At 36.1% G+C, this 72,089-nt stretch overlaps 5 protein-coding genes across 6 annotated transcripts; 2 read left to right on the top strand and 3 right to left on the bottom strand.

Moving 5' to 3' along the window:
• Window positions 1-12,713: 12,713 nt before the first annotated feature.
• On the bottom strand, window positions 12,714-22,193 carry LOC306844383 (breast cancer metastasis-suppressor 1-like protein-A). Its single transcript, XM_079376474.1, has 10 exons — window positions 22,002-22,193; window positions 21,828-21,918; window positions 19,652-19,779; window positions 18,242-18,321; window positions 17,988-18,084; window positions 17,791-17,904; window positions 17,659-17,732; window positions 17,337-17,376; window positions 16,417-16,543; window positions 12,714-13,963 (listed from the first exon to the last, which is right to left on the bottom strand). The coding sequence occupies exons 1-10, from the start codon at window positions 22,135-22,137 to the stop codon at window positions 13,846-13,848; spliced, it is 1,005 nt and encodes a 334-aa protein (XP_079232600.1). The 5' UTR covers window positions 22,138-22,193; the 3' UTR covers window positions 12,714-13,845.
• A 4,509-nt stretch (window positions 22,194-26,702) lies between these two features.
• LOC306843877 (uncharacterized protein) lies at window positions 26,703-27,908 on the top strand. The gene is made up of 4 exons (XM_079375574.1): window positions 26,703-26,780; window positions 27,182-27,292; window positions 27,366-27,447; window positions 27,541-27,908. The coding sequence occupies exons 1-4, from the start codon at window positions 26,753-26,755 to the stop codon at window positions 27,647-27,649; spliced, it is 330 nt and encodes a 109-aa protein (XP_079231700.1). The 5' UTR covers window positions 26,703-26,752; the 3' UTR covers window positions 27,650-27,908.
• Window positions 27,909-35,272: 7,364 nt separating this feature from the next.
• LOC306844287 (NF-kappa-B inhibitor alpha-like) lies at window positions 35,273-37,748 on the top strand. Its single transcript, XM_079376292.1, has 6 exons — window positions 35,273-35,636; window positions 36,248-36,353; window positions 36,460-36,667; window positions 36,774-36,862; window positions 36,954-37,211; window positions 37,324-37,748. The coding sequence occupies exons 1-6, from the start codon at window positions 35,395-35,397 to the stop codon at window positions 37,354-37,356; spliced, it is 936 nt and encodes a 311-aa protein (XP_079232418.1). The 5' UTR covers window positions 35,273-35,394; the 3' UTR covers window positions 37,357-37,748.
• A 1,650-nt stretch (window positions 37,749-39,398) lies between these two features.
• LOC306843419 (proteasome subunit alpha type-6) lies at window positions 39,399-46,687 on the bottom strand. 2 transcript variants are annotated; one of them, XM_079374913.1, is made up of 7 exons: window positions 46,478-46,687; window positions 45,556-45,650; window positions 43,629-43,710; window positions 43,391-43,546; window positions 41,024-41,202; window positions 39,798-39,892; window positions 39,399-39,555 (listed from the first exon to the last, which is right to left on the bottom strand). In XM_079374913.1, the coding sequence occupies exons 1-7, from the start codon at window positions 46,551-46,553 to the stop codon at window positions 39,498-39,500; spliced, it is 741 nt and encodes a 246-aa protein (XP_079231039.1). In that variant the 5' UTR covers window positions 46,554-46,687; the 3' UTR covers window positions 39,399-39,497. The 2 variants fall into 2 exon arrangements, with proteins under 2 accessions (XP_079231039.1, XP_079231040.1); XM_079374914.1 differs by having other exon boundaries at window positions 46,482-46,595.
• Window positions 46,688-66,892: 20,205 nt separating this feature from the next.
• On the bottom strand, window positions 66,893-70,064 carry LOC306843640 (protein FAM177A1-like). The gene is made up of 5 exons (XM_079375229.1): window positions 69,896-70,064; window positions 69,153-69,335; window positions 68,939-69,005; window positions 67,700-67,797; window positions 66,893-67,614 (listed from the first exon to the last, which is right to left on the bottom strand). Exons 1-5 carry the CDS (start codon window positions 69,962-69,964, stop codon window positions 67,411-67,413), a joined length of 621 nt encoding a protein of 206 aa, XP_079231355.1. The 5' UTR covers window positions 69,965-70,064; the 3' UTR covers window positions 66,893-67,410.
• Between the last annotated feature and the right edge of the window lie 2,025 nt (window positions 70,065-72,089).

Below are 72,089 nucleotides of genomic sequence, written 5' to 3'. Positions count from 1 at the left end.
AATAAAATTAATTTCTTAAAACAAAATAAATAAAAACAAAAAAATTTGACCCCGAACTTTGTTTTATTGTTCATATAATAAATGTTTTCAATGGCAAAAGAAGAATGCCCTGGTTTGGAACAACATGAGGGTGAGTGAATTTTGAATTATGAATTTTTTTAACTTATGTGGAATGTCAGAAAATTTAATTATTGTAAAAAATATGCTGTAGGATTTACTTTTCACTCAGAAATTGCTAGTAAATCTCACAAATAATTACAAAGAAATGGCAAGTAACAGAAATCCTGAAGTACAAAGACTGAATTAGTATTTTCTTGTTAAACGTTCTTTTCACAGTGTACTTCTCAGTTCTGTGTTACTGGATGTAAGATGGCTGTCACTGCTCAAAGAGGAAGTCTGAGTGAGATGACAGTTATGCCTGCTGCTGATAGAGGCCAGTCAAGCAGACACTGCCGACACTTCGAGTGACTCTCCTGCTGCAGTGACCGCTGTAGAGGTGAGCGCTCATAAACCTACAGACGGCCCGCTAGAGAGAAAGTGCTGAGCTGGGATCCTCCTGTCAGGGATTTCCTCGCTCTGATGTACGCCCCCCCCCCCCCCCCCCCCCCCCCCCAATCCTGCAATCTAATCTTGGATTTATGCCACCTGAGCGGGGAATGCTGGGACTCGATGCTGCGGCCTGCATAAGCGACTGCAGAGCCTTTGGACATTAGCAAGAGGGAGCAGTCAGAACAGCAATGCTTTGCAGTGGCAATAAAATGCTAATGGCATGCAGCGCAGTGTCACGTGACACGCGAGTGAGATGGAGCAGCGAGGAATTGCTGCTTATGTCGGCCAGATGCAATTTCCTCTGTACGGTTATAAACCAGACGGAGCGAAATCCAACCTGAGGCGAATGAAGTATGTCAATTTATGTCCGCGTCCTGCAGTCTAATCAAACTCTGAGTCTTTCCAAGCGCTGGTTTATAGTCTTCAGAAGCACTCGGCCCATTTTCCTGCCAGTTTGGCTTGTATTGATGGCGTCTGCAGATCTGTGGAGCACTGAGGCATACGGAGCTGACGCTGCCTTTTGACGGAGTGACGGCATGACACTTTTTCTGCAGTGCGAAAGGAAGGAGAAGTTGCCCTTGTGTCTTAATAATGACTAAAGATGATACACTGATATTATTCTGTGGTGTAGTACATACTACAGAAAAACAAATGCAATTTCTACATGAAAAAAGTTAGTTCACTATAAAAACTCTATAGCCTATTGGTACCCAATTCAAGCTTGTTGAAGTTAAAGGGTTAGTTCACCCAAAAATGAAAATTCAGTCATTAATTACTCACCTTCATGTCGTTCCAAACCCGTAAGACCTTCATTCATCTTCAGAACACAAATTAAGATATTTTTGTTTTTTATCCCTTTAATTCTATATGTGAAATTAAATATACTTATGTAATATTAACTTAATTGCTTTATGAATGTTTAATTCAATAGTAAGTAGATACAGAGCAGTAGCATTAAAATTTGTTATGAAGATTTTTATTTAGTTTTTTTTTTTAAGTAAGTTAAATCCTACGAGTTATTTTGTTGCAGTGTGTTTTAGACAATGAGTACACAGTACAGAGAGCTCCTGATGCTTACCAGAGAGAAGGAAAGTTACTAGTGTAACTCAGCGATGACTCTAAGAATGCATTTTTAACCATTAGAGGCATACATTCAATGAGATCTCACATGAATTCATATGAAGTGAATCATATTAAAACATGATTTTTTGAAAAAAGTAAACAAAGTACTTTTAGGGTTAGGGTTGTACTTTTCTACAAATCGCACATTTTCTAACAAATTCATATGAAGACATCAATTAGAAACCAATTAACCAAAGCATAAAATAGTTATCATATACAATTGCCAATAATTTGTGTTTTTAACACAAATTTAACCCAAATTGAAAAATTTAACCCTTTCTGCAGCGTGACAGGAAGTAAATAATCTCCATTCAATTGAATCTGGCAATTTATACAATGAATCTAGCATGAAAAGTTGCTCATTTTGAGCAGTTTAAAGTACATTTAAAACATTGTTTTAATAATCTTGCATGCTTTCTGATAAGTACACTTATTTTGATGTGTTGACATGCTAAAACACACGTTTTAACTGTTATTTTGATATTGCATTCAGTTAGTATACTACATGAGTTAATATATTTAAAATTGCAACTTCATGATAATAAACGTGTAATAATTACACACACACACACACACACATATATATATATATTAATACATGACATTAATTTTAATAGAAATGACATTAAAGTATATTTCAGTTCACCATAAAAATAGTACAAGTTCACCATTTTAAATATATTCAGCAGTACACTTTAATATTTCAAAGATAATGGAAGTAATGATAAAATTACTGTCACACTTTATTTTAAGGTCCAATTCTCGCTATTAACAAACCATTAACTTTGACTTTTGCCTCAATAAACACCTAATTAATAATTAGTAAGGTAGTTGTTAGGTATTGGGTAGGATTAGGGATGTAGAATATGTGCTTTATAACAACTATTAAACAGACAATATGTTAATAATATACATGATAATAAGCAACTTAGTGAGAATTGGACCCTGTACTAAAGTGTTACCTAAATTACACATAAAGACACACTTATGTCCTACGTATGTCAGAAAAGTACTAGTTTAAAGTTCAACTTTAATATAAATTAAAATGATTATACATTTTCATTATATTGTAAATAATATGCAATTTACATTTAGTTTTTACTCCTAGTTCCAAAGTCATTTATTTATTTATTTAATTCATTCTCTATTTTATTTGGTGTTTATTTAATGTATATTGATAGACAATCACATAATCATAGATCTGATTTTAGTCTATTTATCCTAGCCCAAAATTTTGTTGGATGCAGAAATGGCAATAAATAAATAAATAAAATAAGATGCATTATTCATTTGATCTCCTGACGTTATACTGAAAGTTAAGCACCTCCTTTCACTGATCATTTGACAAGCAAAAAAACAACAAAAACAAAACAAACAAAAGAAATGTTGTACCATATTCATGGAAAGTGCCTTTTACATTATATTCCATTGTGCAAACAATGAGGACACACAAGCTTTGAAAGGTAAATCCGTCTGCATGGCTGAGGCAAATGCCATGACTTAATGACTTAATTTCCACGTAAAACACTGGAAACTGAAACTAAGCAGAATACGGTCATCTTAAGTGTGCAGAAATGAGATCTTATTTATATCAACAAATCCAAATAGGGTCAAAATATTAAAATTTTACAAAAAACTAAAAGCTCCATTGCCAGAAACAAATCCTATCAGAGAATTTTCCTTTACAATCCTCCAGCAAAGACAATAAATATTTATTTATATTCTCTAAAACAGTGCAATTCAGAGCCAAAGTGTTGCCACTAAATCTCTTCAGCATCCTGAAAACTTGCAAAGTAGAAACAAACTTTTACTATTTGACTTTCAGGCAAAGTGGCATGGAAATGTAAAGCATCCCTTTCTGTTCCAGATCTTTGTTTTGTGCCCATAACTTTGAAAGCACCTGAACACGCTCTCGGCTTATAAATAAAAGAAGCCGCTGTAGCGGGAACTCGACGTAACTCAGAGGGACAAGCAACCGAGGGAAAACCCGAGCTAGCAGACTGTAACATACACCACAGTCTAACATTTCTGCTATAGTGCGCTAGTCAGATTTCCTTCAGCCATTCGTCTTCCAGAATTTACGAGCTACAAATAGATAAGTGACACTGTTGCGTGCTAGCCTATTGGGGCTAATAACTGAATGGCCTAATCAACTAATGAGTCACTGGATCCCAAAAGATAAGAGTTTATAGGTAGCCGGTTGATGCAATCTACTCAATAATGCAGGATTCAGAGCTTTAAGCTACAGATGTGTATGCATTTAAAGAGCTATATTTACAGTAAGTGTATGCTTTATCTCACCTGAGACCACTGAGATGGAGATGAGCGACTCTTCTGCTGCTCTTTGACTCTCCATGTTACAGTCGCTTGTTCTAGAAGCTGTACGCTTAGTATGAAAATGGAGAGACTAAAATTAGTATGTTCAACTGTGTCTAGCAATGTGCCATTTCTGGCCAGTGGCGGAGCTTGTGGGTGCAAGTGAGAAAGTCTCTGTGTCACAGTGCTCCAGATAACGAATAAAGAGTTTATTGTATGTCTGAGTTATTCAGATTTTCTTTTGTTTGTTTGTTTACTTATTGGTTTTGAAAAACTTGCATTTTCATTTTCCATCAACCATCAAGTAAAAATGAATAGCATTTGTTATGTTATTAATTTTTACTTGATGGTTGATGGAAAATGTTATAAAAGTTTTGCATAAAAGTGAAAAACCCATTGAATACACGTGAGCTTACACGACCTAATCACTGTTTTCAAAAAGGTTTTTAAAAATAATTTTAAAATATGTTTCTGCGTCTTTATTGCACCACTTGACTTTTTGTGAAAGTTAAAAAAAATATATATATAAGCAGTTTTTATTATTATTAATTCATATATCATGATGTTTTAGGGGGAGCCAGTTGTATCACATGATATTTGAACTAATATTGCCATGTATATTTGTTGTTTTTTGCCATGTCTCTGCATATTGGTTACACCACTTGACTTGATTTTTGTGAAAAAAATTTTTTTTTAATATAAACAGTTAAAAATTATGCCAAACTACATTAACAGTACAGCTACTTTAATAACTACTTAATAATAACTGAAAAGATGTATCACCCTGAAATTACAGGACAGCTGTAATATTCAAATAAAATATGTTCATAATTGAAGGATAATTGTGATTTTAATGGTAATAAACCTATAAAAATACTGCAGTAAAAACCTGTTAATTGGTTAATGGTAAATTCCCTTACATCATATGGTGACAAACTGTAATAACTCTAATTTAACAGTAAAATACTGTTAAATGTACAGAAGTGAAAAAGAAAGAGAAATCTTATCATTTACAGTGAAGCTGTAATTTGACATTCCCAGATTTCCCTATTTGACGTTTTTTCATTGAATTAAGTTTCTTCTTAATTTTGTCTTATCAAACAGCTACATAACAATTGCATTATTTTCGTGTTGTGTTACTATGATGGTGTTTTGTGTTTGTGTGTATGACATTGTGCTGCTCTTTACCTAATATTTACCTCAACTTGCGGAAAAATAGTTGTGATTAATTTGATTCATCATGTGTCTTTTTCTTTACATCTTGTGTTTTTAAGATGATTGTCAGCATATTATAAATTTAAAAACAGATTTGAGTAATTTTGTATATTAACATTATTTCATTAATGAAATAGCATGCTTTTTTATGTAAAATTAAGTTCAGTCTGTAAATTGTAAGCTTTTTACAGTGAATTCTAGCAGCCACTGCTTGTTTTTTGTTGTAAATTTCACAGATTTTTTTATTTGACAGTTTTTATAATTTTGTTTCAACTATGAAGACTGTTTCAGACTGTATTTCTGAAGGCATGGACATCATGTTTCTGAACACATATAATTTGACAAATAGTCAAAAGATAAAGATATGGTGGAAATTCAGAGTAGCCTTTCACAACTAGGCATGCAATAAGTTCCTGGAACACAGACATCTTTCCCTATTGAATTCAGCATTGTGCTTTTTCACAACAAATATGCATTTTCCTGTAAGCCTAACATATCCTAAAAATAGAATCCATAAGCATCGCTGCATTCACACCAGTTTCACTCTCGCATTCACTCTTGCACCAGTTTCATTTCCCATTCAAAAAAGGGGCATGGAGATCTTCCTCGATTCAGCTGCAGGTTTGAGTAAACACAAAGCTCTGATCCAGCCTGTCTTTGAGCGTGTGCTTCACAGCAGCAGACTAAGGGCTTCCTCCTGCCCTGCAGGTCAGCCAACACTCAAACAACCAGGTGAAGAAGGAGAGCGTGATGGATGCTGTTTCTTTATTTCTCGCTTGTTTTCTGTCAGGGTTACGTAAGAGTCTGAGGCACATGGAAGGATGTGCGGATGCCGCTGGAGGCTACAGCTGGCTGTATGGGATGGGGGTGGGTGCTAACAGCTAATCTACAGTAGAAACAGTTAAACCACCAGTTTTTCTGTAGCGATAAACAATAATGATGCAGCAGAATAAAAATATATTTGTAAAAAAATGTGACATATACAGTGGGGTCATGTTGTCAAATGGACATTATCTAAATTTAACCTGGTAATAAAAGCTTTAGGATAAATGTATTCATTTTATTCATATTATAATAAATAATAATAAAAAAAGATTCTGCGCTGGAAAAAGTACAAATGAAATTGTACTATGAGATGACATTGATTTATGTGTATTTTATGTGCATTCTGAAGCTGTAAAGTTTATTCTGATCACTAAACTCAAATATAAGAACATTAAATACTATGTATACTGAGTATACGGTATGCATACCGTGCAAATTTCATGACAGCAATTTTATCTCACAATTCAGATTTTTTTCTTTTATTGCAATTGCAGGTTAACATTTTGCAATTCTTACTTTTTTCTTTCAAATCTTTCAATTTTGGGGAAAACATTTACCATTTTTATGTTATAATTAATATAAAACATGCAGTTTAATTTTTTTTTATTTTATGTTAAAAAACAAGATAAAAAGATGTAAAAAGTTATGTTAGCTTTTTATCAGTTATGTGATAAAAAGCTCCAAATATCGTTTTTACTATTATTCTATTGCAGAAATAAGCAACTGTACATGCACAGTCAGATTTGTCTTTACAATGTACGCTCAGTTCGCGTATGTATTTTTTTCTTCCTCTAATTAGTTTGTACGCACTTTAAAAACAATCGTTTCACGGGCGAAAACCGATAAGACGGAACAACAACATCAAACTACCGCAAATGGCGAAATGAACAGATACTGTAGTATGAACGAGTTCAGAGGCTTTTTTTATCGCTCATAACTTCTGGAGAGAAATATCGCAGACACTGAACAAGAAAGCGCACAAGCTGCACTTTGTCCTGAAAAGATGCTTTTCGTCATCATGCTGATGTAAGCTTTGAGCTTGTGATTGGGTCTGCAAGAGTTTGGGTGGGATTTTGATACTGCAGCTCCACCTCACGATCACTGCGCAAACTCTGGCTCCACAAATGGGACATTTTGGCTCCATTTTTCTAGTGGAAGGAAACAGCGACACGTCTTCCATCTTTTTGGCTGTATGCATATGATAAGTGTTTGCATCAAAACTGAAGTAGGCCTACACTTTGGGCAATTGTTCTTTTGTATTTATCTCGCTGGTTTGCTATTTGTGTCAAAGGTTTGTCAGCAGTATCTTAATCAGCAGACTGGGGGCCTGTTGAAACGTCGTGGGGTGTACAGTGCCTTCCCTCTGTCAGGATACAGTTTCAACATTTTCATCATGTTTTGTATTGTTCACGGGCCATGACTCGGCTCATCTGGCCTGTGTGTATGACCCAGACTTGAACTAGAGATTAAATGTTAATTAGCTCTCTATTTTTGTAACCCATGTAGCCCTGCTCAACAATTCAAGCCTTTTTTGAACAGACAAGGCAGTTTGTGAATATTCAATGTGGAGTGCTGGTAAGGGACAAAGCAGGATTGTCTAAAATCAATTTGAACTTTCAGTTCTTTTTCACCATGTAAACTTTAACTGACATTCTTTCAGACACACACAGTTTGATTCATGCATAGCCTTGTGGCAACTCCCCACATGCACTGTTCATTATTATTGCCATTTCCTAACCTTGGGTGTTCATTCTTGAGCTGCATTCTGATCGACGGGGTCCCTACGCAGTGGTCACTGCCTCCTACAAAAGTATGCACACACATGAATACACACAGCGACATAGGTAACATAAATTTTGTAAAAACATAAAATAAAATATTCAGTATCAAACTGAGTGGATCAATCATTTTAGTCGGTGACGAGTTGCAGAAATCCATAAATAATGTAGGCTTAAATGGACAAGCACTGTGTCAAATAATGGCCAACAAAATATATAATTTTATTTTTTAAATGAATAAATTATGTTATTTTTCTTTTCTTTGCACACAAAAAGCATTCCCGTAGCTTCGCAAAGTTTAAATTGAGCCACCGATGTCACATGGACTGTTTTACCGATGTCCTTACTACGACTACGTTTCTTGGTCTGGGAATATTTCAGTTGTGTTACTGTCTACAGAGGCAGAGAGCTCTCAGATTTCATCAAAAATATCTTAATTTGTGTTTCCGAAGATGAACGAAGGTCTTATGGGTTTGGAACGACATGAGGGTGAGAAATTAATGACAGAATTTTCATTTCTGGTTGAACTATCACTTTAGTTATGAATATTGACAAAAAAAACAACTATTAAATCTATTTACACCTATCAGGAATTTCTCATAAAAGATTCTCATTCAGTGTACACTTCCCTTCTGGATTGCTTGCTTTGCATTTGCCCTTGAAGACGTGATGTATTTAACTTAGACTGGAACAGACTCAAATAATCTCGGCATTCACAATTAGGATGAATGAACAATTATGTGCATGCACATTCTCTGGACAATAATGCCTGAAAATGAGCAATTAACAAATGATGTTTTCAGGGCAAGACAGCAAAACACAGCAAGCAAAAATCAGCAAAACATCCTGAATCCTACCAAAAATGAAAGTGAACATGCTCAGTAATAAATGCCGCTTGATCTCAGTCACGGTTGCTCAAAGTCAAACCACTCGAGGCCACATAAGTGCCGTCATCCATCTCTATTCTCTCCTGGAACACAAATGAAACATTAACAGTCTGGGTCAAGAAGAGTTCACAAGACAGAAGTCTGAGAAATAAAACTTTACCTGGAGCAAGAAGCTGGTTTAGAATGGAAGTAATGAGAATAACATTACATAATTTCCTCTTTGATAACACCAAAGAAAGATGTCCATTAGTGCTACTCTATGGCATTTGAGGAGCTCCACAAACGGTTGGCTGTGTCCGTTGATGATTTCAATATGATTTCCATATCAGTTTCTCTGTACGGCGTAACAGCGACACATGGCTGGCCTGCTTCGAGTCTGCTGGATATCAGGTACGAGGACAGGTGTTGCTTTACATACCTCAGTCAACTTGCTGAGAAAGCACCTGCCTCATTTGTGTGGGACACAAACTTTAAATGTGTGCCAAAATTTGAGCAGTACTGGTTTGGAACATAACTTAAAAGGATTTCATTGGCTATAAAATAGTCCATATTAGGCAATGTTACACATTTCAAATGCTGCTAATTTAGACATTTTTAGAACTTTTTTCTCTCGAGTATAAGTGGTACTTACATTGTTTAAAGGTGATGTGTGTAGTTTTCTCAACGTTAAATTACTTGCTTCCAACTCAATGTGCAGACAACTGAACCATTTGTAGGTTTTTTCTATTTCCAGGAAAAGTCTTAACACTTCGGCTTTATATCGCTTTCAGAACCAATGGTGTGAGTTTGGGGCGTGGCTACCGGTTTCTCGACCAATGAAAGACGGGGGAGTGTTTGGGAAACCTGTGTGCAACAATCGTTATTTTGCAGTTCCATTTCCTTATGCTAGTGGAGCAGAAAGCGCACACTTCAGCTTTAATGATTTTTGATGCATTTGCAGGAAGTCGGTTCTGCTCTTGGCTTTGGACACTTTGCTGCTGTAGTGCTTTTACCTTTTTTTGAGCATATCAGTAGGTTGTTTGGTCCCAAACACAAAGGCAGGTTTCAGAGAGCTTCTCATGAAGGGGTTCATTCAGCTCTGGCCCTTGTGAAGGAGTGTCAGGTTCTTCTGACTTATAAACAATTCATTATGAGTCCCACCATTAGTCGCCTGCTGACTGAAGAGAATGTGCTGGCTGTAAAAACTCTTAAATATCAGCTGAGAAATATTACAAAGACTAAAGACTCCACTGTCCAGAGAAAGCAGGGCTTGATGATGAGATTACTTGAGGAGACTAGGCTGCCACAAAACTGATGAAAGACCCTGGAAAGCAGCAGCAGTACAGCAGACATGCAGTGACCCACAAAACAAACAACAGTAAGCTTCTACTGCCTCTACATGGTCACCCAAAGACACTGCATTTAAAGCAGGACTCCAAAATATTAGCCTAATTATTAATTACTAATTTCTAAAATATTAGTATTACTATTAGTTAGGACTGTTTAAAATAACTAATCATGGTTAATATTATCATTTTAAGTTTTTAAAGAAAATATAGTTCAAGTTTATTTGTATAGCGCTTTTTACGATACAAATCCTTGCAAAGCAGCTCTACAGGAAATTAAGTTTCCACAATATATTTATATATTGCAGAACCTTAATATATTTAACTTATGGCAAAATTTGGTAATTCTGTATGTTGTCTGAGCATTGGCATCCTCCGAAGTCCTCTGAGGGGTTGGCATTATCTTTTCTCAGGTGTTCGGTCATCTCAGATCATTTAAGGGTTGGATCCAGACTGAAGCTTCTGTAATTCCTAGTTACCACGGGATGTTAATCCCATGACAGAAACAGAGAAACAAATAGAGACATAATTAGCGTAGCTGCTGTTCCATCTAAGCAAAAATGATTTGTTCAACCCAAGCTAAAGAATAATAATAATGTACATTTGATCAAATATAACTGCAGTACAAGATTATAAAATGCATTATGTGAATGCTTGGCTAAAGAGATGTGTCTTTAATCTAGATTTAAACAGAGAGAGTGTGTCTGAACCCCGAACGTTATCAGGAAGGCTATTCCAGAGTTTGGGAGCCAAATGTGAAAAAGCTCTACCTCCTTTAGTGGACTTTGCTATCCTAGGTACTACCAAAAGTCCAGAGTTTTGCGACCTTAGGGAGCGGATTGGATAGTAGCGTGGTAGAAGACGAGTTAGGTACGCAGGAGCTAAACCATTTAGGGCCTTATAGGCAAGTAATAATATTTTGTAAATGATACGGAACTGAATAGGTAGCCAGTGCAGAGACTGTAAAATTGGGGTAATATGATCATATTTTCTTGACCTGGTAAGAACTCTAGCCGCTCCATTTTGGATTATCTGTAGCTTGTTTATTGAAGATGCAGGACAACCACCTAGCAGTGCATTACAATAGTCATGAATGGGTGGTCATGAATGCATGAACTAGCTTTTCTGCATCAGAAACAGGTAGCATGTTTCGAAGCTTGGCAATGTGTCTAAGATGGAAGAATGCTGATTTTGTAACATGGGAAATATGATTTTCAAAGGACAAGTTGCGGTCTAATATAACACCCAGATTTTTGACTTTAGAGGACGTAACAGTGCATCCGTCTAGTTACAAATTGTAATCCAAGAGATTTTGTGTACTGTTTTTTGGTCCAATAAGTAATATCTCTGTGTTATCTGAATTTAATAGGAGGAAATTATTGTTAATCCAATCTTTTAAATTTTTTACACAATCTATTAGCTTAGATAGTTTAGAAGTTTCATCTGGTTTTGTTGAGATATATAGTTGAGTATCATCAGCATAACAATGAAAACTAATCCCGTATTTTCTAATAATATTACCAAGAGGCAACATGTATATTGAAAATAGCAGAGGACCTAGGACAGATCCTTGTGGTACTCCATACTTTACTGGTGATAATTGTGATGACTCTCTATTTAAATGAACAAAGTGGTAGCGATCGGAGGATCTAAACCATCTTAAAGCCTGCCCTTGAATACAAGTATAGTTTTGTAATCGATCAATGAGTATATCATGGTCTATAGTGTCGAATGCAGCACTAAGATCAAGTAATACTAGCAATGAGATGCAGCCTTGGTCTGAAGCAAGAAGCAAGTCATTTGTAATTTTAACAAGTGCAGTTTCTGTGCTATGGTGAGGCCTGAAACCTGACTGAAATTCTTCATAGAGATCGTTTTTTTTTTTTGCAAGAAGGAGCACAATTGATTAGACACAACTTTTTCTAAAATTTTAGACATAAACGGAAGATGTGAAATGGGTCTGTAATTTTCCAGTTCATTAGAATCTAGTTGTGGTTTCTTAATAAGAGGCTTAATAACTGCCAGCTTGAATGGTTTTGGGACGTGACCTAAAGATAACGATGAGTTAATAATATTGAGAAGCGATTCTTCTGCTACAGGTAACAACTCTTTCAGTAGATTAGTGGGTACAGGATCTAGCAAACATGTTGTTGGCTTCTTGAATATTCATAAAACTTGAGCAGAAGGAATATCTCTGAGATTTCATTCATAAATGTCCCAAAGAAAAGATAATGTGAGAATTCAGATTGCAGAAATTAATTCTGCACGTCAAGATGCCCATAAAATGAAAATTGTTCATGATGTAACTACAGAAGAGTCAATGTAAGCTGCCATTTCGATATTAGGAAAAATATCGAAACTCTTTGGTCATTTTTGATGACCAAATGCTAATGGTCTAATCAGATTCAATGATCTATGCTAAGCTAAGCTAAAAGTGCTAGCGCCAGAACCGGAGATCGGCTGAATGGATTCAAAAACGGTAAAAATCAGCTGTTTAACTCTAGGGGAGTTGTAAAATGAGCCTATTTCCAGAAAAAAAGTGGAGTGTTCCTTTAATGCTGAATGATATCCTGTAAAAATGAATAGGAACACATTTCTGATTTGGTGTTTGCGAAGGAAGACTGGGAAACATTATGACCTTGTTTCTAATACTCCCATCAAGTAGGCTTACAGGATAAATACAAACACAACACAATGCCATGCAAAATCATCTTTATAACAGAATATGACATTTCCACTGCGAACTGAAGAAAAACTCCAGTGTCGAATAAAGCAATATAATTACATTCTGTGAATTCACAGTCCAGTCAGAGCTCTTTATTTGTTACAAAAATGGTCACATAATACTCATATATGATTGACAGATTTGAGGAGATTTTTATTAAAGCTGTAAACTGGATGTGTTGGACCTTTGTGGCTCTGTGACATCTGGAAGACATGGTTCTTTTGTCAGGATCGGTGTAGTGTTTGGTATGGCATTAAATAAAGCATTTTTAAATCAGTAATTAAAAAAAAAAAAAGAAATAAGTAAAATCTTGAAACTCGATGCACAATTACAAACCACTCAAGTGGTAAAACACTGAAAAATGTATGTGAACATTTGATAAATACTACAACATCATTCGGTACAACTGTTAGAGACTTTCACAATTTTCTTTTGGGCAATCAAAAAATACAATATTTAACAGAAATACAGCCAGACATGAATCATATATTTGATCAAAGGCTCAGAATATGCTACATTTGATTGGTTTAACAGAAAATAATAATAGTTACAAAACAAATACATGACTTGCACAAGCCCTGTTACGGTAATACTAAACTAAGACATTCTCCTAAATACTGCTATATGCATTTTATAGACTTTGAGTGAATTCACAAGTTATTGTCTATTATTTTTAGAGCAAGTAGAAAAATAACACTTCGTGGACTGTTCTGTTGTTTACAACATTATGCATCTCACAGACACAGAACAGGACACATGGCACTAACTCATTGCAGAACACTGAGACATGCTCCATAAATCAAACTCTGTATTTCATAAAGGCATGGAAATTGTCATGTGTTCAGTATCAGCAATAACAATAAGTTGGGCTTCACTGCTCTTCCGCTTTGAACAAGGCTTTACTGGCTCATCCTTGTCACCAAGGCAGACACACACTTTCACTTTTCCTTGGCAACCAGGTGTTTGTTTAGCAGCTCGAACTCAGGAAGTGGAAACATGTGATACATGCATGTAAGACCAAGTCCATCCAGCATGACCGAGTCGATATGGTGACAAACGGAGAACGGCGTGGAACCAGTGAAACGAGGACCGGAGGCGGATCTTTATGAGTGTTTTATAGTATATTTGCCTTTCTGGAGCTGAGAGATGTAAAGCTTTGATTTGCTGCCATCCAGACGTTTGTACCAAACCTCATCGTGGTTAATAGTGGTTATCGTGGCACTGGAGGAAATGAAAAAGCAAAGCATCACACATGAAAGAGTGTAAAATAAGTTCAAATGTGATGGTGTAGATCCTAAAATTACTGAACTTTTTGATCTGTAAGCTGCCATTGTGCTCTCCGTCACTTCTCATTTCCATAAAAACCAAATATAAACTTATTTAGATTAACTGAATTGTTCTTTAAAGGGGTCATCGGATGCCCATTTTCCACAAATTGATATGATTCTTTAGGGTCTTTATGAAAAGTCTATAACATACTTTGGTTAAAATTTTTGGTAGTGTAAAAAACACCTTCTTTACCCTGTCAAAATCAGCTGTGTTTTCAGCAAGCCGTTATTTAATACATGTTGCTTTAAATGCTAATGAGCTCTGCTGACCCCGCACCTCTCTTCAGTGGAGTGACGAGCAGTACTGTTTACTTTAGCCGCGAAACTGGCTAACTAGCACTTTATTAAGAAAGGCGATTTACAAAGATTCATAAAAAAAAAACCTTATACTCACTTCTTCTGTAGATGAAGCTGGAACACGAATAATTTACGCAAACATAGTAAACATTAACTTTAAAACAAAAGTAACGTTAATCCTCTGCGTCTTCAGCGGCTCAGATGTCGGGAGTAAATGATGATTGCTTTATTCATTATTACATCCAACAACAAAACACCTCATTCGCTTAATCGGAGACATTCTTGTTTTCCCCTGCACCGGAGTCGACACAATTTGCGGACAGCTCTCAGCTGACTCAGGGTGAGTCTAAGGTAAGACGGTCTTGTCAATCAACTATCGTGGAAGCGGCCTGTACAGAACTACTCATTCTGACAGGAACCTCAGAACAGCCTGATTTTAATATGTAAAACGGATTTAAAAAAATAAATAAAATACTGGGTGGATTTTTCTTTCATTATAGGATGGATGTGTACACACACTTCCAACACAGATTTATGTTCAAACAACTTGAAAAGTGAATTTTGCATCCGATGACCCCTTTAAAACATCATGGTAACTAGACTTTGGGTGCTTTCACACCTGCCTCGTTTAGTTCAGTTGAATCGCACTTAAATTTCGCTTTCCCTCTTGGTGCGGCTCGTTTGGATTCGGTTCGTAAACAAGTGAACTCTGACCAATAAGAGGACAGCTTTACTCACATGTGACTTGCATAAACACAGTTTGGTACGCTTTGCAATGTTGCCGTGTGAAAGCGAACCGAACTAAGAAGAAAATGCAACAATGTAACAAATGAATCCCTGTTTCGGAACAAAGCAAACGATCTACAGGTCTGAATGCACCCTATGAAGTGATTCTTTGTTATTTAAAAAAATGCTTTCCACGTAATGCTTTCCAGTGTTTGTTACGCACATTACTATATTAATATCAAGAACTATGTCAGTAACTTTTTTTATACACGTGTAAATACATTTCTTTTTTTCTTTCGCCTTCTTGATTGCTGGAAGTTATGTTTTATGATTCCTGAGGCTTTGGTTTTCTGTTATCCATTAGGTACCCCATTTTAAAGAGACTGCATGGGGAGGGCAGGAAAGTTTAATTGAAATGTGATATGTTATTTCGGTTTGTATATTGTTGTTAGTAATAAAAAAAAAGAACTATGTCAGTAACAAGCAGCTCAGAAAAAGGAAATACCCTGTACAGTTAATTAGAATTACTTTGTAATTATTTATGTAAATACATGGCAACCTGAACTCTGTAAAATGTGACAAAACAGCTACACATGTGTAAAAAATGAATTGAAAATGTTTTTTAAAGTTCTTATGTAAAGTGAAAAGTATACTATTTCATCATAAAGGAGAATTTTTTAACAATTGCATAAAAGCCTCAAAATAGACACATTCTGGCAAATGTAACAATTCAACACACGTAAAAAAAATGCACAAATAAGTATTATAATGATATAATATTATAATTGTATATATGTAATTATAGTAAATAATTCATGTAATAATTTTTGAAGGAAGTCTCATATGCTCACCAAAGGCTTTATTAATTTAGTCAAAAATACAGAAAAACAGTACTATTGTGAAATATTACAATCTAAAATAGTTTTTTATTTTAAAATGCAATTTATTGCTGTTATAGTAAAGCTGAATTTTCAGCATAATTACTCCAGTTTTCAGTGTCACATGATCCTTTAGAAATCATAATATGATGATTTGCTGCCCAAGAAACATTTGTTATTATTATTATCAATGTTGGAAACAGTTGGCCAGCTTTATTTATTTTTTTGTGTAAAAAATGATGGGAAAAAATTTATGGGAAACAAACTTAATGATAATAATGATGATAATTACTGATAATGATAACTTGATGAATAAAAGTATTAATTTTAAAATAATTAGATTTCTTTTTTTTTTTTTTTTTAAAGCAATTTACTCTCGGGGACAGAAAAGTTGCTGAATCACCTATATGTGTAAACACACACACAAACACACACACACACACACCTGGTGGGGTATTCGTCCTTCCTGTTGATACATATGGCCTGACCCCGGCTGTACCATTTGTTGTCATAGAACAGGCGTCCATCTTCTGATCGGGCAACATGATGGTGTCGTTCTGGTTTCAAAGGAGCTGAGACACACATACAGTTCAGAGAACTCACTTAAGACTGTCTTTACAGTCTACACAGGCTGACACAGAGATGTTACACGTCAAAATATAAAAACTATGCTCAAAATCCTTCTTGCCATTAGGCCTGTCACGATAACAACTTTTTGTTGTGCAATATATTGCCCCAGAAATAATTGCGATAAGTGATATTATTGTCATTTTAAGACCATTTTATGCCACTGAATATATGTGACCCTGGTGCCCAAAATCAGTCATAAGTAGCACTGGTATATTTGTAGCAATAGCCAACAATACATTGTATGGGTCAAAATGATACATTTTTCTTTTATGACAAAAATCATTAGGATATTAAGTAAAGATCACGTTCCAGCAAGATATTTTGTAAATTTCCTACTGTATATATATATATATATATATATATATATATATATATATATAAAACAACAACAAAAAACTTAATTATTGATTGATAATATGCATTGCTAAGGACTTCATTTGAACAACTTTAAAGGAGATTTTCTCAATATTTAGATTTTTTTTGCACCCTCAAATTCCAGATTTTCAAATAGTTATATCTCAGCCAAATATTGTCCGATCCTAACAAACCACACATCAACGGAAAGATTATTTATTCATTTATCTTTCAAAAGACTGGTTTTGTGGTCCAGGGTCACATATAATCATAATATAACAGCAAATTTTATGTAAATATAATGGGCAACAAATTATTGAGGTCACGTACATATATTGTGCGATAAGTCGATATATTGATTATTGCGACAGGCTTACTTACCATCTACTTTTACTCTATGAGGACCCATTGAAGCCATTGCCTATGGAAAAGCAAGTAGTTTATTAATGATAGAAAACTAATAGCTCACTTTCAAATATATAAATAAATTAATGAATAAAAATGTAAACATAAATATAAATGGACACCTTCAAAAATATTTTGTTCAGGATACATCAGGATTTGTCTTTATAGCAATGATCTTCAACACGATGTCAGCCAATTTTTTGCTTATAACAATAATGTCTAATTTGCAGACATTTATTACATTTTAAGATTTTTGGTATAAGAAATCTAAATAAATAAACAGTTGAAGTGAAATAACCTTTCTTATGGCAGTCCAGTCTTCAAGTATATCTAGGTCTTGCAACATGTAAACAATGTATGGTCGTGGGACGGCTCAGGAAACCAATGTTACAGCAATAAAGCAGCTGCCATAAACACAGATGTGCAGCACTAGCTACTTTATAAAGGATATCTGACACAACGACAGGTTTCTTCTTCTTCTTTCCAGGACTGAGGGGATCCTTCTTTTTATTCTTCCTAGACTGCAGACCATCATTCCACAGTTCTGGTGCAAGAGCACATCGATTAATTACATAAGTGAATAAAATATTTACATTTACACAGTACAAGTTACCATCTGTATTTTACCTGAAGTTATATCTATACTGTGTCTGTCCTCCTCCAGGCGTCTGATCTTCTCTTCCAGTTCACTCTGAACCGTGTCAAAAAGCAGGAGCTTCTCACTCTGTGGAAACACATCATGAATATTGTATGTTAACATTAAACCTCACTGATAAATTGAACAAATTGAGGGAGCAGGGCAGTCTTTAAGCAGGAAAAGACTGTGTGAATATGAAGTAAGTGTGGGGCCACCACAGATTTAGTCCTGGGCTCTTTTTTACCTCCCAGTGCTGGCTGGCTGCTTGCATCTCACAGTCGTATTTGTTTCTAACAGATTCCAAACAGAGCTCACGATAGACCCCTGAAATAATGCAGATGAGCAAAAAGTGACTAAAGACATCACAATACCATCAGAAAACGTGACCACAAAAGCAGTCTTAAGTCGCTGGGGTATATTTGTAGCAATAGCCTAAAACACATTGTATGGGTCAATATTATCCATTTTTCTTTTATGCCAAAAATCATTAGGATATTAATTAAATATCATATTCCATGAAGATATTTTGTAAACTTCTTACCATAAATATACCAAAACTTAATTTTTGATTAGTAATATGCATAGCTAAGAACTTCATTTGGACAACTTTAAAGGCGATTTTCTCAATATTCAGATTTTTCTGCACCCTCAGATTTTCAAATAGTTGTATCTTGGCCAAATATTGTCCGATCCTAACAAACCATACATCAATGGAAAGCTTATTTATTATAATGTATAAATCTCAATTTTGAAAAATGGACACTTAAGACTGGTTTTGTGGTCCAGGGTCACAAATCAGACAAACAAACTGATGAATGTAGAAAGAGGAAGTCATCATAATATACACTTGCTAAAATGTGTGCTGGGGCTAAAACAAAGCTCTGCTATAAATAGGCTATTAACACCCAGATTTATCTGTCTTTATAGCATGGGTCTTCGACACAATGTTTGCAACATTTTAGTCTAATTTGAATATTACTATTATTAATAATACTATAAATATTCTTCTAATTATTAGGCTTATACTTTAAAAATTGTTAAAAAATGTCTAATTTGTAAACATTTACTATTATTATTACTAGGTCAATTATATTATATTTAATTTATTTATTTGTGAAAAATGGAAATATAAGATTTTTAAAAAGAAATGTACTTTTGCATCAAACTGATCAAAATTGACAGCACATTTGTTTTTCTTTTGATAATTTCAAATCAGTAAATTAAAATGATTTCTAAAGAAAAATCAGGAATAATTATATTTTTTAAATTTAAAAGTGCAAAGAAATTAAAAAATCTATTGGAAATTATAATAATATTTTACAACATATAAATGCAGTCTTGATGAGCCTAAGAGACTTTCAAAAACATCTTACAAAACCCAACATTGTACCAACATCTACAACCAGTTAACGAGGTTTATATGTTAGATGTAGATGCAAAATACAGGCTAATGTTTAATGTAAGCATTATGACAGCATGTAAATATATTAATAACTACAGTACATGTTATAGGCCAAGCTTTAAATGCAATATTCCTGACCTGAAACAGTACAGTATAATATAACAAACACGAACGACTGAATTCCTGTAAACTACAGAGTTTAAATACTTCAGTAACGCCTTTACACTAACAGTATGTTTGTCTGGAGCTGACCTGCGACTTTGGTTCGGATCTGCATGTTCTCCTGAAGGGTGGCCAGGGGTTCGAGGTACTCCGGAGCACTGCCAGCTATCACTTCTTGCAATTTAAGATCCACCTGACTCAGCCTCTCTTTATACAACCTAAAGAGAGGTATCATAACATACAGTCTGGAGACTTCACATGAAATATGTGTAGGATATTTACAAAATATCTTCATGCAACATGATCTTAATATCCTAATGATTTTTGGCATAAAAGCGACTTAAGGCTGGTTTTGTGGTCCAGGGTCACATATTTATGGCAAGCCGTTCAGGAAATAATTCATGTGTATTGTGTTAATATGGATTGGTTCTCTGGTTGAATGTATGGTTTAATGACAAACGCGTTCGTTTATAATACATTGTTATAACCAGACATATATTGGTTTAGATACATCGGTCTGATCACATGCACGTGGGTTTGCTCCTGTATACGTTGGTTTGTTCAAGTAAACATTGGGCTCCTCAAATATGCAATGGTTTCCTCAACTATATATTGGTTGAGATAAATCGGTTTCCTCAAGTATACACTGGTTTCTTCAAGTATACATTGGTTTGTATATATATCGTTTTCTTCAAGTATGTTATGGTTTAGATACATTGGTTGGCTCCGGTATACATTGGTTTGTTCAACTGTATATCGGCTTAGATACATCGGTTTACTTAAGCTTATATAGGTTTTTACAATTATATATTGGTTTAGATACATCGGTTTCCTCAACTATGTATTGGTTATTATATATTGGTTTATTCAAGTATATATTGGTCTGTATATATTGGTTTCTTCAAGAATATATTGGTTTGTATATATATTGGTTTTTTCAAGTACATATTGGTTTGGATGAAACCAACGTATACAAACCAATACATCGCTGAGAAAACCGATGCATCCAAACCAATATATACTTGACGAAACCAACGTATACAAACCAATACATCGCTGAGAAAACCGATGTATCCAAACCAATATATACTTGAAAAAACCAACGTATACAAACCAATACATCGCTGAGAAAACCGATGTATCCAAACCAATATATACTTGAAAAAACCAACGTATACAAACCAATACATCGCTGAGAAAACCGATGTATCCAAACCAATATGTATTTGACGAAACCAACGTATACAAACCAATACATCGCTGAGAAAACCGATGTATCCAAACCAATATATACTTGAAAAAACCAACGTATACAAACCAATACATCGCTGAGAAAACCGATGTATCCAAACCAATATATACTTGAAAAAACCAACGTATACAAACCAATACATCGCTGAGAAAACCGATGTATCCAAACCAATATATACTTGAAAAAACCAACGTATACAAATCAATACATCGCTGAGAAAACCGATGTATCCAAACCAATATGTATTTGAAAAAACCAACGTATACAAACCAATACATCGCTGAGAAAACCGATGTATCCAAACCAATATGTATTTGAAAAAACCAACGTATACAAACCAATACATCGCTGAGAAAACCGATGTATCCAAACCAATATATACTTGACGAAACCAACGTATACAAACCAATACATCGTTGAGAAAACCGATGTATCCAAACCAATATGTACTTGAAAAAACCAATATATATACAAACCAATATATTCTTGAAGAAACCAATATATACTTGAATAAACCAATACATAGTTGAGGAAACCGATGTATCTAAACCAATATATAATTGAAAAAACCTATATAAGCTTAAGTAAACCGATGTATCTAAGCCGATATACAGTTGAACAAACCAATGTATACCGGAGCCAACCAATGTATCTAAACCATAACATACTTGAAGAAAACGATATATATACAAACCAATGTATACTTGAAGAAACCAGTGTATACTTGAGGAAACCGATTTATCTCAACCAACATATAGTTGAGGAAACCATTGCATATTTGAGGAGCCCAATGTTTACTTGAACAAACCAACGTATACAGGAGCAAACCCACGTGCATGTGATCAGACCGATGTATCTAAACCAATATATGTCTGGTTATACCAATGTATTATAAACGAACGCGTTTGTCATTAAACCATACATTCAACCAGAGAACCAATCCATATTAACACAATACACATGAATTATTTCCTGAACGGCTTGCCATACATATTGCAGGTTTTAATCACTTACTGGTCCTTCAGGTCTGTGAACTGCTTCTCAAGATTTGTCATCTCATCTAAACACTCCATTCGCCTTCTTTCACAGTCTTCATCATCCATGTCTGCAGGAACATCATTATGTATTACTCTCCGACACACAACAAAGGCCGTTTTTGTTTTTCTCGTGGAGTAATGTTAAGGTTACCTGAAGTGTCTCCATCCTCAGACGCGGTCGAGCTCACAGAGTCCTCTTCGTCGGAGCTGCTGGCCTCTTGTTCGGGATAGTCCACGTCCATTTCTTCGTGGTTATTCTCTTTTCTATCACGCGGGTGAACTGGCATCCTACTTGAACTATATAACACAGTAAACAACCCACTGAGACGAAGACTACACCACCGGCCGGTGTTATGGATCAACTGGGGATCGTGTTAACTGGGGGTGTGCGCGTGCACGCTAAAATGTTTACCTGGATTTCCAGCAGATGTTAGACGGCGACAGATTCGTCACTGAGATATTCCACGGATCATAGACTAAAAAACGTTTTTCACCAGTTGTATACATTGGCATCAAGCATAATAAAGCGTTTTGATTCCGCGATGTCCGTACCTGTGTATGTCCCGCGGTTTTAGGGAAGTTTACCATGCTCCGGAGTCACGCTCACAATCACGCCCACTTTAACATGGGACATTAGTTTCAATGGATGATCAAACTCTACTACGAACTGAAATACAAATGGAAGTATTTTCTTTTCAATATTACTGGATCACATTGTGTCTGTAGTGTGTTGCATGTGTTATAATGAACAGATATGGGCCTAGATTAAGTTAAAATTAGCAGTAGACCTAAAACAAACATGAATTGCAAAGTCAATATTTTTTTTTATTGACAAGCCTGTTCATTGAGTTTACGATTGTTCTTAATCAAATTATTTCTTTTCTGAGTGATTATATAGAGAGGGGGGAGGGGTGTGAAGAAAAAAACAGAGATAAGCTACTTTGGCTTGAGTTTGTGTGATTTTGCTCTGCTGATTTTATTATCTGAGATCTCTTGTACAGTCAGCTCTGGTGCCTCTGTATACTCTTCCCTGGACATAAAGCTTCATCATGGATTTGTGACTGATCTGAAATCAACATTTTGCATTGGCTTAGAACTCTTTTCAGAACAATGCTGTATTCAGTTTCTTATAGTAATATAATCAATTAAATTAACTTCATTTTATATACGTTTGTCTGTATTGTACTGTATATTATGCTCAGTTAGGTGTTTGAATATAAATGTTGTGACTCTGTTTCATTGAACATGTAGAGAACACTTTGTCTAAAGTTAATTCTAAGTTCACGACTCCTGCTTTTCATTTTACATACAGGCCTGGTCTCTTGCCAGACTATGCTTGTGTTTCCGACCGTAGAGAAAACATGTTATGAGCAGAGCAGGATTCAAGCCAAACTCTTTAATACTGTATGTGTGATGAACACAGGAAGGCATTTTTCCACAATATGTGTGAGCGATATATGTCACATGTATGGAATGTTTACATTTTTAAGGTGACAAAGTGATTGACAGGCGTCTAATAAAAGTGAGCCATGCTGTAGGATCTTTCTTACTGCCTCATATCTTATTTTTCTATTTTCCATACTGTCTTTTTTATGAAAGTCCTGTGACAATCACTCAACAGCCACAACTTTTTCATGACTGACAGGCAGAGCATGATACTCTGATGATGAATAATTACATATATGGCTAATATTGCAAAAGACAGTATACATCACTAACCTCATAATCATTTGGCATCGTACACAAATATGATACCTCTCTCCCAAACATTATTTAGAATAGGAAAACCAATATTTACTTTATTGCAGACTTCTTGAACTAAAAATATGACAAAGAAGTCTGTCAGTTTCATAAATAATGAGTGTGGGCCTCTTTATATATATATATATATATATATAGATAATTTTGAATTATGCCAGTTATCTTCATTTCAGTGGTAAGAACCTCACTAACATTTGGATTCAGCCTTTCTGAAGATTTTAGATGACACTAACACCTGTGAAGAGATAACAACCCCTGCAAAAAAACTTATGATCCCAACTCCGAATCAACATGCAAAACTGCTAAATTATCCTTATATTGCAATCATTATGATCACAATCATTGCCTAAACATGTTTGTGCTTAACTGAATGATGTTCACTACCCAGATCCAGCCCGTTTCCAGTCCAGATGGTGGATCAGCTCCTAGAGAAGACCACGACATCTCTGAATGTCAGTGGAGACCATGTCAACTAGATGTGCCCTACAGACAGATCCCCTGCGAAGACCTCTTCACCTCGACAGTCATCAGCACAACTAAACTGAGCACTGAATCAACGATGAACTGACTTTAACTGAGAAACTGACTGTTTACTATTGTCCTCATATTAGAGCTGCTTTAGCTGAATTGAACTTTCTTTGCATTGACACACTATTTCAGTATTTAACACTGTTAAGCTCCTTTGACACGATATGTATTGTATAAAGTGCTATATAAATAAAGGTGACCTCACTTGACTTGACAGACCTCTATTATAAAACTGTACATTTCTGCAATATGGACATTACATCAACAGTCATTTCTGACAGCAGATTTCTCTTCATAGTAAAAAAAAAGAAAAAGCATTTTATGTAAAGATGCTTTAAGCTATGTATTATTAAAAGTGGGGTGGTGATGGCGCAGTGGATAAGACACATGCCTTTGGTGTGAGAGACCCGGGTTCGAATCCACTGTGAGACACCAATGTGTCCCTGAGCAAGACACTTAACCCCTAGTTGCTCCAGAGGCGTGCGACCTCTGACATATATAGCAATTGTAAGTCGCTTTGGATAAAAGCGTCAGCTAAATGAATAAATGTAAAAGTGTGTGTGTGTTTGCCTCAACACCTAACTATGTATATACGTTTGTTGAACATTCCCTATTCAGCATAATTCACTGCATTTTATCTGTCACTAATTCGAAATTATATGCATAATGCAAAACTATAGCTTGTTTATCGTACAATTGTCATTAGAATATATATATATATACACTGTATATATATATATTGAAACGAATTTAAGATAGCCTAAACAAATTAATCTGGGCGTGGTCTGAGACGTGACCTGAAAACGCATTAAGACTTCCCTTAAACCGCGTCAGATACATTTGAACATGGACAGGGGAACATAATACAATAATACAAAGTCCATACATAAGTCCAATAATACAAAACATTCACAAATAATGTGGAAAGCTTTGAAATCTGTTCCGTTGAAAATTCCCTGTGACGAATCTGTGGAGGTCCAACGTCTGCTGGAAACTCAGGTAAAACTATTAGCGTGCACGCGCATGTCCCCAGTTAACACGATCCCCAGTTGATCCATAACACCGGCGAAGAAAACCACGTTTCAAACATGGATTCGTGGATGACCAATCATCAGGCTGCTAGACACGTGACTTCATTAAACCTGTAAGTTCATTGGTCAGATTCTGTTTACACATAACCCGCTGCATGATGGGATCTGTAGTACTTTGAATGAGTATTTTTAAAAGGCCTACCACAAATACTTTTATTGATGTTTGTGTTATTTTCTGTCAGGCAACAATACATTAGTAGATTTAAAATACATTTTCATTTAGTAATTTAGCAGACGCTTGTAGCCAATCAGAAAGAGCAATAATAAGCAAATGCTATGAAAAGTCTCAGTTAGCCTAAAGCAGTACACGTAGCAAGGTTAATATATATATATATATATATATAAAAATAAAACAGATAGAAAGAATAGAAAAATAATATAGAAAATAGTGTTGTTGTTTTTGTTGTTGTTTTCTTTAAATATAAGCAGTTAGAAAACAAATAGAGTTCAAGTCTTGTGTTTTTTTTTTTTTTAAATAAAATAAAATAAATACAGTTCAAGGGTCGTGTTTTTTTTATTTAAAAAATAAATAAATAAAATAAAAAATAGATAAAAGATAAGGATTACCAGAATACCAGGATTTCTAAATAGCCGAAAATGTCCGGGTTTGGATTTGTTTTCGTATTGTTATTTGCTTTGTACATACTTTTCTTTTCTGTTTGTATTGTAATCTTTATTGTTTATTATTGCAATAAAAATAAAAAAGACTGAAAAGCAGTTTGACCAATAGCGTGCAGGCATTGTACATAATCGACCAATCGTGGCCCGCGAGAGGGTGGGATCTATGGAGAACGGTCACCGCAATGCAAATATGCGAACTATATAATGCATGAGACTGTGGAGTACAAGTCAACAGGAAAACAAAGCCAAAACTCGGACATTTTAGGCAACTTGAGAAATCCCGGCCAGGACATATCTAGAAAAATAAGACTCTTAGTCAAGCACCCGAGATGTGAATGCGGTTCAATGGAAAACAGCGCCCTCTAAATGAAGAAACGTTTGTGTCAAATACAACCTGACTGCCAACCAACAGAGGGCCCTGTCTGCAAACGATTTACATTCAAATCATTCATTCACATTCCTTACATTCAAACAAATCAGGCAACCAGTGCCCTGCAAAGTCCTCTCCATTTAAAGCTTCAATCAAATCAAAATCACTCACTCATTCGTTTCTGTCACTTATTTTCATCATGTAGCTCAAATATGGCCTTTGTCCCGGAAAAGCCCACATTGGCCTTAAATATGAATTCTGAAAGTTCAAGATGATAAAGATGTAGTTTTGAAGAGGCGTCACTTGTAATAAGGCTACATGGCCTCCTCCGCTAGCAAGCCACAATCCCACCTGCATGGGCTTAAACACGCAGACCAAAATCAAGTCAATTGTGAATAGTTTTATTAGTCAAATGAGTATATTTCACTACTGTTGAAACAAATCTTGAAAGTGCATCTTTTAAATGTTAAGGAATCGATGCATTTTTGCAACATTTGAAAAAGATTCACTCACAAAGATTGACATCCAACAATGCCTTCCCAGAGTGCTTCATCTACAGGTCAGAAATTAAAGTTAGAAAGTCGATAACGCACAAATATATGTTTCATTTTATATTTCATTTGAACAGCTGCAGGTCATGATCTAAAGCAGTGGTTCTCAGACTTTAGGCCCGTTATTGTCCATAACAATTATTCATTTTTGTAAGAAACTTCCTGTGGCATTTCTGCTGTAACTGAAAACACGGCTTGTTTGAAAACTTTTTTGTAAAAATGATTATTAACAGTAACTAGAAGTGTTAATACATTTAATTTAACGCTAATTAATCATTTGTTTTGTGCTTCGAAGAAGTCTAAGATCCTATACCCTTAAAAACAAAAGTTATTGAGGGTGATTTAATTCAATTTTATATAATCTAAAGACTAATCTAAAGATTTATAGTCAATTTTTTGTCTTGTTCAGCAAACTCCAGTCAGTATCTCCTGTCCAGCCATCAGCCTGAATGGAGGTCTTCATGCTCACCTGTCGTGTTCATGATGACCAACAGTAGATCTTATATTTATGCAATCTCAGGTAAAACACTGTACAGCACACATGATTACACTTATTGTCCTTCAGTATCATACTGCATGATTGTTTTCTTCAGGCGGCTGCTGTTCTCTTCAGCCTACGGCTCAACCTGTGACTGAACAGGCTTCCTCATCTGTCAAGAGTGAGAGCGAGTGGAAGTGAGCACGGATGTTAGAGATCAATGATATAGGCTACCTTTGTGTGTTAACCTTGGCTGGTGATTTGATTTTAATATCATGTGTCTTCTGCAGCTCAGAGGAGACTGTTCCCAGCAGCAGCATCAGTATGCTCTCTTTATGCTGCGGCTGCTGCAAACCCAACAGAGAAAACAGTGAAAATGACCCCGAACGCTGTGAATGAGACACTCACAAAAAGACATGGCTGGAGAGGGTGGACAAAGAGCCTGACCTGACATGGATCTGCAGCGTTGATGAAGTTCACTTGCATATATATTTCTTATATGTCTTACATATAATATAATTATTATATGTCAGAATCTGCAGTTGTAGACTTTTACCTTGCCAGCTACAGATGTTTTTGTAACAGTTGAGTGAAAAGCACATCCTGAATTGATGTCATGCATGAGGACATGTTTGACGGATATTAAAAATTTTACTTGAAAAAACAAAACAAAAAATCATACATTCAACCATCAATACATTGTAGTGGTCAAACTTATCGATTTTTCTTTTATACCAAAAATCAATAGGATGCTAAGCAAAGATTTCTTACTGTAAATATATCAAAACCTAATTTTTGATTAGTAATATGCATTGCTAAGAACTTCATTTGGACAACTTTAAAGGTGATTTTCTCAATATTTAGATTTTTTTGCACCCTCAGATTCCAGATTTTCAGTTATATATCAGCCAAATATTATCCTATCCCAACAAACCATACATCAATGGAAAGCTTATTTATTCAGATGTATGAATCTTAATTTTTTAAAAATTGACCCTTATGACTGTTTATGTGGTCCATGGTCACATATTAAAAAACTACAAAAATGGCAATGACATTACAAAATTACTAAAACTTTAATTATATAATTATAATTTAAATGGAAAACATACAAATAAAAAAAACTAAATATGTTCGGTGCAATCCCCTGTTTAGTTATTACAATATATTGCTTAATAATACAGCAGTTTAGTGATCCCTTACAAAACTAAAATATTGGATTACATTGGAAAATAAAATGTAATATATTAATAAATTTCCATACATGGAAAACATGTGCTTATATTTTTCAATATACTGCAATGTGCATGGACCACATTGCAGTATATTTATGGCTATTGATACGTATAAAATTGGATAGCAATTAAGACATAAACGGCAATATACATACATACATAGTCTTGATATTGAAACGCTCAATAAATTTCTCTTTCATAAGTCACCGGGTTTATATAAAGCTGAACACATATTCATAAACTTTATCGCACTTTATTTTTTGCATAGCTACACATATTATATATGAAAATATGTGATTGATAGTGCTGTCAAACGATTAATCGCATCCAAAATAAAAGTTTTTGTTTACATAATATGTGTGTGTACTGTGTATATTTATTATGTACAGTATTTTGAAAATATCTACATGTACATTTATATATTTATAATCTTATATTTTATATTACATATAAATATATTTAATATATAAACATAACATATGTTTCTTAAATATATGCAATGGTGTGTTTGTATTTATATACACATACGTTTTGGACAGTTAGATGTCTTGGTAAAGGCATGGAAACATGGTCGATGAAAAATGAGATTTGACATACATAAATTAATCAATTGAGCATTTTATATATAATATGTAACACTTTACAATAAGGTTCATTAGTTAACATTAATCAGTGCATTAATTAATATTAACTAACAATGAGCAATACATTTGTTACAGTGTTTATTTATCTTTGTTAATGTTAAGTAATAAAAATACAACTGTTCATTGTTAGTTCATGTTAGCTCTGGTCCATTAATTAATATTAACAGATGAAACTTTGGATTTTAATAATGTATGTTGCAATTAATATGAATGAGATTAATAAATTATAAATTATAAAGTATTTTTCATTGTTAGTTTGTTAACTAATGTAGTTAACTAACGTTAACAAATGGAAACATGTTGTAAAGTGTTACCTATACAACTACAAATATATGGATAAATATCACAATATATTTTTTCTTCATGACTGTGTACAAACAACGCACATGTTCCCATATAAATGTGATTATCTGTAGTAAATATGTTCAAAAACAGTACCATATTTTATCACATGAACATTTATATATTGTGTATTACTGAATATAAATTTACATGCATTAATATTCTACAGTCATGGTCAGAATTATTGGCACCCTTGGTATATATGATCAAAGAAGGCTCTGAAAATAAACCTGCTTTATTAATCCCTTTGATCTTTATAAATGTTTTTCTGGACACAATTATTGGTACCCCTAGAAATTCTTATAGGTAAAATATCTCTGAAGTATATTCCCATTCATATTCACAATGATGAGCACTCCAGGGTGATTATGAACATGAAATTATCCAGCCATGGCTTCCTGTTTCACAGAAATATAAATAGGAGGGAAAACAAAGCCAAATTCCCTTAATCATCCACCACAATGAGAAAAATAAATAAGATAGAGAATAAGAAAAAGATAAATGAGCTTCACAAATTAGTGAAGTGGCTTTAAGAAAAGAGCTAGAGTAGTGAAAATTCCCATTTCCACCATCAGGGCAATAATGACGAATTTCCAATCAACATAAAATGTAATGAAACTGCCTGGAAGAGGACGTGTGTCTATATCGTCCTAATGCACGGTGAGAAGGAGAGTTTGAGTGGCTAAAGACTCTCCAAGGACCACAGCTGGAGAATTGCAGAAAATAGTTGAGTCTCGGGGTCAGAAAACCTTAAAAAAAGTGTCAAACAGCCCCTATATCACCACATGTTGTTTGGGAGGATTTCAAGAAAAATTCTCCTCACTCATCCAGAAACAATCTCCAGCATATTCAGTTATCAGACACGACTGGAGCTTTACATGTGACTGGCTTCTATGGTCAGATGTAACTAAAAAAATGAGCTTTTTAGCAGCAAACACTCAAGCTAGGTTTGGTGAACACAGGGATAAAAAGTACCCCATGTGTACAATGAAATATACTGCTGTATTTTTGATGTTGTGGGCCTATATTTCTGCTGGAGGTCCTGGACATCTTGTTTAGACACATGGCATCATGGATTCTATCAAATACCAACAGATAAAAAAATCAAAAAGTAACTCTGACTCTGTTAGAAATCTTATAATGGGCCATGTTTGAATCTTCCGACCGTACAATATTCCAAACACAAACCTTAAAAACAACACAAAAATGGGTCACTGAGCACAAAACCATGTCCTCTGACCTGAACCCTGTAGAAAATGAGTGAGGTGAACTGAAGAGAAGAAGCACCGTCATGGAGCTGGGAATCTAAAGGATCTGGAGTGATTCTGGATGAAGGGATGGTCTCTGATTTCTTGTCGGGTGTTCTCTAACCTCATCAGGCATTATAGGAGAAAATTTAGAGCTGTTAAACTGGCAAATGGAGGTTTCAAAAAGTATTGAATAAAAGGGTGCCGTTAATAAAGTGAAAAAATGTGAAGTGACATACTGCCAGGTATAGTGACCCATACTCAGAATTCGTGCTCTGCATTTAAGCCATCCAAAGTACACACACAGCAGTGAACACACACACACCGTGATCACACACCCGGAGCAGTGGGCAGCCATTTATGCTGCGGCGCCCGGGGAGCAGTTGGGGGTTCGGTGCCTTGCTCAAGGGCACCTCAGTCGTGGTATTGAGGGTGGAGAGAGCACTGGACATTCACTCCCCCCACCTACAATCCCTGCCGGCCTGAGACTCGAACCTGCAACCTTTGGATTACGAGTCCAATTCTCTAACCATTAGGCCATCTAATTGTGGCCAATGTGTATTAGAGATAAACATTTATTTCATAATGATATTTCCTCCCATTATAAATGAAAGGTTAGATTTTTGTGATTTTTAAAAAAAATAAAAGATCAAAAGGATTAACAATGCAGATTAATTTTCACAGCCTTCTTTGATCATATTTACCAATACCAACAATTCTGGCCACGGCTGTATATACTAATATACATATACTGTCACATATTTACATGAAAAGTGTGAATTCCTTATTATTTAATATATTGTACTATATTAATACAATATGTTATTGAGTATATTTTCAATATACATTAAATAATTTAATATATTGATTATAATTTTCTTTGTTTAAGGGATTGTGGTGTAATATCTAATGATTTTTAGTTGCATTTTGATGATTTTGTTGCACTTGAAATAAAATAAAACAAAATAAAACACTGTCAAAATGTCACACTGTTCTGATGCTGCTGTTAGGTTAGTGTGTATGTAAAGACTGAAACAAAACTTATATTATGATATTATAATCCTGCAAAAACAGCATTTTTAATATACTGTAATGCATGTACAGTTTTAGCCTATCAACTATTTCAAATCCAAACAGGCTAAAACAATATATACACGCACACAATTCAATATAAAAACTGTATCATATATATATATGATTTTATCTTATGTAAGTTGTAGTATAACTATATCAAATCTACAGCATCACTTACAGCACTCACTGTATGATGTTTTCCTTTATTACAACAATTGACAAATATGAAGACCTTTATATTGTATCATACACAAATTATAAGATCTGCTCTTGCTGACTCATATGAAGACGTATGGCAGGCGTAAAAGTGTGGAAAAGGCCACTAGGTTTTGTTGTGTCACGCACAGAGAATACTCAAAAAACAGATTGCAGATCAGATCAGTGTCACCGATGCTCATTTAGACCATTTTGCATCATCACACCATATTTACAGGAAACTGCTGTCCATTTTGAGAATTGAGAACTGTCTTGAACAGCCACCCGCTTAAGATCAATTTCATATAAAAAGTTGATGTGTAAGTGTGATGCGTATGATGATGTGCGTGAATGATGTGATAAAATATGCGTAAGGCAAACAAACACTGAATGCATTGAAATTAAACAGGACGTTTTACGATTGTAAAATATTTTGACGAAGAAAAGTTGATGTAAAAATCAAATACAAAAAGAAAGAAACTGATGTACATTTTCTAATGCTATACTTTTCACTGAATGTGCATAATAATAATAAGAATAATTGCCCATTTACTTGATGCACAAAATGAAAAAAGAATGAAATTGGTGAATATTTTCCAATTCAGCTTTTTACTCATTGTGAATAATAATAATAATAATAGTGTATCTTATTATTATTATTTACAAACACACAAAACCTCCCCCTTCCCCATGTAGCCGACATACAAAATGAACAAAAAATAATAAAATTGATGTATATTTTCCAATTCAGCTTTTTACTCATTGTGAATAATAATAATAATAATAATTACTATAATTATTATTATTTACAAACAAACAAACAAAACCTCCCCCTTCCCATGTACACTGTAAAAAAAAAAAAAAAATTATTCGTTTATTTATGCATTAATTCATTCATTCTAGAAAACAAGGCCTTTCTTCCTCATGTAGAAATAAAAAATTATAATTCAATTAAAAAAAATGCATGCAAGCCAAGCCCTTCCACACTGCGTCAACTGACGGCATGAAAAAGCAACACAAAACTTATCTTGCTACATTCCATACAAATTAAAAAATGTGACATAATTATTACTATTAGTAACAAAACATTCTAACACAGGGCTGTTGAATGGTTGGTCGTTAGGAGGAGACGCGTGGGTGGATCTCACACAGCAGGTTCTGGAACAAGTGGTTTTTTGAGGGTTTTCCTGGTATGTGTATACACTCTCAGACATTCACAGGATTCTCGCTCATTGTTTATTCATGGCCTTGTGCAGAGCATCTCAGAGACAGAAGCTGGACTGTGACTCAGTGTTCAGGCTAAGAACAGGTCTACCCCAGATTAACACAGCCCACGCGCTGCTCTTTAAAGTGTTGTCAGACTAAGAACGGTGGGTCAAACTCTCGTCCCACACCTGGACCTCCCAAAACTCCCTCCATTCAGAACACAACTAAATCCTCTGCATATGCATAAAAACACAGGCCGAGGCTGAAAAATCATTTCGCACATACCGTACATTCAGTACAGCAACACCAATATGGACTGTAGCCAAATTTTCCTATTGGAACAGTCTGTGCATTCAAGTCCAAACCTGTTCTTTTGTGAATCTCCTTTCGCCGAACTCCAGCTGAGCAAACAATGTTTGGAATTCATAAGCATTATGCATTTTATTTCAATTGCTTCATAACAAAGCAAGCAGAACATTACAAGGTGTGACTATCTTGACGCATGTCACGGTATCGCCATAGTGACATAAGCGTTGTTGGTAGAAACGGTTGCTATGTTATGGCTCCTCCTTCATGCAAACAGAGCTCCAGTGGTTTCCAGTGCAAATGTCAGGTAAAGAAAGATACAGTATCACATTAATTCAAGCTTTATTTACTTGGAGTTTCCGTATCAGTTTTTTTTTTGGCCTGTCCATCCGTCTTGCTCTGTTTGAAGAGGTGGATACGAAACCAGATTGCAGTTCATGCCTTTGTTCTCTACTGAAAAGAAAGCAAATGCATATTTTCTGTCATGCAAATAAGTGTAGATTAGTTTCACTGTAACATGATTTTTCAAAGTTGTAGGCCTATATATAAAAGCTTGTATGTTTTACAAGAAATATAATGTAAACAAGGAACCTTCTACTTCAAAATGTCATGTTTAACTCATTGTGAAATTATTTGTAAAATTTACTAGCAATTTCTGGGGTAAAGTTGTTAAAATTCCAGTCCTTTTTGTTCAGTGTTTGAATGGTTTCAATTTATTTTAAGTGCTGTCATGGAAAATACTAAAAAGACGGCGAAATGTGATGATTGCCGCTAGAAAATTTGATGGGGGAGCCCCAGAAAAAAGTGCAGGGGAATATGGTGGACCCCCCAAACCTGCATCATGTGGAACATCGAGGGGCCTTCCATGTGGGATGTTTCACTTCAGTGACTTTAAACTGACTCAGCCCTCTTCACATTCAGCCTATATTAATTCTGAAAAAGTTTCAAAAATTTGTAGAACACTGAAAAAAACTTTGCATTGTAAGGAATTAAAGACGGGCTCCGAGGGTATTTGAACATTCAAGTCACGCTAATAATTTCTGAATCTAAGCAAGTGGCATCTGCAAGCAAACAAACACATTAGGGTTTTATGTATTTATTTATTTATATGATTTTTCCTTTTTCAGAAGTTTTTGTAATTGCATGCAACCACTGAACTGAATTCTGGATTCTAGATGCCTTTCATTTTTTAAAGGAAGTCCCAACAGTACAGGATGGTCAAGGTGATTTTTAGTGAATGTCTGAACTCAGTTCCCCTGTAAGTTCCCACATGCGTCCTATAGCAGAATAACCACATTAACCACATACTTTTGCAAATCTGAAAGAAAAAAAATATATATATATATATATATATATAATGGATAGCTTGAAACGTGATATATTTCTTCAAAATAAATGACAATTTGTATATTTTATTATATCATGCAAAGACATTCACTTTTTAGGGTACCACAGTATGAAAAGAAACAAACAAACAAAAATAAGGTTGATATCAAATGCTATATATAGCTGCATATATATATATATATATATATATATATATATATACATATATATATATATATATATATATTTCCTGCATTATTAATAGTCCCCTTCTTCATGGTTTTCATTCACTTGCTCTCTTGTCATTCATTTTCCCGTGAGTTTGGTTTACTGAGTACCAGGTAGATTTGAATGTGTAATAGGAAAATACAGATTTTCATTCTTACTTCGCGGAGTCATCTTGAGGGAAATTCTCTACATAAAAGCCCGCTACGAGTTCCCCTTTTCATTGCAGAGTTAAAATGGAAATCCCCGATCTGCAGCATGGAACCGAGGCGCAGCTATAAAAGCGCCACCGCGCCGCCCTCTGAGCACACTTCACTGCTGACTGCGAAACAGAGAGCGTCGCGATGGATGTACACAGAGCTAGCATGATACACTTTCAGGATTGTGATATGGATGAAATGGATATGAAAAACAGGAAAACGCAACACTTGGAGGAACGCGTCGACAGCGGCGTGGATTCGCTAAAGGAGGACGAGTATATGAAAATTGTGGAGGAAATTGAGATTTTGCGTTTTGAAGACCCGATTGCGAATCCAAAGGGGACGTGTGAAACTTGGACACAAGAAGTCACTGAGGATGGAGATACGTAAGTGTAACTTAAAAAAAAATAAACAAAATGATGCAATGCAAGTTTCTTATATAGCCTAAAAATGTGCAGAAATCGACCCATTTAATGCAACTTGCAACAATTGTGACCAAAACCTACTTTAGAGTGTCTAAAATTGTTGTAGATTGCATTAAATGAAACAATGCATTTATTGTTAAATTACTATTCCCTTCGATCGATAAAAATTAAGTACAATATTTTTTTAAAATGTTCTATTGGCTCCAACTGAGCAATTTTGACTCTACAGCTGTAATTGTAAACAGAAAAAAACATGCGTTCAAAAACCTTTTAGAGAATTTATACAAATTCGCGAAATATCGCTAAAGTGCGGAAGTAAACAAATATCGTTTTGGAGAAGCGCCCAAAGTGGGAGGCGCTTAAGAAACAAAGTGCGCAGGCAGGAAAGTCCCTGGCGCGTGGCCAAGCGCAGATACTGTATCAGATGTGTGGAGCCACACTGGTTGGAAATAACCTTCAAAACTCCATTCTTGCGAAACGCCGCCTGCTCGTACTGTGTGTCTGCTAAACCACATCCTCTGAGAGTGTTCTTAAAATATTTTCTAAAAAAAACCTCCCACATTATTTTCCAGGTATCTTCACCTTGCCATCATTCACGAGGCGGAAGAGTATGCCACCCAGATTCTCAAACAGTGTCAGAACGACCCGTTCCTGAACAGACAGAACAACCAAAGACAGGTAATTGAGCTCCCACACACACACAACTACTCACTGCTACACACAGTTCACCTCAAAGTAAGAGTTGGTTTTCCAAACCTGACTAACATCCAACCTCCATCTCCAGACTGCACTGCATCTCGCCGTCATCACAGAACAGCCACGCATGGTGGACAGTCTGCTAAAGGCCGGCTGTGATCCACGGCTGGTCGATCAGAGTGGAAACACAGCCCTCCACATCGCCTGCAAAAGAGGCTCCCTAGCTTGCTTCTCAGTACTGACTCAGATTCAGACCCAGCATCTGCACTCCATTCTCAGCTTCCCAAACTACAACGGTAAGTCATAGTTTGGAATAAAATTGCACTTTTAATCACGAAAACAAGTCTCTTATCATTTTGAGTAAGCCGTTTTTAAAATACAATCCTTCTTTTTCAATTACAGGACACGCGTGTCTCCATATAGCAGCCGTTAACAACTACCTCTCAATGGTGGAGAGTCTGGTCCAGCTTGGGGCGGATGTAAACGCAAAGGTACGGTATAAGTTTAAACCACTCTCCAGCTTCACAAATGACTCTTATATATGCTTGAAAGGAGAACTAATGTAAGATTTATTGCGTTTAGGAGCAGTGTAGCGGCCGTACGTCACTCCATTTGGCCGTGGACCTGCAGAACCTGGGTCTGGTGCGCACACTCATCGCTTTGGGAGCAGATGTTAACAGTCTAACCTATGGCGGATACACGCCGTACCACCTGACCTTCGGCCGACTGGACCGCGAGATCCAGAAGCAGCTTTACAACCGGACGGCTCAGGAGCTCAGAGCGATGCCAGAGAGCGAGTCCGAGGAGAGCGATGAGGAGTGTTTGTCTGATGAAGATTGTGTAAGTTTCTTTGAGAAATATCTCCTACATTTTACATTCCATCTCGATGTTGTGAAGTTAATTTTATGTAACTATACCATTTATATTTATATATCCTTATTTCTTTTAACAGATGTATGATGACATCCAGTTCTGTGGGAGATAGTCTGGCCCTCAGGATAACATTCCCTATAATGCAAAGCAGCGAATGCTGTAGGTGCTGTCTCAAGGTCTGGGACGGGGTGCGCTATTTCCCAGGACGTCAGTCCCTCGATGGGACTCCGCTAAAGTGGAAAAGAAGAGCTGAGCCCCTCATGGGGGCATGATAGCGGTGGTGCTGTTCAACATGGAAAGAACCCCCAAAGATAGCTGGACCAAAACCTTTAGAAATATTTTTGAAGCCAGAGTTGGCAAAATATGTATATTTTGTGAATATATATAGAGATATATTTTTATATTTGTAAATATGTGAAATGAAACACTTGTCGATAATGTTTATAGTCTATATATGACACTGTGAAACTATTTTTACATTAAAAACAAAAGAAGTGACATGAATTCTGAGTGGGGTGTTTCTTGAATTGAATGTGCTGGAGTGATTTCAGAAGGCCTGGAAATTTTCTGAGTTGTGACACTTGTGAAAGAACACGTAAACTTCTGTAGTGGTGGAATACCAGCCCATAGTGTCGGTTCAGAAAAAAAAGCCCTCGGTGTGTACAGTAACGATCATTTCCTTTCTGGAACGCATGAGTCACGGAGATGCGTCACTATAGTTGAATAAAATTCCTTGGGTCTGCTAAAGTGGAGTCATGAATATCTGACTCACGCTCAGTACAAAGTTCCCCACAAGAAAGAGAAATGAGCACCCGACCACTAGTGGTGTGAGTTTCATAAGAATAATATATTCATTGCTAGGATTACATTGTGTACGTATGAACAGATCATCCATAAACACATGATGGATCAGTGCAATTTATGGATTATTCAGATCGCCACCTAATTCGAAGTCATAGCGCTCTTGTTAAAAAGGCATTAATCATGTGTCTGGAGACGGATGAGCCAGGGATCATGACTTTTAGGGGAATTCCATAGTTTTGTTCTCCTGACAATGAGTATCATACTATTAAAACCATTGGAAAGATTTCAATGTGACATACATCATAATCATCTTCAACACTGTCCATATACATATATATATATATATTAGTAGTCAACATTTAAAGTGGACCTTTCATCCAAATTGTCCAGAAACCAAAATGTGTTCTTGTCTTGGGACAACTTTAATGAACTTTTTTTTGATCCACTTCAAATGTTTATACATCTATATTTTTTGAAAGAAGTCTCTTTTGCTCAACAAGGCTGCATTTACTTGATCAAAAACACAATAAAAAAGTAATATAGTGAAATAGTATAACCATTTTCTATTTTAATATATTTTAAAATGGAATTTATTCCTGTGATGCAAAGCTGAGTTTTCAGCTTCATTACTCCAATCTTCAGTGTCACATGATCCTTCAGAAATAGTCTAATATGCCGATTTACTGCTCAACAAACATTTTATCATCATCAATGTTGAATATAGTTGTGCTGCTTAATATTTTTATGGAAACAGTGAAACATTTTTTCAGGATTCTGAATTCTGAAAAGACCATTTCTTTAAAATACAGATCTTTAGTAACATTATAAATTGTCTTTACAGTCACTTTTGATCAATTTAATGCATCCTTGCTGAAAGTATTTACTACTTAATGTGATTATTTTCTGGTCTTCTTATTGTTTTTTTTTTTAATCAAACTTATTTGAGGATCAGATTTACTATGAGAGCTCCACAGAAATGAAAATTTAAATTCATATTTGTTCATATTTTCAGTTAAACCACAAAGTTGAGTAGTATCTGGTTAAGGAAAAACACTTTAAACTCAGATCATCAGTGTGATTAAACTCAAAAGCATGTGTTTGACGTTCCTTGCGTAATCTCTAGCCTGCCCTAATTGACTCTTGTTACACTTAAGATGCTCAAAGTTCACAAATGAAAAACAGGTTTGTAAAATATTTCCCTGTTGTCAAATCAGCTAGGGAAAACACAGGATCCAGCGAAAATGAAAGATGTGCATGATGGGGACTCCCCCAGTAAAACATTCACTCCCGAGGCATTCTGCTATACGAGAAGAAAAAGAGAAAGGAAGATTGCAGGAATCTTAATATTTTTCTCAAAATGTATTTAATGGAACGGGGAATTTACATAAGAACAAAAGCTCAGAAGGGGATCCTACGTATCTCAATACTTTGAGCAGCACCCTGGAGATCTCAGTCCCTCTCAGCCAGAGACACCAAATGAGTGTCCACCTCTGACTCTGACAGAATCCTGGAACAGAGCAAAGGAGCAAGTCATTTTAGCTGCCACAACCGTGTAAAAAAATAATCCGTGTGCTCTAATTATAATACGCATCTGGCATTCGGACACGTCAAATGTGACATAAATGAGCCATGTTGCATCATTTGAGGAATATCATACTGAAGCCATCGACTGCCTTTCGAGAAGTGATTTTCTGTAGAACAGAGTGCAATGGTGCAAGATTGCATGGTGAACACGGTTCTTCCACCCACCTGAATTTCGGATCCTCTGCTGTGATGACGCCTACCTCCAACTCAGATGGCTTGAAATCGATCGACAGAACAGTTGCTAAACAAGTGACCGCCGTCTGTGGATGGAAATGGTTTATTAGTGCAAATCTTCTAATGAAATTAAATGAAACACACAGATAATCCAGTGAAATAGATTTTTTGGCTTTAGGATGTATATACACAATAGTTCAAAATAGCACACATCCTAAAATTAAAAATCAATTTTTAGTGTAAATTAATTAACATTTCATTTTAAAAGTTCACCCAAAAATGATTAATTACTCACCCTCATGTCGTTCCAAACCCGTAAGACCTTCGTTCATCTTCTCTTTGACCCTCCAATAGACAGCAAGGGTCCTTACACGATCAAGGCTCAAAAACGTAGCAAGGACATAGTTAAAATAACCCATGTGACATCAAAGAAAACAAAAAAATTATGAAACAAATTATTTATTCAACAATTCGTCTACTCCTGTTTACGTTCAGATCAAAGCATAAACAACGTATCCACATACGGTGCAGCTGACACAGAACGGCATACACATTGTTTACGTATGTGATAAAATGGCGCTATAGGGTGACGCGGAGGAGACGAATTGTTGAATAAAGTCGTTATTTTTGTTTTCTATGAGCACAAAAAAGTATTCTCGTAGCTTCGTAAAATTAGTTGAACTACTGATGTCACATGGGTTATTTTAACGTTGTCCTTGTTACGTTTCTGGCACATGACCGTGGTAGTGTCCTTGCTGTCTATGGAGGGTCAGAGAGCTCTTGGAATTCATCAAAATGATCTTAATTTGTGTTCTGAAGATGAACGAAGGTCTTACAGGTTTGAAACAACATGAAGGTGAAAAAGAATTTTCATTTTTGGGTGAACTATCCTTTTAAGTAGCTAGTAGTTTATTAGTATAACCTTCCCTTGCTTCGTAGATTTCAAAATGTACAGATTAGCAATACAGTCTACAAAGAAATTGTGTAAGAAATCAGGAAGCAAGCATATATAACCAATCCTTTCTGTATTATCTTTAACTACATTATTGAGCAAAGCAAGTTTAGAGGAAGTTGATATTTCCATTCCAAAGAACCAGTGCTATGATGACTAGACAAAGATCTACTAAACATCCTTTGATGCTGATGTGAGCAATGTTAGCAGCTGGAATTCATTTTGATAAAGCAGTATCAAATGTTTTCTTGAATTCTAATTGTACCTCAACTGTCTGCGCAAAGGTCCAGTCAAGTTTCTTCTTCACTTTTTTCTCCAGGAAGCTTGTAGCCTCTGTCTGCTTGACACCTGCAGCCGTGGCCTTGAAGCCACAGTAATAACCTGCTGGGTCACACTTATACACCTGTGGCCCGAGCTCCTCATCTACACCAATTACAATCATGCCTGGAAAAGATAACACAACACAACAAATAAAGGAACTTTGTACATCAAGTTGTGCACAAACAACCAACATGCAATATTAAAGCTTGAGGCTGTACGCTGTTGTACTTCTTTTAACAGGGTTTCTGCAGGTTTGTAAATGTAACACCTTTTAAAACCAAGTAAAGGAAATTTAAATTATAAATGGAAGGGAACACAATACCAAGGTTATTACAGTTAAGTAAAACTAAAAACAATTTTGTTCATTGAAATCAATTAAACATTAACTGAAATGTGTGTGTATATTTCTGTGGAAAACTGATCAAAATTAGATAACAGTAACCACTGTAGCATGGAAGATTGCAAATAAAATTTTGGAGGGTTACAGCTGTGAGAAATTAGGAAGTTTAGAGGCCGTTGCTCTGAATAACTTCAGCACATCTGCGTCCACAGGACATCACTAGTTTCTCACGCAGCGTTGATGTGATCTTGGTCCTCTCTTCTTCCAGTCTCTTCAGTTTGGTGACTGTACTGGGTTTCTTAGCCATAACTTTATCATCAAGGTTTTTGAATCAGGTTTAGATCAGGACTCTGGCCAGGCCTTTTCATTATTTCAATGTTCTTAGCTTCAAGGAACTGCTTGAACCTACTTTTGTCTTGCAGTGTGATGGGGGCATTGTCTTGCATGAAAATTGCAGGCTGTTTGGGAGATGCTTGCAGGTGTAACCGACGTAGGCTAGTAAGAGCTGTTGCGTGTAAACCTAGCTGTTGCGTGTGTCAGGCGCTCTAGCGACTGACACAAGAGGCTGTGGCCTTCAGCCTCCTTGTTAGAGCGCCCGCCTCCCACGCCGGAGACCGTGGTTCGAATCCCACTTGGAGCGGGACGAGTAGAACCGCAACATTGGTGCCGTGACCCGGCTGGGAGTGAGTGTAACCGACATAGGCTAGTAAGAGCTGTTGCGTGTAAACCTCACTCCCCTGATCTCAAAATGAGGCGCTCTAGTGACTGACGCTAGAGGCTGTGGCCTTTAGCCTCCTTGTTAGAGCGCCCGCCTCCCACACCGGAGACTGCAGTTCTAATCCCGCTCGGAGAGGGGCGAGTAGGACCGCAACACAGGGAAGGAACTGCATGTTGCTGAAGGAGGTTCTGATAAACATTTTAATTCACTCTGCCATGTATCTGTATAAGAGGCCCAACTCCTGCCGCAGAAAACATCCCCCAAACAATGACACTTCCTCCTCCACCTTTCCTTCTTTACACACTTTAGGTTCAGTCTTTCCTTTCCCATCAGACCCAAATAAATTAAACTTGCTCTCATCACTAAAGTGAACTTTGGACCAGTTCTCCTCTCTCTATACAACATGCTCCTCAGCAAAGGTGAGCCTAGCCTTTTTATTCTTTCGGCTGCAATGTGTACTTTCAGTCCGTCTTCTCTCAAACATCCCGAGACAGATCCCTACCCTGTTCAAAACTGAACTGGCAAGCAATTGCAGCTGCAGTGCTGAAGCGAGTTTACAGCGTTTACATTTACATTACAAGAGTTTACATTTTTTGGGGACTTGAATGAATTAGTGTCATTGTAAACCTGCAATATTATAGAAATCAGAGATTTGGAATGACTTGCTTCTCTTGCAGTGGCTGAAAGTGTTATCGCTTTGGCCTTCATTTGGACAACCTCCTGTCACAGCGTTTCAGTTACCTTAAAGCAGCACGCCATCTTGCAATCTCAGTCAAAATTGGAGGAATGCTGCCAGTTAACTAGGGTTTGTCAACAATTAGGTAATTAGCACCAGGTGGCAATTTAACACCAATAACTTGTAGGCTCAGAAAAATACATTTAATTCAAAGGGGAAACATGTTTTCTGCTCCCGCTGACAGATATTGGTTCGCGTTTCAAGCATAAACTCACTTAATTTTGTTCAACTTCTCAGAATACAAGACTTTATATCTTATTGTTTCATTTCAAGTAAATGTATCTTGATTTAAGGATGTTTAGATATTTGTATTGGGGGAAAAAAAAAAGATAAATGTTTTGAAAACATCCAACATTTATACAATGACTTTATACAAAGACTTTCTGCTATGATTTAAAATCTTTCTGAATAAGGACTGTTTTGGCAGAAAAACCTTGAAAATCAGAGTGAAAAATTAAACAAAAATATGACATACTACTTCATGTGTGTGTTAATAATTCAGCAAGTGTTGACTTACAGCAGCCGAGCGGCCTCATCTCTGCATTCTGTGTATAAACCTGCGAGATGTCAGCGATCCTTTTACAAAGCATGTCTACTGGAATCTCATAACCATACTTGTACTTCCAGTTGGCGGCCTCATAGCGAGCTCGCTGCACTTGAGACCTGCTATCAGCTGAACGCAAAATACAAGCCATTAATGAGCGCATCAGTTCCAGCAGACATCATGAAAATGACTATGTGGATGAGTTCTGTACCTGTCATTCCTGACATCACGCAGCCGATATTCTCTGTGATTCTGAATAAGTGTGTGACAGTGGATGAATCAAGCAGCATGTCCTGGAAAACACAGGTTTGTCTTAGAGCACCAGCACCACTGGAACTGAACTTACCAGTAACATTAATTCCACCAACAGTTCTGCATGTTTCCACCATAGAAAAGACATTCCAGGTTGGAAAAATTTGAATTAAAGCCAATTCAAATTAGGGCTGTGCGATATGACGATAAACATAAGATGGATGAAATAAAAAGTCTATCATTTCATATTATGCCCCATGCCTCATAAGTGATTTAGGTCTTAAGAGAGCGTAAACAGCTGAAAAGAAAACGCATATGTAACATTATATTGGATCCGGACTTCGGTCTTAAAGGGGAAGCTGTCACAAAACTACAGAATGTCACATTTTATTATTAGCCGTTTCAACACATACATGTTTTACCAGCTAAGAAGTTCAGCACTTTTAGAGTTTCATCCCTCTATCTGATGTGAGCATAAGTATTGGGACAGTTGCCTCACAGGTCTTTCTAAGTGATCAGCTGTGTCCTGTTGCATTAATTCTTCAGATATTAAAAGCAGGGAATGTGTCGTATCAGTTATATCCATTACTTCTGTATTCTGAATCTTGCATTCGATGATGACACACACAAACCAGGATGGGAGCTCACTTTGAAAGAAAAGCAAGCAATTTGGATGCTAAAAGAAAAGAGTAAGTCAATTAGAGCTCTAGCAAAAACAAAAGGGCATGGAGAAATCAAGAATTTGGAAATCACCAGCAACCAACAACGACCTGATCGGCTGAGAAAACAACAGTAGTTGATGACAGACAAATCATAAAAGCTGTGAAAATGAACCTTAAAAGACGTGTCTGTAAAATCACCAACAACTTCCAGAAAGCTGGGGTGATGCTCTGACAATCTACTGTCCTCAGGAGACTTTGACACAGAATTACAGATGCTACACAGCAAGATGCAAACCTCTGACCAGCACCAAAAATAGAAAGACAAGATTAGAGTTTGCAAAAAAGCACAAAGGTGAGCCAGAAGAGTTTTGGAACTGTGTTTATGGACCGATGAGACAAAGATGAACCTTTATCTAAGTGATGGGAAAGCAAAAATGTGGAGAAAAAAGGGAACTGCAATGATCCCAAGCATACAGCCTCATCTGTAAAGCATGGTGGAGGTGGTGTCATGGCATGGGCATGCATGGGTGTCTCTGGAACAGGCCCTCTCAACTTTACTGATGACTTAATGTATGATGACAGCAGCAGAATGAATTTGGAAGGGTACAAAACCATCTTGCCTACCAATATTCAAAAAAATGCCACCAGATTCCTTGGGAAGTGCTTCATATTGCATCAGGACAATGACCCTTAACACCCTGGCAGTTCAGTCAAGGAATTTATAAGAGCAAAGAAATGGAAAGTCTAAGATTGCCCAAGTCAATCTCCAGATTTAAATCTGATTGAACATGAATTTCAGCAGCTGAAGAGGAGAGTAAAGGCAGAAACTCCCCAAAACAAGCAACAATTGGAATTGGCTGCATTAAAGACTGGGAAAAGCATTTCAAAGATGAGACCAAGAGTCTGGTGATGTCTATGGGTCACAGACTCACTGCTGTGATTGTGTGCAAGGGATCTGCAACTAAATAATAGCTTTTAATCTTTTATATCTGCCTTATGTTCAACTGTCCCAATACTTATGCTCACATCAATGAGTGGGATGAACTCTAAAAGTGCTGTTCTTTTTATTTGGTAAAACATGTATGTGTTGAAAGGGCTAATAATAAAATGTGACATTTCTGGCTTTATTTGTGGGCAGGTTATAACGCCAGGCGATTCTGAGAGATGTTTCTCAGACACCCAGGCCTAATTTCAGTGGAAAATGGTACATGACAGCAGACTTACTGGGACTTTTTTCTGTGTGACGACTACTGCACAGTCTTTCCCCCGAACAGCAACCGATGTCAGACCACCCTGATTTATGGCCTTGAATGCATATTCTGTAAAAAAAATAATAAACGTTATTTAGACGGTTAAAAGTTACTAGCAACGTTATTTCAAAATTAGGCACATTTCTCTGTGGGAATAAGCTTCAACACTCAAAACTGCTTCTCAGACTGTTTGAAAGAAATATAATATTCTACCATTATGCTTTAACAACCAAAACAATGTACTAACTACAGTAGTGTGTGTATTTTACAGAGTTTTTAGCTTATACAAAATAAAAAAAAATCAATCAAATAAGATGCACAAGAAAAATCCTGGTCATCTGATTTTTTTAATCATGTTTATCATTATATATATTAAAATCATTAATGCTTTTTATGCACCTGATGCTATTTCAAAGATATATTGTTATAGCCAAGTTGTTTACATAAATTGTTCAATAAAACTGTGGTATTTTGGCGGAAACTGCGGTTGCCATGGTACATTTTTGCAAAGAAAATTTCATCATCCAATTATGTTGGTGCCTCAGCAACATGTGTATCAATGCACTGTCGCATTAAATTAATAACTACACATTTATAAGATCAGTAAATGTGTGATAAAATTATAGCATTGAACATCAATGAGCCTATTCTCCATCACTCACTCTCTGCTAATGCTAACGGTCTAGCTACTAGACTAAATGGGGCTTTATATATATAAACTAGAAGAAGAAAAATACACACATACAGGTAGATAACATCTTATGTGACAGAAAAATAATAATATGATTCCACAGTAACTGTTGGTGTAAGAGAGAGTGAATGTGAGCTGCATGACTGTGCACTTAACGTTACTAACTTAGCTCTTCTTCAAGTCAAATAAAGCCGTCCGTACTCACCTACTTGGTAAAGTCTCCCCTCCGGAGAAAAGATGGTGATGTGACGGTCAAACCCCGCGCTAGAACCCCGGGACATGTTTAGAAGAAATTACTTAGCCGTAAAATTCCAAAAGTGTTGCAGACTACACAGAATAGCGACATGCAGAACGAATGACCCGGAAGCAGCGAACTGTTTTTCCGGGTCACTATCAGACTCGAATGTGTCCAGTCTTTTTTATTTATTTTTTATTCGAATAACTATAACTTACAACATGTTATCAAGAAACAAAATATTATAAAAAAAAGGGAAAAGAAAAAGATAGAAAGACAAATTACAACAAACAAAACCAGGGGGAGGAAAGTATTAAACTTAAAGTATTAAAAAAAAAAGGAAGAAATTCATAAATATGTATAAAATCAAATAAATTGTAAAATTCACAAACTTTCAAAGTTCTTACAGCTTTCTTATTAACAGAGTCTCTGATACTGTCAATATAAATACATATTTCAGTTAACAAAACCATAAAATTGTTTTTTTTATTGGTAAATTAAACTGGTCAACAGAACAAGTCAATTAATTAAGTAAAAGTACTGTTCCTCTTGGTCAGGATAGTCAGTAAAGCCAAAAATGACATTTTCTCATAAGAGAGGAAAAGGTTTTAAACACTGAATACTCTCACTAATAAACTTTGGGACCTTACACCATGCACAGTGCCAAAATAAGTGCAAGGCGAGTGTGTGCAGTCATTTTGTCCGAATTAAACTATTTTGCACGTCTATAATGTGTTTCTTTGTTTACAAGACTGTTAGGCCGCTCATTTATGTTCTTTTTAACTGTATTTTCAGGTAATATTGATGAAATTAAAGGCTATATAAATATGTGTACTTCCATGACTATGTTTTTTTAACGCACTTAAGTAGACTTTTATAAAGAGCATTTTGTGAAAATGTCAAATTAAAAAGTATTAAAGTAAGTATTAAAATAATTTTTATGATGCAATAACACTTATTTTCATTTGTTCAACAAAACTAGGCCTACTTGATTATAATTTAATCTATATAATAATATACATAATATAATCTATAGTGTATAATTATATATTTTATTTTAAGATAATATATTTTAAATGCCCTAAATTGCTACTTGATCATCACAAATTGACATTATTTATTTATTTTTGTTTGTTTGTTCACCGTAAATGCCTGGCAGCAGAATTTAACAATATTTCAAAAACAATACAAGTAATTATTAAAATGTAAATATAAAGAAAATGTGCTTAAGTGCTATCAAATGTTTGTTTTTTATCAATTTAAATTATAATACAGTTTAATTTCATTTGCAGTTAACCTGAAGTGTTTTTCCAGTGCTCTAAAAGCTTTGCAAAAACATAAATATTGCCACTCCATAAAAAAACCCTGAAACCTCTTTAAACTCTGATTAGAACGCTTAATGAACTGATTTAAAATTGATTATGCATCAGTTTATATATATATATATAATTTGTGGTTGTTTTTCACACTGTGCATATTCTCAGAATAACCAGCTTTTTACAAGGAGACCTTTGGACCTTAATTGATAATCCTACCTCAGAGTTTATAAAAACAAACTTTTATCTCTTAAATACATATTTATGAATCTGAGGTGAAATGTTCTTGACCCCAAACCTCCGAGGTCTGTCCTGACTCGGTGTTTCAGAAGGTGCTGTTGTGAATGTTCTCTTATCTTATCTATAAGAATGTTCTGTTTCAGAGAAAATGGTTCAAACTTATCTCAACTCACTTCCTTTAGGTTTTGATATGCGATTCTTAGAAGAATAGCCCATGCTTTAAGGCAAGTAGATTAGGCCAAAAAAAAAAAAAAGCATTAGATGTGCATTTATTTCAGCCCAGTAATAGAGCCGTATTTTTCTCATAGACAAAAGCAGAAAAGAAATGCACCAAAAGTATTTGAAGTGCAGAAATTGGTGAGAAACAGGGCCATTTCTAAAACACCTACCACACTGAAATCCCCTTGTGACCCAATTCAGCTTCGGAGAGTTAAACTGTGGGAGTAAGAGCTGTTTCCTGCTCTCTCACAGCCTTTCCACAGGTACCGGCGCAGATCGAGTTTTGCGATGGTGTGAATCTGGAAGTGTGTAAATACCACTGTCCAAAATAAAGCCACTATTAATGGAAAATGATGATTATAAATAGAATGTGGGTGAAAATAGATAATTCAAAGATCAATGACATTTTTAACTTGAAATCACCAAAAGAAAAGTCCCTGTCACCACTTCCCATTTTATTAATCTGTAATGAAAAGAGTGAATGAAGTCACTTCTGTTACAGCAAGAGATTTGTACACACAGTATTGATACAAACTAAGATTTATAATTGGTGTTAAAGGAGTAGTTCACCCAAAAAGGAGGATTTGCTTAAATATACTCATCCAAGATGTACTGTAGAGGAGTTTGTTTCTTCATCAAACAGAGATTTAGCATCATATCACTTGCTCACCAATGGATCCTCTGCAGTGAATGGGTGCCGTCAGAATGAGAGTCCAAACAGCTGCTAAAAACATCACAATAATCCACACCACTCCAGTCCATCAATTAACATCTTCAGAAGAGAAAATCTGTTCAGATGAAAAAAAAAACAACAACTCTGGGATGGCCTGAGAGTGAGTACATATTCAGCAAATGATCAGTCCTTTAAACATGCAAAGTCTTATAGGTTATTTATTGGTTTTAATGCAAATGTTTTGCGAGGGCTCTGCAGAATTGAGATTATGGCTTAAGGTGCTGAAAATTTTGTTGTCTACAGATATCACATTAGCTTGAAATATAGGCTTGAAAACCGAACCTCCTTTTTGATTTTCAAGGGATTTGTTTCTGCAAAACACTGTAACTGACTTTGCTCCATTACATGATCTTGATTGCACCTATGAAATATGACAAATGCTGTTATGCTTTGGTGGAGTCAAGTATGACGAAACATGCACTTTTCACTGAAAGTCATTACTGAGCGGACATGTGTCCTGACATGTTATGGATGTGACATGGCAACGCTTAGTAAAGCCACTGCGAGTGAATCATGAATATCCCAAAATTCCCCTCACACAGTCAACATGAAGTCATTAAGATCTGCATGCTGCTGGAATTTTGTTGACCGTACATGGATTGTGCCAAAAATAAATGTGTGGTCACTTCTTCTGTTCTATGTGAATTTTAAAAAAGGGAATTTAGTGGGGAATATATATATATATATATAATATTCTACAACAATATAAGCAACATCAACAAATGCAAACATGGGAAAAGTATCTTTTAACTATGTTTCACATAATCAATTTTGACACAAATCATTGCAAATAATATTCACTGTACACCATTATTCATTAAAAAACAGCAAGCAACGTCAACTGAGCTGTTAAAGATTTGTTTGCAACATAATTTAGTTTAGTAGTTTATTTTCTTTAAAAAAACACCTTACAGTTCTCAATACAACACTGCAGTATCTACCCCTCATCCTACCAAAACCAACACCAAAACATGTATAAAAGTTAAACAAAGTGTCCAAATCATTTGAGCAAGGTGTAGTTAGTAAGTCTGTGAAGTGTAGTGATAGAGTGTTGAATAACATTCACTCTTTTACATTTCATAAGCTTCCCTTAAATAGTTACAGTTCCTCTTTTCTAAAATTCCCTGAACTTTCCCTGTCATGTCTGGTCCAGGTGCGTGATAATTCGTATCCCAGAAAGCATGCAAGGCCACTGAGCGCTTCAGCAAAAAATAATAATATTGCTGATACAGACCTACGAATTGATCACGAGTTTGTTTATCAGTCTTTGGTGAAAGTACAAAGCTGCTTCCCAGAGCAGTGCGAGGATATTGTGCTCCTGTCAAAGGGAGGAGATTGGCCTAGGACATGGAGTGGGGATTTACACATCTGTAATTGTTCAGCCGCTCAGGGGAATTCCCTCATGCATGTATCTATTTGCTTTTTATGACCGAGGCGTATAATATAACATGAACCAAACCTCAGCGGGCAAATGCTTTTTTACTGGTGTCAACATCTGCTATTTCTGTTACACCTTCACACTTACAGCAAGTCTGTATTTTGATGTTTTTTGTAGAGGGCCGACTCGAAAACATACTTCAAAAAGCAGAAACGTCAACGCTTACAGCACGCTCTGCAAAATGTGTGAAAATGGGTATTTGAGTTATGGGAACGGGGCTTTTGGTCGATGCAGTGCACAATGTAGAATAAGCATTTACCACAAATCTTTGATGTGGATATGCATATTTTCCCCCAAGACATGAAACAAGACTCTCATCTCTTTATGTTCTACATGTGACAATATGTAAGAGGAACCGTGCCTCTCCAGGGGCTCTTTTTCAGGCTACCGATCTTGTGGTGTCAGCATTACACGCATGTACCACATTAGAGATAAGGGGAGTTCCTTTCTTTCCTTTTTTTAATGGTAGCGGATTTCTTTTCAATAAAGTTTCCATGAAGAAAACAAAGTGGTGAATTCTCTGAATGAAACAAGTGACTGTTTTTACATGTACCCTTATGATGCAGTTAAGGAAGTGCTGCAATTAAGGTGAAGTGCATGTAAACAGCTGCTGCCTACTTCCATATTAGTATATGAAAAACAGTACAGCAAAAGAGTAGTATGTCCGAATAGATGAAACTTACCTGGATGACCTACTACTTCTGGCGAGATTCTTAAAAGGATAGTTCACCCCAAAATGAAAATTCTGTCATTAACTACTCACACTCATGCTGTTACAACCCCGTAGGACCTTAGTTTATCTACCAAACACAAATTATGATATGTTTTTATGAAATCCGAGAGCTTTCTGACCTTCTATAGAGAGCATTGCAACTGACACAATCAAGGCCCAGAAAGGTAGAAAGGACATCAATAAAATAGTCCATGTGTTCAACCTTAAATTTATGAAATTAAACTTTATTCAATTTCTTCTCTTTCATGTCAGTTTGTGCATTCATGAGGGTACCATGATGCAAAAATATAATCAAAAACATATATAATTTGTATTTCGAAAACAGGTTTGGAACAATTAATGACAGAAATTTCATTTTTGGGTGAACTATCCCTTGTGTGCATTTTTGGACACTTTACTATCCCATGAGGCCAGGGGAGATGATTTTGCGATGCAACATGTACCTATTTTTTTATGCACATCTTTGGATATCACATTAAAAATGTTGGATGGAAACACCAAGAAGCACATCAATTCTGAAAATGAGCATAAAAGAACTCAACTAAGTTGCATAAATTTCTTATCCAGTAAGAAGAAATGTACATAAACTATGATGGAAAGACTTTTACCGGAAAAATTCCTTAATGCGTATCAAAAAAGACATGTGACTTTGCAATGGGACAGCATAAAACTGGACCAGCCAATGGGCCAAACTCATCGCACAGCATCTTAAATGCTAGTTTTGTCAAAATGCTTGACCAAAGTCTGGTCAAAGTGCTTCGTTATAATTAACTCCCAGAACTGTGTTCCCAAACAGCAGCTCTGCGTGCTGTCAAGCTAGCAATTTATTGTATACAAAAATTATTATAGGTAACACTATATACATTGTAAAAAAAAAAAAGTAGATTTTTTAAGGCAATTTTTTTTTTAGTTCTCTCAACTTATTTTTTTGAACCTTTTTGAGTTCTAACGTTTTGTTGTTTAAACTTAAAACAACAAGTTGAGAAAACTCTAAAATCTGCTGAAGCTGGTTGCCTTAAATTAAGTTTGCTCAACTTTTTTTTTTACAGTGTACAGTGCCTTCACCTACTGCAGCAATTTTTCTTTTTCTTTGTGATATTTAGCAGAAATTAATCAGGAAGTGACGATTTTGATCTCTTCAACTCACTGGATGGAAATGGTGCTTTATTCGCAAATTTTTGGTGCGATATTCCAATTTTGCACATAAGTTTAATTCCTAACATTGGATGGAAAGATAGCTTGTGACACATTTAGTACATCCAAATTTCTTATATACTGTCCATTTTTAGACATACATTCACGAGGTAAGTTTCAAATCGATGTATTAATTAGATGTTGTGGCATTAAATGCAGCTTGAATGTGTGATTTATGCTGATTATCAACATGCCTTTTGACTATTTCTGACATATTATTTCCAAACATAGTGTTGCTAATCAACGTAAATAATTATTTTAGACATAAATAATAAAGAAAAAAACTCACATCATGGTTGCATATGATCTAGCCAAAAAATATTTCAATACACCCAAAGCTCAAATCATCCTGTTCCACTCTCCATTGGAAATGGATGACTTCCGATAATGAAAAGGCAGCTTCAGAGTAACTAATCATAGTGAAATACATTTAGTGCAAAGATCAGGACATTTACAGTATTGCGTTACATGGTTTTATTGCTGGTTGGATACATTTGAATTGAGGTGTTTTAAATGTCTTGCTGACAAATTTGAAAGTCCAAAACCCTAGAAGTGAAGAACATTTAGTATTTGCTGCCTATTACAGGCTAATTTAACCAACCTGAGAATTTGGTCTGGTTGCGGTATAAACAAATATATTGCGGTATAAATGGCAGTAAAACAACCTCATGTCTTAGGGAATTAAATAAATAATTATAGGTAGCATGCAATGCAAGTTTGCTCATGTCTCAGTAATTCCTTCCTCTAATTATACTGGCAACAATCGGACTAGTGTACATGTAAACATAGCCATTGGTAAACTACTACAATCAGAATACTTGATCCAGCTGGCTTCAACTAAAGGCAAAGTGTGTAATTTCCACACCTTTAGCAAACCAAACAGATTTGCAATAATAATGACTCGAACACCCCCTGTCATTGGCCGGACAAACAGTTAGCCTCACCCCAAACTCACGCCATTGGTTGAGTAAATGTAGCAGTGTTGAGCTGGTCAGGATGCTCAAACAAACACAATACTGTGATACAGTATTTATACTGTATATAAATAACTGACTTTTAATGTTTCTGCATACTAAGTTGTGGCAAGAGGAACAATTTGTTAATCAAATAAATTACACACTTCACCTTTAAACACTGTGTTTAAACATTAAAGCAAAAACAAAGTCTTCCTGTTCTCATAAAGCTTGCATGCTGTGCTGGGCTGTTGAAATCAAACGGTTAGACAGGAAGAGGAAATGCTGGTATGAAGGGCTGGTTCTTCACTTAGTGCTGGCCAAAATATCCCTGAATTTCCCCAACTAACAGCCCTCTATGAATGAGCTCATTTATGTCTGGAGTGACCACACCAGTCTGTATTGTTAAACACAACTTAGTAAAGAGAGAGGTTTTGATGAATGCATGAAGTCAACAGTTATGTAACAGAAGAACCCAAGATAAAACACATTTACAATCATATGAATCCTGTGTGATTTCAAACTATGAATCAGGTTGTTATACCAAAAGTGCCTTGATGAGGGCTACACATATCTTAAATTATATCTGTTGTACCCTGACATGCACAAGATTGCGCATGATGCCTAAACCACAAACAAAAATACAGGCCTGAAATATTTCTTGGTTAGCCCAACTGAAAAATACCAAAAATCTCCCCAATATGTGTTCATTATCAAAGGAAGAACCGATTCCATTTTTTTCTTTTGGCTTGCCTACTCACTCAAGCTTGAGGTTTACACCCTTACTGTGAGGGTAGATGTGACCTCTTGTCTTTGAGGTTCTCGCTCTGTTCGTAGAGCAGGCAGCGCCTGGTGGGGACTTTCCAGAGCTCAGGGAAAAACAGCATTTTATCTGCAGTACTCTTTTCTCACAGCATGATACAAGTAGTAAGCTTGTTTGGTGGTTTTAATACACTTGCATGCAAAACTAATAAGCTTTCCATGGATGTATGGTTTGTTAGGATAGGACAATATTTGGCTGATATACAATTTGAATATCTGGAATCTGGGTGTACAAAAATCAAAATATGGAGAAAATCGCTTTTAAAGTTGTCCAATTGAAGTTCTTAGCAATGCATATTACTAATCAAAAATTAAGTTTTGATATATTTACGGTAGGAAATTTACAAAAATATCTTCATGGAACATGATCTTTACTTAATGATTTTTGGCATTAAAGAAAAATCGATAATTTTGGCCCATGCTACTTATGACTTGTTTTGTGGTCCAGGGACATGTAGACATATAGACATATAGATATGTATAGACAGACAGATAAATCAACAGATAGATATAGATTCAGTAATTTTAAATTATATTAACTAGCTAGTTTCTTGTTTCTCATATGCCTTGATTCTGCATTTTCCTAAGAGATGAATGTAGAAATGACTGCATGTTTGTAAATGTAGAAATTTGAAAAAGTCTGGCAATACAGTAAAGTCTAGTAATGATGAAATTGTAGAATTTGATCTGTTCTGGTTTTAGCAGCATTGCCGTTTGCAGTAATGTTACGAATGACTGGGAAAAGTCTGTGGCTCTGGTGTGCTGAAAGAAGAGATCTGGGTTTTTGGGCAAATAAGCAGCAGGAAAGAGGATGGGTGGTGGAAATCCCCGTCAGAGCAATGCTTGAATCCATCTTCACTCAGATTCAAAAAGCATGTTTACACACATTTTATGTCTTATGAACATCTTTATCACTAAATATTTACTAAATATTTGCTAATATTTGCTAAAATATTCACCGTAGCTCCAGTGACATTATTGGGAATACATTTACTGCACATGTAAACTTGTATAGATATGTGAATTGGATTGCAAAGTTTAGGGTTCGTATGAACAGAACTTCAGAATCTGAAAACACATTGGATTCATTCAGTCTGACGAGTTAGTGCAATTAAACATAGCTACAGAACTGTTTTTACAGCATTTAATATTCAGGGTACATTTTAATTTCAATTAATTGCATTAGTATATGTAGAAATTAATGTATTCCAAAGTTGCAAAAAGCTAGCTTTTTTTTTTTTTTTTTTTTTAAAGGAGATGGCAACTTTGGTATCATTAAAGAAAGCTCAATTGTCATTTTGGATCACATGCAGCTCATAAAACAGTCATGCTATGATCTTGATGGCATTAAATCACTTTTATACATTTATGATTCTCAGTCGCTCTATGGACAGAAATTAATGTGCAGTGCAATAAAATTTATCATACATACAAGATTATCTGTAACTTCTCTAATAAAATAGCTTTTAATTTTTGTCAGTCTTCAAATATAGCTCACTCCAAAATGATTATGTCATATGAAAAATTTTGTGTTTAGCACACAGTCATTTTATTATGTAAACATAGATTGTGAAATTAAATATTTCTTGTTTAACTGCTCAGCATCTAGCTTAGCATACTGTTAGCCTGCTAGCTTAATCAATGTCATATTACATTTGATTATTTGGTAGACACATGCAAATAATAAAATAAGAAACAATAAACTTTTATATATCCATTTAAAATATATGCAGAAGAAGAACAGAAGGCTAGAGTAGCCTAGTGCTAACGTACTATAACAGAGAACTGATAGCATACCTGCTAGGCCGCTACAGTTACAAACCACAATCCCCTAAATCATAGTTCCCAAACAAACTGCAGGGGGTTTGTGAGTTGATGAAAGGCTATCAATTATATTGAATGTAAAATTACAATAAATAGGGAAGCACTATGATCGTTTGATATGCTGGGTGTTTCAGAGAAAAGCGTGGGACTGTGTTGAGTGAACACATGAGTAGCTCGTGATTTCAGGATCTCAGAGTAGATCTGCTGACAGTAAATGCAACAAACTCCATCTCTGCTTGCGCTGTGAGTTTTGGAATGCATTGTGTGCTAGGATCACTTTATTTATATTCACATTCACATAATTTATATGCCTCCAAAAAAAGCTTATATAGGCATAGGTCACCTAAACTTGAAAATTCTGTCATTAATTACTCATCCTTATGTCGTTCCAAACCTGTAAGACATTTGTTCGCCTTCAGAACACAAATTAAGATATTTTTAAAAGATAAAAAATCCAAATTATACGAATGCTTCACATAAATACTGTACATGTGCAAAGAGAAACATTTTGAGTCAAGCAGCTGGTTGGGGAACAGTGCAGGATGATTTGTAGTGCATGAGCATGTAAACATACATATATTGCTGAGTCTTTTGTGGGATTGTGTACACGCAGCAGTGTGTGTCTAGTGCACATAGAGGAGAGTGTGTTACTACAGGTGGTTTGTACAGGCCCACTCACCTGTGTGTAGCACACTTCGAATTGCACAAAAAAGTTCCATACAGTTTTTTCTTTGGTGTGGTAAGGTTTGGGGTGGGGGGTGGTCCATGTTTCAGGAGGTAGGGATTTGCATGGGGTTTCAGAGGGGGGCGGGGTGGTTTGAGTTCAGGGCTCTCACAGCCTGGGGGAAAAAGCTGTTGAGCAGTCTGGCGGAGCGGGCTCTGATGCTCCGGTACCGTCTTCCTGATGGTAGGAGCTGGAAGAGACTGTGGGAGGGATGGGTGGAGTCCTTCACGATGCTGTTGATTTTGCTGGAGCATCGTGTAAGGAAAATGTCCAGGATGGAGGGGAGAGGGGCACCGATGACCTTTGCAGCTATATTCACTGTCCGCTGGAGGGTCTTGCGGTCAGCAGCACTGCAGTTCCTGTACCAGACAGTGATGCAGCTGGTCAGCACACTCTCAATGGTGCCTCTGTAGAATGTGGTGAGGATGGGTGGAAGGAGACTTGGAGACTTTTCAGCCGGCGGAGAAAGTGTAGGCGCTGTTGTGCCTTTTTGGAGAGTAACATGGTGTTGGTGGTCCAGGTGAGATCCTCTGTGATGTGCACCCCCAGAAATTTAGTGCTGCTGACTCTCTCCACAGTCGAGCTGTCGATGGACAGTGGGGGGTGGTCAACAGAGTTTCTCCTGAAGTCCATCACAACCTCCTTTGTCTTCTCCACATTGAGGAACAGATTGTTTGTGCCACACCATTCAGCCAGCTGTGCCACTTCCTCTCTGTAGTGCGTTTCATCGTTGTTGCTGATGAGACCTACCACTGTTGTGTCATCAGCAAACTTGATGATGTGGTTGGAGCTGAACTTGGCAGTGCAGTCGTGGGTCAGCAGTGTGAAGAGCAGCGAGCTGAGCACACTGCCTTGTGGGGCACCTGTGCTCAGTGTGGTAGTGCTCGAGGTGTTGTTGCCGACACGGACTGACTGAGGTCTTCCGGTTAGAAAGTCCAGGATCCAATTACAAAGGGAATTGTTAAGGCGCAGCAGGTTTAGTTTATTTATGAGCTGTTGTGGGATTATTGTGTTGAATGCCGAGCTGAAGTCAATGAACAGCATTCTAACATAGGAGTCTTTATTTTCTAGGTGGGTAAGAGCCAGGTGGAGGGTGGAGGAAATTGCATCGTCCGTAGAGCGGTTTGGACAGTATGCAAACTGGAGCGGGTCGAGTGTGTTGGGGAGGCTGGTTTTGATGTTGTGCATGACTAACCTCTCAAAGCACTTCATCATGATTGGAGTCAGTGCTATGGGACGGTAGTCATTTAGACAGGACACAGGTGATTTCTTTGGTACCGGTATGATTGTTGTTGATTTGAGACATCAGGACCTGCAGCCTTGCGTGGGTTAATCCTAGATAGGGTCTTCCTTACGTCAGCTGGAGCCAGACAGAGTGCCCGGTCGTTGGGAGGTGTGGGCAGTTTTTGTGCAGGTGTGTCATTCTGCATTTCAAACCGTGAATAAAAGTGGTTGAGTGCATCGGGAAGGGATGTGTCCTCATCACAGGCCTGTGGCGGGGGCTTGTAGACAGTGATGGTCTGAATGGCTTGCGACAGGCTCCGTGTGTCTCTGCTGTCTGTGAAGTGATTGTTGATTTTTTGAGCATATGACCGTTTTGCATTTTTAATGCCACAGGACAGATTGGCTCTTGCTGTTTTGAGGGCTGCTTTATCTCCTGATCTGAATGCTTCATCTCTGGTCTTTAGCAGCACACGAACCTCTGCAGTCATCCATGGCTTCTGGTTTGCACGTGTGGTGATGGTCTTGGTGACTGTCACATCATCAATGCACTTTTTGATGTAAGCAGTCACAGTTTCAGTGTACTCATGCAGGTCTGTGTGGTTGTTGTAGGTGGCTGCCTCTTTAAACATGTTTCAGTCTGTGCACTGAAAGCAGTCCTGTAGTGTTGAGGTAGCATCATTTGGCCAAATTGTGATGAGTTTTTGAACCGGTTTGGCAAGTTTGAGATGTGGTCTGTATGCTGGGATTAGCATAACAGAGATGTGGTCCGAGTACCCGAGGTGGGGGCGGGGTACAGTCTTGTAGGCATTCTTTACTGTTGTGTAAACAAAGTCCAGTGTGTTGTTTCCCCTTGTTGCAAAGTTCACATGTTGGTAGAACTTTGGTAAAACTGTCTTTAAGTTTGCGTGGTTGAAGACACCGGCTATGATGAAAAAGCCATCGGGGTTATTTGTTTGTTGTTCACTGATGGTGCTATACAGTTCACGAAGCGCGTCTTTAGCGTTTGCACACGGGGGAATGTAAACCGCGACAATAACAATGGCCGTGAACTACCGCGGCAGATAGAACGGTCGACACTTCACAAACATAAACTCCACCAGCGATGAACAGTGTTTTGATAATACCGCAGCATTGTTACACCAGTCTTTGTTGATATACACACACAAGCCACCTCCGCGGGTCTAACCAGATAGTGATGAATCTCTATCCGCTCGGTAGCTGGTTAGCCCGTGCTACTGAATGGCGGGGTCCGGGATGTTGTCGTTTAGCCATGTTTCGGTGAAAACAAACACACAACAATCCCTTGCCTCATGCTGTGTAGACCGACTGAGTTGAATTTAAATCCAGTTTGTTTTCCAGAGAGCGAACTTTGAGAGCATGGGTGTTGGAAGAGCCGGTCTTGTGGGGTTAGCCCTCAGCCTAGCTCGTATACCTCCGTGCTTACCGTGCTTCCGTCCTCTCTCACACTGCTTGCGACGCTGCCTTGTGCGGGTAGCGTCAGTAGGCGAGGCCGCGGTTTCGAGGTCCGGCTCCAGCAGTAAACAAAGGCCTCGTAGCTTCTCAGTAGCCGCTGGCGAGAGTTGGTGTTTGTATGCGTTGCCGATATCCAAAAGGCTTTGGCAATCATATATGTGCTTTGGAGTGATTTCCTTGTTAGTTAGCGGTAATTTTACACTATTTGGAGATGAACAGCCGACATTAAAAGACATAAAAGCAACGCCTTTGGGACCCGGAGCAGCCACTGCGTCTGACCGCGCTGCCATCTTGGACTATTTTGTCTATGTCCTTTCTATGTTTCTGGACCTTGAACATGGTAGGCACTTTGCTGTCTATGGAGGGTCAGAGGGGTCTTGGATTTCATCAAAAACATCTTAATTTGAGTTCTGAAGATGAATGAAGATCTTACAGGTTTGGAACGACGTGGGTGAATAATTAATGGCAGAATTAAAATTTTTGGGTGAACCATCTCCTTAATATCTCCTAATAATAATACTGACGTGTTAAAAGCATGAGGGTTTAACATTTGAAAGTGAAGTGGGGTGACTATATGACCTCTTTTCCTGGACAATTCTAGGATTTCTAAATTGCCTAAAATGACCGGGTTTTGCTTTGTTTTCCTATTGACTTGCTCTATACTTTCCTAATAAATTATAAGTACGCATATTTACATTGCTTTCACCATTGTCTCTAGATCCCACCTTCTCACATGCCACAAATGCCTGCATGCTATTGATCAAACTTTTGACCAAAAGTCAACTACAGGAAAAACAGGGCCTATGGTCACCCTAAAAGAGCGAACCCAATAAACATAAAACACTTACTTAAAAAAAAAAAAACACCTGATATTTATCTGTTTACTTGTATGTTATGTGACCACTAAGCGACATCAGACAATGCAAATGTATCATTTAACTTTTGGAATAATAACTTGAAATCTCAGGGGTTACTTCAAGTAAATATTTTACATAAAAAGTGTTCAGCTAACAATAATAAAATTTGGCTACCTCTGCCCAGGTGCTGGCGTGGACACGTTTGTGAGGGGGACCCGATTGTTTGAACACCGACTGCTGCTTTATGCCTGTTTTTTTATATTTTTAGCTAACTTTGGAGGCTCCTCCTAGAGGTGGAGGTCTGCTATTAAAGCACTGGAACTTTGTAGGAGTGGGTCTTTTAAAAGCAGCATTTGGCATCACAACCAAACTGGACAACATCCAGACAGTTATTGGACATCATTGTGGGATCAGGACAAGGATTTGAATAAAAGGAAGTTGCCCCTAATAATGCATGGAGGGCTAGTGGCTGTGCAGAACTATTTTCAGCCAGGGAGTCTCTGCAGAGTACATTCATGTCTATTTTTTCCTGGTTTAAAAAAAAAAACAAAAACCCAGACTCACCCACTTTTCTGCAGCTGTCTGACGCAAAGCCACGGCGGAAAAGGTGAACAATCTCGGATGTGTGAGTCTAGACGGATGTAACAAATGACACAGAATCCCCCTGCTAGTTTAGAAACAAATCTTTGTGAAGGGTACAATCACAGAGGATGAGGGATGAGGGATGCGGTATGACCTATTTTTGGAAGTCACAAGCAGTGGTATGATGCATTCAGGGCACCGAATACATGTATGTATAATGAAGTAAACCACAAGTGAAACTAGAAGCCACGTTTAAACATCTGAAGCACAAAAAGAGACGGGCAAGCATGGTAGAAAAAAGTATTATTTTCCCACTGTAACAACACAGAGTTTCACAATAGCTGTTAGCCCAGATAAACACCGCCATCAAGTGTTGCTAAATACTATCATTAACAGATTTGTGTAATCTGGGTTTTCCCACTGATTATAAAACACGACAGAGTACTTGAGCACATTTAAACTGATTTGTGTAAACTACTTGTAGGCTACTGTCAAAACAGTCAATAATCAGATTCAAAAGCAGGAATATAATCTTAACAGCAGGTTGAAAATAGAAACTATTGTATTATTGAGACCATATGCTTAACCTCCCACCCTTACACACATCTTTGCACCCATGTTGAATAGATACTTTTACACGTTCTACCTGATATGTTTAAGAAATACATGTGGACATACTAATTCAATCACCGATGGATCCTCTGCAGTGAATGGGTACCGTCAGAATGAGAGTCCAAAGAGCTGATAAAAACATCACAGTAATCCACTCCAGTCCATCAATTAACATCTAGTGAAAAGCTGCATGTTTGTAATAGATAAATTCATCATTAAGATGTTTTCAACTTTAAACCATTGCTTCCAGCTAAAATAATCTATCCATAATATTGCTTTCTCCAGTGAAAAAGTCATCTTGTCTGAATCAGGAGAGAAATAGGCACACATCAAGCAGTGTTTACAAGCGAAAACAATTCAAAACAAAAATGTTAGTGAATTATTCATATTAAAAGTCAACGGGAAATGAACTTTTTCACTGGAGGAAGTGTTATTATGGATTATGGACTGGTATTTTGGCCAGAAGTATAATGTTTTAAAGTTAAAACACCTTATTGATGGATTTGTTTCTTACATGTTTCTCAGGATGGCAGATTGTTTGAAGTTGCAGATTGCCTTAAAAAAAAGAATGTTAATCACAATTAATATTGTTCTTAATTTGTGTGTGTGTGTGTATGTGTTTTAAGGTATAGCCTTACGTAGGCTATATCTCATGTTTTTTTGTCAGGTGCATGTGTCTCAATCACATTTCGTCTCCATCACTGTCAATTATCATATATTAAAAGAAAGAAAGAAATATTTTACCCCAAAATAAAAATAGTTATCATTTATTATGCATCATTTCATTCCAAAACCTTATGACTATTGCTTTTGTTTTTACTGGTTATGCTTTCTTATTAAATGAAAGTGAAAGGATACTTAGCTTCTCTGAGCTCGAAAATTACCATAAATTGTCATCATAAAGGTATTTCATAAAACTTGTGTGCTATATTTCTAGTCTTTTATAGCAGGGTTTAAAGCAAAAAAATAAAAAAATCCTGAGCCTGAACTTTTTTACGAGGACGGGGCGGGAGGAGGGTAATGGGGCAGCACATGCAATGACTGTGGCAACTTTAACATTTGAAAGGGTACTATTGCAAAGTTATTGCTTTCCTTATTCAAACTGATATTTTTTTAATGAACATATGGTTGACCTGAAGAATGAAAGCTTGGGAAATTAAGAGCTATACTTACTCACTGTTTATCGACACTAGGGGTGTGACAATACACTTAGCTCACGAGATGAGACAAAATACAGATAATTGTTTCACTAGAAAGAGACAGTATTTTAATACTATTTTTCAGAAATGTTCAATGACAAAATATTTGTCTTTTAATTACAAAAAATTAAAACAATGCAGTTGTATTTAGAAATATTTTAACTAATCTAGGGCTGTAACTAATGATTAATTTGGTAATCAAGTAATCCACTGATTATTTTGACAATTGAGTAATCTAATATTTTTATTAACACAAGCAGACCTAAGTGAAAACCAGGCTTTAGTGAAGTTAAGTGACATTCAGCCAAGTATGGTGACCCATACTCAGACACACACACCGTGAACACACACCCGGAGCAGTGGGCAGCCATTTATGCTGTGGCGCCCGGGGAGCAGTTGGGGGTTCGGTGTCTTGCTCAAGGGCACCTCAGTCGTGGTATTGAGGCTGGACATTCACTCCCCCCACCTACAATCCCTGCCGGCCCGAGACTCGAACCCGCAACCTTTGGATTACGAGTCCAACACTCTAACCATTAGGCCACAGTCGTACTAAGTCAGTTTTGCTAAGATGTTCAGTGGACATTTGTAAAAAAGCATGTGTACATCTGGGACAGTGCTAGCTGGGTGTAATAAGTGATGTAAGATTGATTTTACTCGGCTCTTTCTGACACCACGCGGTTAACATTGCCATCTGCTGGCTCTTTTGAAGAACACATAAAATATAACTGTCCCATTAAATTTCCTTAGTGTCTAACGGCTCTGATTTTCTATTACTATACATACCACTGATATGTACAAGTTCTTTGTTTAGCCTCTCATTATCAGTAGAATGTCTTTCAGCCAATCAGCTGAAAAGAATCTGGTTGTCATGACAACAAATTGGCGCTTTCTGCTGCCCTCTGTTGTCTTTTGAAAATAACATTGCGTTTTTTACATCATGATGGTCTTTTCTCATTTTGTTGAAAAGTGCAGGTTTTGTCCACTCCATATGTCTTGTAGCCACAGAAACATCATGAGGAAAATGCACATCTTACACATAAGATATGAAAGTTTGTGCCAGTAAGGTGAGATATTGTGAAAATGCACTTTCATTTTTAATGTTAGAAACTGTTGTATGTTGCAGATTTAATGATGATTTAGAAATGTCTGCAGGTTGTACATTTAATATGACTCAAAATGAACAATATACTATTTTTAGGTTGTTAAGAGAACTCATAATTAACACTATTGTTCTTTTTTGTATTGAAACAACAAACTGCACCACTGGAGGAAACCGGCCTGAATAGTTCTTGCGATGATACTGACTTTTAAGGTATGAAGAAGAAGCAATTTTGGGGTGTTAGTAGAACACTAACACTAATAGTAATTAACAATATTGTGTGTGTGTGTGTGTTTTTTTGTATTGAAACAACAAACTGCATTATTTGAATGAAGATGGAAATTGGCCTGAATCTTTGGGATGATTTTAAACCTCAGGTAAGAAAAACTACCTTGTTAAGAGAACTCATAATTAACAGTGTTGTTCTTTTTCTATTGTATCGAAACAACAAACTACATCATTGGAGGAAACTGACTTAGTGCTGTCAAGCGATTAGTCGCGATTAATCACATACAAAACAAAATTTTTTGTTTACATAATATGTGTATTTATATTTCAAGATTTCAAGATTTGTTTTATTTGTCACATACACTTTGAAAATATTTACTTGTATATATTTAGATTCATAGAAATTATATCATATATAAATATATTTAATATATAAACATAACATATTTTTCATGTGTGTGTATTTATATATACATAATAAATATACACACTACACACACATATATTATCTAAACAAAAACTTTTATTTTGGATGCGATTAATCGCGATGAATTGTTTGACAGCACTAAACTGACTTGGATAATTTTTCGGATGATTTTCCACTTCAAGTAAGAAAAATGACCTATTTTTAATATAACTCATAATTAACACTATTGTTCATTTTTTTGCATTGAAACAACAAACGGCACCTTTGAAGGAAATCGTCCTGAATTGTTGTTTAGATGATTTTCAGTACCAATTTTTGGTTGTTAATAGGTTTATATCAGAAAGTCAGAAATTTGCATTGCTAAATTATATAATATCAAGGACAGAGGTGGGTTGCAGGTGGGTTTATTCTTTTATTGATTTTTTATAATTATCATTGAAATTGAATATTTTGCTAAAATGTTCAGTGGACATTTAAATCTTCAGTGAGGTACATTCATGATTGAGGATCAATTGTTAGCAGAAAAGAAAACGTTTATTTCCTATTACTAATACTCTCATTGTAGTAGTTTCATCAGCTGAAAATACTCCGTTCCTCATGACAACACAACTGGTGCTATCTGCTGCCCTCTGTTGGCATTATTGATCATGTTATGATGTCTCAGAACAGATAGAAGTGCTTGTGCTGGACACTGAAGAGGTGAGCCGTCGCAGCTGACCAGAGAAAACAAACCCAAAACTCAGTTTGTTGAAAAGTGCAGGTTTTGTCCACTCCATATGTCTTGCATCACAGAAACATTACATACCAATAAAGGTGAGATATTGTGAAAATGCACTTGAATTTTTAACGTTAGAAACCATTGTATGTTGTAGACTTAATAAAACCAGCAATTATGATTTAGAAATGTGTGCAGGTTGTACATTTAATATGACTCAAAATGAAAAAAAATTTTCGTGGATTTTTTGGAACAAATTGCAACATTTGGATGAACGTGGAGGCTGGAAATCAACCCGAATTCATGGGATGAGTTTCAGTTTCAGGTAAGAAAAACGACCTATTTTTAGGTTGTTAGTAGAACTCATGATTAACACTATTGATCTTTTTTTTTTTTGTATTGAAACAACAAACTTTGATGATTTTCAATTTCTGGTGAGAAAACGTACCTATTTTAGGTTGTTAACAGAACTCATAATTAACTCTAGTTTCCTTTTGCAATTGATACATTTCAACATCAAATTGCAACATTTGGTGGGAGCTGTAAAGTTGAAGGAGGCTTGAATGGGATGATTATCAATTTCTCAAGTCATATAATAACAGCTTACATTTTAGACTTCACAAGATGAAATGAAGTGACGTGAAGGCCAAGTCTGGTAACCCAAACTCAAATCTATCCTCTGCATTTAACTAAGAAAAATGACTGGCCTCCAAAAAATTAGTTTCTTCTTATGCCATATTATTACCAAATATTGGATTACCAAATAGTGTCAACATTCATTCAGAAACTGTGCTAAATGTTGACAAAATGATCCACAAATAATGTATTTTTCACTTAAAAACACCGATCAGTCAGTTCCAAAAAGAAATACAAAACTCGTGCTGATTGAAAAAAAAAAGGCTGAATCCAAGATTTGGTGATAATACAGCATGAGAGACAAGAGATTTACATTTCATAAATAAAGGTCGTATGACCAAATAAAAATTTATTCAAAATCGTCCCTTCATTGCTAGCCATTTTATTGCCAAATTACATGCCTCATGTGCTTGCAAAATGATTTTTTTTGCAATATACTGTAAATGAACCTGATGGAGTTCTGCTAATTTGGATCATGTCGTAATCAGTGTCCCTGTCTGAATGAAAGCAGACTTACTCAGATGAGCAGGGTTACGCTGAGGACATGCTCAACTGGCCTTCAGTACCACACAGACATTGAGACCTTTGTTGCCCAAGACAAAACCGTATCTATCAGTGAGAGAGCACAGCACTGCCCACACAACACATACAAACCCATCCAAACGACAGGCTTCAGAGAGCTTAAAGAGTGAAATTCAAGCACTTTCCCAGCAATTTCAAGCGCTGTGTGATTTTCAAGGGTGGGGAAGCTGTTATAATAAAATATACAATTTATAAACTTATAAAAAGTCAGAAAAACAGCTCAAAAGGAGACTAGTAGGGGAAACTACTGTATGAAAGGGAGAGCATTGCAAATAATGTTTTGCATGTTCCCCCCCAAAAAAATTGCATATCCATGAAAATCCAAAAAAGGGAAAAAAAGTCACTCTCTCAGCAGCTTAACTAGTTTTCAATAATGTAATTCCAGTGTAGCATAACACAAACGTATAGTGAGATAAATGTACTTAAAATATACTTATACTTAACTAAACCAACATTTTTGTTACTTGAAATAAATATAAATCACCTGCAGAACTTTCCACTTTCATTTTTTATGATGTCACTAAAATAACACTGCTAATAAACACTAAAACATTTAAGTCACATAAGATATTATGTAGTATTTTATTCATGTTAAACACAAAATGGTAAAAAAAAATTACATTTCTTTAAAAAAACAAACATTTAATGATTCAGTACAAACAATGACAAGACAAATATCAAGCATTACCAGTATATTAAATAAAAACTGAAAATTCAGTGTGAGGTATGTGTCTCTGTATTGATGCAAGTCCATCCTAACACTAATATTAATTCATACATACCGTACAGAGTCAATTAAAAACACTTAGAAATGTTCAGTGTAATCATGTTAGTGTAGCTCCATTTCTAGAAGAATTCATTTTTGGTCTGAGGCTAAAGGATTGGCTCATCTCCTCATTAGCACCATGATCAGTATATATAGTTTCACTGGCCCAGGATCAGTGCATTAAGGCAGTCAAAGACACAAGTTAATATTCAAAATCAGATCTTGATTATGTCTCTGTGGTAATAAGTGCTTTAAAGAATAGAGGCTAATGTTGAAACCACAATTATTTGACAAACTATACTTGTAATTAAGTGCTAGTAACAAGAGCAGGTATGTGAACTGTGTTGGGTGCAAAAGAAGGGTGAAGGTTCAGCTCATTGGTCACCTGTACTTGAGTACTGTTAGTGTCGGGCTGGTTGGTCTTTGGATCCTCGTCTTCATCATTTTGCTGCTCTTCAAACAGGTGCTCTGCCTCTTCAGAGAGCCGTGTATCTTCATCTCTTTCATCTTTCTGTGAAAAAACAACAACAAAAACATAATACGACGATTCTGATTCTTAGATATTCTGATTATATTAAGATAAAGGACTGCCGTGCCTCTCTCTTTGACCGGCTGTATTCATCTATGGCATACTGGTATTTAGCTGAGGTGATGCCAAAAAGCGATGCCATTCGCTCACCGAGGTAGTCACAAGCTGAAAGATGGGACAGGCAGAATTTGACATAGTTATGAGAATTTGAATATGACTATTTTTATATGTGGCATACTAAAGGGTGAGAAATCAGCACTTGTACATTTTTGCTTTAGTTCTGGATGGATATTTGTGTAAGTATTCATCTATACAGAGTCATTTAAAAATACTAAAAAAAAATGTTTTTTTAAAGGTGCTTAGTGAATCTCTGTGGAGTCACAGCAGGATTGCAAATGATTAAAGAAAATCTCATGATGTGGTGCTTGAACTAGATAGAACACAAACATAATCATATATTTAAAATGAAAATGTTCCTGCTGTTTTGCATATTTGAATAAAATACCAAAACCAACATGTCATTTAACATCATCCACAATGGCCCCAGGAGGATTTCACTGCTGATTGCACAGACACAAACATAAATATGAAAAAAAGACAAAAAAATGTTTAATCCCCAGGCATGATTATGCCCATTTCTGTCATTATGCCTGTGCACAGAATATGATTTTTAACAGTTTTCTCCAAAAAATGAAAAGCTAAGATTGTTAATTTTGCAGAAGCTGGAGTGATGTTACGGTGGGGATAAAATATTGTGGATAGGTGATAAAAAATAAAATCTAATTACTTTGGTATAGTATAATGTATTTGTATAGTGATATAAATGTACTAAAAAAAAATAATAATATATATATATATATATATATATATACACACACACACACACACACACACACACACACACACACACACATACATAGACTATATATACATATAATTGTAGATGGGTAGTAAAAATGTACTTTTTTATTCATAAAGTCAAGGTTTGACAAAAATGCAAATGTTTGCACAATTTAAAACTGACATTCAAATGTATTTGGAAATAATATCTAAAAGTGTTTTTTTTTACCCTGATATGTATGGTTATGCATTTTTTATATAATATGCTTGGTCAGAAATAAGGATTTGTTGCAAAATAGATCAGCAAAGAAGGCAAATGAGAGAAATTGGCTTTAACGTGCAAACAAAATACTTCAGCATATATATTTTTGGATATCTGGAACACATTACAAAATGACTCAAATACCATAGTTGAGTTTGTCATGTTAGTTTAAAGATCCAGTTTTGGGTTTTTAATCAGACTCACCAGATATAGTGGATGTAGCTGCTCTCCACATCTGAAACCAGACATATGGGCCCCAAGTCAGCTGGGACTTAAACAAATAAATAAAAATAAAAGTTATATTCAACTCTTATTCTGATTTTTTTCATTGTATAGAAAAAAAACCCTACAGGTTTGGAATGACATGAGGGATGACAGAATGGGTGAACTGAAGGATGCTTTGTTCAAACACACATACTGTGTCTATGGAGGACAGAAGGTCTTTCTTTGCGTTCTGTGTTTTGTCTTCCTCCTCCTCATCTGTGCTGTATTCCTCCATGGTCTCCCCGCTGGAGAAATGAATAATGCGGCGTGGGGTCTTCTCTTTTCTGTCCAGATCACCAAGCTCCACACACTCATATTCCTTCTCTTTTCCAGAGCTCTGTCCACAGGCACACAGCAGATATATTACAAATAAGTTGGTTATGACTTTTAAACTGGAATGAGGGAAGAAAACTGGCCTAGTGCCTAAAAAAATACAAATTAACAATAGTAGTTCTGCACAACAAGTATTGTAAGTATTGAGTCTAAAATCATAATAAATGTGGATTTGCTTTAAAAAATCTGTATTGCTTCAAAGCATTCTGACATTTCTTTATTTAATGTCTTTATCTCACCCCTGTAGTAATATAGTAACTTTTGGTGGAACAGACCTATAGTAGCTATAATCTGACCGGTTTAGGTTTATTTGTAAATATTTAACAAACAATTAGTATATTAAAAACTAAGACGTTTAGTATTATTATTATTTTAGCGTTATTATGTTAGAGATGACCATGGTTTAATTCCTGGCACAATGTGAATGCTTAATTAAATCCAAAATGATAATAGTAAAATGAAACTTTTCATTATAATTTATTGGGTTTTAAAATAAACATGTATCCGAGTTATTCAGACGTGTAATGTTACGCATGATTTAATTTAGTCAAATATATAATTTACCTTGTCAGAGTCCATGTCATGTGTGACAGTTATACTGACGCTAGATAGATAAAGGGGTATTTCTGCCATCGCTATTGTGTACAAACTCCTCTTTCCAGTGCAGCAGCATCAACCCAGAGTCCAGGCGGAGACATTTGCTCATGCCACCGCACAGCAGCAGCCTCCAGGCGGAGCCAACGGGAGAAGAATACTATATTTGCGCCACCTAACGTTCTGGGGTGTAATTCATTTTTGCGTACAACAATTTGCCTTATTTATTTCTAATGTGTGGGTCTGGGGCATTCTACAAAATTGGTGCAAAGTCAGAGTTGGAAACAATTTATTTTTCCATAAATGTTGTGTGTATGTAAATTGTATAATATCCAAGTTATTGTGCAGTTGTCTCTCGTGCTGAATTTTCAGAAAGTTTTGGAATATTTGTCACTACCGAAACACAGTAATGTATAATTTAATAAGAAGGGTTATATTGACCTGTTAAGATCTCCCTTGTAAATTTATTTTTGCTATTTTATTAAAAGGTTTTCAGAGATAAATCAATAACAATTACACTTTTAACAATATTTCATTTTAGATTTGTTGTATTTTGAAACTAAATTTTCTTTGTAAAAAGCCAAAAAGTTGGCCATACTGATTTCTTAAGGATTCATCGTTTGAATATACATTGAACCAAAAACATCATAAAACATACCATGTTTCGGTAATGACTGCACATTTTCGGTTGTGACAGAAATGTTTTGGTAGCGACCACATTTCATTACATAATTTTAACTTGCATACTAAAACATTCTCAAATTTTCTTTATTTCCCCCAAATAAAGGATTATGTGTTCTCTTTTGCCACTACTGAAACGATGGCATGTTTCGGTTGTGAATTTTATTTAAAAAGTAATTTAAAGTTAAAGTCGTGACGTATTGTCAAGTATGGTGACCCATACTCGAAATTGGTGCTCTGCCTTTAACCCATCCAAGTGCACACACACAGCAGTGAGTAGTGAACAAATCCACACACACACACACACCGTGAACACACACCCGGAGCAGTGGGCAGCCATGCTGCGGCACCCGGGGAGCAATTGGGGGTTCGGTGCCTTGCTCAAGGGCACCTCAGTCGTGGTATTGAGGGTGGATGTTACGGTAGTGACAATTTTCGATGCTTTTTGGCCCAGCTCAAAGACGCTAATCAGCACATGGTTACCTAGCACAGTTCTGAACAGTTGTATGCACATAAAACTTCATTTTATGGAATAACACCCAACAAAACAATGATGTCACAACCGAAATTTCACCAAATGTTTCAGTTGTGACTGTTTCAGCAGTGACAATTTTAGATACTGTTGAACCTAGCTCAAAGATACTAATCAGTGCATGGTTAGCTAGCCAAGTTCTGAACAGTGGTACACATAAAAAACTAAATGTTATGGAATAACACCCAAAAAAGTGTGCTTAATTGCAGAAAAAAGATGTTTGGAAGTGGCATTCCTTAAAGTTACACACAGATTTTCAGACTTTTGAACACATTTATCTAAAAATGATGGAGCTTATCTATGTAGTTAAAATCGGTCTCAGCCAGTGGTCTAAAACAGGGGCTCTCAAACCTCTCCATGAAGAACCCCCAGCACTGCACATTTTGTATGTCTCATATCTGACACACCCACTTCAGGTCTTGCAGTCTCCACAAATGAGCTGATGATTTGAATCAGGTGTGATAGATAAGGGAGACATACAAAATGTGCAGGTCTGGGGGTACTCCAAAAAAAACATACGCTCTTTCGATTATGACATTTGTTTTTAATTTTCACAATTTACAAAGAAATTTACAAAAGATATTTTTTAAAACAAGCAAAAATCATTTCAATATAAATTTCACAAGTTGAAATGTAAGTTATATATGTTTTATATATAAAACAACTCTACATTTGTGTACATAAAACACATATTACTAAACAAAAATTCAACTTTTTAAAATCAAAGTTAAATATATTAGATGTGTAAAATAATAATACAATAATATAATTCTCTTCTTGTTTATGATGTTGCAAACAGTAGTTATAAGACTAAATGTATTTGTAGTCATGTGTGATTAATTATATACAAAACAAAATAAACAATCCACAAAAAAATTCTAATAAAATATTTAAATTTCAGTATTGCTTTAAATGAAACAAAACAATTAAGCATCACAAATAAAGTCCTCA

Source organism: Barbus barbus (genome assembly GCF_936440315.1).
Source record: "Barbus barbus genome assembly, chromosome: 24".
NCBI classification, from domain to species: domain Eukaryota; kingdom Metazoa; phylum Chordata; class Actinopteri; order Cypriniformes; family Cyprinidae; genus Barbus; species Barbus barbus.
Note: the sequence above shows the minus strand (reverse complement) of the source record. Positions and strands in the feature narration are given on the sequence as shown.

What these genes read in the sequence shown, in the direction of transcription:
- LOC306843640 (XM_079375229.1), bottom strand. Translation starts at nt 69,964, where the DNA reads ATGGCAGAAATACCCCTTTATCTATCTAGCGTCAGTATAACTGTCACA. An exon ending in TTCTGTCCTCCATAGACACA is followed by an intron (nt 69,006 to 69,152) that starts GTATGTGTGTTT and finishes TATTTGTTTAAG; the next exon opens with TCCCAGCTGACTTGGGGCCC. An exon ending in AGCTACATCCACTATATCTG is followed by an intron (nt 67,798 to 68,938) that starts GTGAGTCTGATT and finishes CCCATCTTTCAG; the next exon opens with CTTGTGACTACCTCGGTGAG.
- LOC306843419 (XM_079374913.1), bottom strand. Translation starts at nt 46,553, where the DNA reads ATGTCCCGGGGTTCTAGCGCGGGGTTTGACCGTCACATCACCATCTTT. An exon ending in CCTTTGCGCAGACAGTTGAG is followed by an intron (nt 39,893 to 41,023) that starts GTACAATTAGAA and finishes TTCCATCCACAG; the next exon opens with ACGGCGGTCACTTGTTTAGC. An exon ending in GCAGAGGATCCGAAATTCAG is followed by an intron (nt 39,556 to 39,797) that starts GTGGGTGGAAGA and finishes GCTCTGTTCCAG; the next exon opens with GATTCTGTCAGAGTCAGAGG.
- LOC306844287 (XM_079376292.1), top strand. Translation starts at nt 35,395, where the DNA reads ATGGATGTACACAGAGCTAGCATGATACACTTTCAGGATTGTGATATG. An exon ending in GACAGAACAACCAAAGACAG is followed by an intron (nt 36,354 to 36,459) that starts GTAATTGAGCTC and finishes CTCCATCTCCAG; the next exon opens with ACTGCACTGCATCTCGCCGT. An exon ending in GTTTGTCTGATGAAGATTGT is followed by an intron (nt 37,212 to 37,323) that starts GTAAGTTTCTTT and finishes TTCTTTTAACAG; the next exon opens with ATGTATGATGACATCCAGTT.
- LOC306843877 (XM_079375574.1), top strand. Translation starts at nt 26,753, where the DNA reads ATGCCTTCCCAGAGTGCTTCATCTACAG. An exon ending in CCAGAGTGCTTCATCTACAG is followed by an intron (nt 26,781 to 27,181) that starts GTCAGAAATTAA and finishes TGTCTTGTTCAG; the next exon opens with CAAACTCCAGTCAGTATCTC. An exon ending in AAGAGTGAGAGCGAGTGGAA is followed by an intron (nt 27,448 to 27,540) that starts GTGAGCACGGAT and finishes TGTCTTCTGCAG; the next exon opens with CTCAGAGGAGACTGTTCCCA.
- LOC306844383 (XM_079376474.1), bottom strand. Translation starts at nt 22,137, where the DNA reads ATGCCAGTTCACCCGCGTGATAGAAAAGAGAATAACCACGAAGAAATG. An exon ending in CAGCCAGCCAGCACTGGGAG is followed by an intron (nt 18,085 to 18,241) that starts GTAAAAAAGAGC and finishes GTGTTTCCACAG; the next exon opens with AGTGAGAAGCTCCTGCTTTT. An exon ending in TCATAGAGTAAAAGTAGATG is followed by an intron (nt 16,544 to 17,336) that starts GTAAGTAAGCCT and finishes TGTGTGTCTCAG; the next exon opens with CTCCTTTGAAACCAGAACGA.